Source organism: Lactuca serriola, chromosome 2, assembly GCF_051521515.1.
Source record: "Lactuca serriola cultivar US96UC23 chromosome 2, Lser_US96UC23_V15, whole genome shotgun sequence".
NCBI lineage: Eukaryota > Viridiplantae > Streptophyta > Magnoliopsida > Asterales > Asteraceae > Lactuca > Lactuca serriola.
The window spans coordinates 8,698,771-8,770,859 of record NC_136409.1 but is presented as its reverse complement, the minus strand read 5'-3'; the positions used below and the strand labels follow the sequence as shown (position 1 = coordinate 8,770,859).

Genomic DNA, 72,089 nt, shown 5'->3' with positions numbered 1-72,089 from the left:
AGGTGGGCTTGATCTTCCCATCTCTTATGTCCTGCAGATATTGTGGGCAGCTTCGCTTCCAGTGGCCTTTTTGGTGGCAATAGAAGCACTCTGCTTCTTTTGGATCGGAAGAGGGTTTAGTAGGGCCAGCTTTGGTCCCACTTGAGGACGAACCATCACGGGGTTTCCCCTTATGGTGGCTCTTACATGAAGCCTTCCTCTTTTTTCCCTTTCCTTGACCTATTGCGATCACAGGAGCGGCCACAGCTGGGGACGGTGCAACGGATTTGTCTTTGAGGTTGCTCTCAGCAGTCCTCAAGAGTCCTTGGAGCTTGCTCAAGGAGACCTCCTCTTTGTTCATATGGTAGGTCATCCTAAACTGATTGTAGCAGGAGGGCAAGGAGTGGAGGATTATGTCGATAACCAAATCCTCATCAAACTTAACATTAAGTCTGAGAAGACGATCAACATACCTCTGCATTTTCTGCAAATGAGAGGTTAGGGATTCTCCACTCCCTATCTTAGCGGTGATCATGTTAGTAATGATCTCATAGTGCTCTTGCCTCGCGCTCTGGTGATACCTGTCCAGCAAATCCTGATGCATTTCATATGGATACATGTCCTCATAGGACTTTTGGAGTTCGAGGTTCATGGTGGCCAGCATGATGCAGTGAACTTTCGTGGCATCACGCTCGTGGGCCTCAAAGGCGGCCAATTCCTCAGGAGTAGCAACATCTGGGATGATCTTCTCAAGCTTTTCATCGAGGACATATTCTTTGTCCTCGTAGCGTGTGATCATGCGAATATACCTCATCCACTCGTTGAAGTTTGAACCATAAAATGTCACTTTCTGACACAAGTTCATCAACAAGAATGACCCAGAAGCGTTGTTGTTGTTGTTGTTGTTTGCAGACATCTGAAAAAGAAAGGAACAAAGTTTGATTAGAAATGAATCCCTAATTAAACACCCAAATGAGAAATTAGGGCTAGGATCCAACAACATTATTTACAACTTAGAAAGGGATGCCATACTCTAAAAGTAAATAATTTGAAGGTAAGTGAATGACGATTCACTAATTCTCACCATGAAAAACGAAAAAGCAATTTTAGGTTTTAAATGTATTGAAAACTCCTAGATCTTTGAGATTCATTGAACTTTTCAATGGCATGTTTAAATCTCGATATGCATTTCAAATTTGCGACTGGGATGCCGAGGATCGTAAACAAATTTGTGAATAACCATGCGAATCAACGTGGTGCACTCAATGTCTTTATCACCTAATCAATGTGCCAGGAAACCATACACGCTCCATTGATCTATGACAAACATCGAGTCACCCTTCACTACCAATGTCATCCCCAAATTGATGTGCCGGTTAACCACACGCGCTCCATCCACGTTTTACAAGGGTACGAAGTGTAATTCCATGGATTAGCATCATTTTCACATTTTACCCTAAAGTAACTAGGAATGGGAATTTGTAAAACGTGTAGTTACTTTATAATTAACATTATACTTTTAATGAGGAGAGGGTTGCCCTATCCTACCCGTTCGGCTAACGACCCTCCACCAGTTAAGCAAGCGGTAGGTGTAAGTGTACACCCATTAAGCGTCATTTTATAGGCAGCAACCTTATACCCACCTTATAGACCGACTTCGTGAATGAGGCCTACTAACGGTAAGACTAGCATTTTAAGTTATACATATATATATATATATATATATATATATATATATATATATATATATATTAATTAATTAAGCTTGTAATAATATATAATAGTATATGGTTGAATTTTAAACTTGTAAAATTCTAAGGGTTTGAAATTTAAATCATTCAAAATTAAACTTTTAATTACAAAATTCAAATTTCAAAACTTGAGGGCAAGTTTTTGAACTTTTCAAAATATAAGGGATCAAATAACAAATAATTCAAATTAACCAACTAATTTCATAATTATCTATATTTGACCTAATCTTAATTTTAGTCATTAGATAATTACCAAATAATTTTTAAATAATCCATATTTATCACATAAATAACTAATATTTAAAAAGATTTAAAATTATCTATTCTTTTTGGCAAGGATAAACACTTAATATAGATAAAATTCAGATTTTAACTTCATAAACAAATTAAGCATCAAGTCCAACTCAAAACAGCAGCCAAAACCCGAAAATCCCTCTTTCTGACGAAAAGACTCGCCGAGTAGGGGCCAACTCGCCGAGTCCAGATACTGACTCGCCGAGTCCAGATACTGACTCGCCGAGTTGAGTCGGGCAGGGACCAAAAAATCGATTTTCAGCAATTAAAGCAGTTAAGCATCACGTACAATTGAAACCAATCACTGCTCTGATACCACTGATGGGTTTTATGCATAAGAAACATTCCTATGTGCTCATACAAACCCTAATGCTTGGATCTAGGTTTCACTATTGAACATGCTTTGATTCCAAGACTTACAAACCCTAATCTAGCATATAAACAACAAAAATAACATATAGAATCAGATCTAGATGTTTACCTCTTCAATTGTTGGCTTAGATCTTCTCTTTCTTCTTCACTTGAACCTAGAGTCACAAATGCAACTCCTCTAATGGTTCACAAACCCCACAAGCAAGAAGGCAATATGAGAGAGGGAGAGGGAGGCTAGAAATCGGCCTAGGGTACTCATAGAATCAAGTGGTAGCCGAATTCATGCCCTAGGGGTCATATTTATACTTACAGGTTACTAGGGTTTCAGTCTAAACCCTAATGGACAGCTTAGCCACCAAGCAGCCCATGGAACCTTCTGGAATAAGGCCCTTGGACGAAAATATGATGGTTACCCATCATAATTTCGTTCCCCCTTAAGCCCATTAGGTTTCCTTAACCTAAAACTTAACTATCACACATTTGACAGTTTGTACCCCTTTATTCAATTAATCTCTTTTGACCACTAAATTAATTCTTAATTAATTTATGACCAATACTAATTAAATAAATATGATTTCTCCTTTAATATATTATTCTTATAATATATTAATAAATCATAATACTTTCTCTTTCTCCTTAAATTACCTTGTCAAGTTGCTTTGGAGAAGGCAACCCAAAAGGACCATGCACAACCGGGTCAAGTACATACCAAATATAGTTACGGGCTTAGACACTATTCCAACACGAGTCTCGTTGGAACTTAAGTTAAAGTTGAAAGCTAGGACTAGTATACTTGATTCCTCAATTTCACTTGAATCTCGAAACCACTACATAGAATGCCAATAAACCGATAAAATAAGTTACAAACATTATTTATAACTATAAAGGAGTTATAATACCATAAGATAAATTGAAGTCTCAATGATTCTATTGATTTTGATATCCAAAGATTTATTAAATCTCAAAACCCTAAAAGCCCTAAAACCTAAATTTTATAAAGTTTAACATCAAGAATTCTATAAAAATAGTTATGAAACTTATAATATCATCCTAAAATAATTAAAGTCAGGGAAATATAATCAAGGAAAATAAAAATTTAAGTTATAAACATTTACCCTTAATGTATAAGTCAAAAAATCAAGGTTTCATGAATAAAAAGTAGGCTAGGGTGTATATTTTATAAAAACTTTAATATTTTGATAAAAGAATTGAAATTTTTATAAAAGTAAAAAGAGAGGGAGAGCATTATACCCCCAAAATTTCGGGCTTCCCTCTCCCAAGATACTCCTCATCCGTTTCCAACACTTTTAATCATTCTTCACCTTTCTTACACTCCATCTTCTCTCATCTCTCTCTTGTTTCTCTCTCACACTCCACCACACATCTTTCATCCTCTCTCTATACCCATGAAATTTTCCAGAAAATATGTCCAAGAACACACCTCAAACTCGAAATCTTCATCATCTTGTGGTGTTCTTGAAGGTAAAATCGATTTCTACTTAACTATTCCTTCAAGTTTTACTATTTCTTCTTCTCCATAAACACTTTTCTTTGAGATTATTCACATGCATGTTCATAACCATGATTTTTATGATGATGGTGATATTATTTCACCCAAAAACCAACATGCTTGTGATGATCTTCAAGCTTAGATGCTTGATGATCAATGTTTGTTGTTAAAAGCTTTCAAATATGTTCATGAAGGATTTAATCCCAAATAAATCCCTAAAACTTCTTTTCTGTTCAAATGTGATTTTTCCCAGAATCCAACCAACAAAATAAGATGGTCTGTAAATTTTCAGAAATAGCTCATTTGTCTCGAATTATTATAATTATTGCAATAAAATAGGGCAATAAATCATATAAAATACTTTCTGAGGTCTATAAATCTTAGGTATATTCGTGGATCACCCCTAAAGTAAATGATAACATCTCAGTAAGTTTCATCGATTTTGGTTACAGTTTGATATGGTTTTGAATTTTCTTTTTGTTTAATTCAAATAAATCATGAAACAACTTTAGGGAATCTGAAAAGGCTCGCAGATCCTACCTCATGTGGAATACTCAGAAAAATATTTTCAGAATTTTTCAGAATGCATACCTATTTTCCCTCGATTTTTGTATTTATAATGGACTAATAATGGGAAAAATAGTTCTACTCATCCTAAATTCATTAAAATTTACCAGACGATCTTATAACATATTATAACTCTAAATAAAAATTTGGATGATTTTTCAATTCAGTATACTATTTTTCTTCTATTTTCTAAGATTAAATACACTTGAATCCACAAAATCAGATTACATATATAAAAATCACCATTGGTATTTTTCTAGGATTATGTACACTGTAAATGAAGTTTACAAAATTTTTGGTAATTTAATTTAACTTTTTGATAATTATTCACCAATTAATGATTATTCAAGAGAATAAAACAAAGAAAAATAGCAAAACTAATTGAAAAATATCTTTTATATTTTTTTTCACAGCTTCTATATATATAATAATAGTTTTAAAAAAGTTTGGGAAATTTTGGAAACTGTCTTCTATTTATTTCCATTTTTGTTAGAATAAATTCACAAAAATCATAAAATCGGGTTAAACTATTTAGAAACTCATTTTTATATTTTTCCCAGCTTAAGTATGTTTAATGGCGGTATTATAAAAAGTTTGGTAATTTTTATCATCTGGATACTATTTTTCAAAAATTTATATTGTTATGAAGGCTTAAAAATTTGGAAAAATAGTTAATCACATTAAAAATTCAAGGGAAAATTTATGGAAGAGCTCTACTGTAATTGGAACGAAAATGTAAAATTTGATGAGTTTTGGAAACTGTTTGATAATATTTTTGGATTTTAGGAGTTTAAAACATCTTTAAATGTATTGAAATACCCTCAATTAATTTTACAAAAATCTGGAAAATAATATCCAAAATTATCTTAATCACATGAGTTATAAAATTTCATCATTTCAGAAAAATGTTTGTAACTTAACAATATTAAATCTTGACGCAATATTGGTATAATTCTATTGTAGTAGTAAGTATACTAGTGTTAGATTTCGATTAGAGACTCATTAGTGTGTACCATTATTGTAGGAATCGGTAGTGGTACAAGTGGAATGTAGTTCAAGACACCATTTGCATCATCTCAATGCATTGTGGTATTCACGACTCCCCCTATTTTCGGTTTTTATGTTTTGGGATGGAAAAGCATGTCCGAAAAACTATTTATTATTCGTTGTGTTCAAATTGATTTGTATCAAACTTGATTGCTATATTTTGCTATGTATGCTTATGAAATTTGAAACATGAGGCCTTATCGTCTTAAGTCCCTTACCTTACACTTTATTCTAACCATTAACTCTTTGAGCCAATGATCATTATGGATAGTGCTATTAGGAATTGACAACTCCTCACTCGCCCGATTGCTTGAGTGCATGATACCATATTAACCTATGAAACGATAAGCATAGATCTTGATAGGGCATCAGTCATAGGCTTGGTTGCGAACTAATTGTTTGCTCATATACATACAAACTCGTTTATTAATTATAACAATGAACTTTGTTTCTTATTATAGCAATAAACTTTGTTTCTTATTATAGCAACAAACTTTTATTATTGGATACCTATTTACTTGTCTTAGCAACGAACTTGTTTGCTACTTGTAGCAACGAACTTGTTTGCTCCTTGTAGCAACGAACTTGGTTGCTCATTATAGCAATGAAACTTGTTTACTCGTTTTAGTAACAAACTTTATTTCCTATGAGAATATGAACGTTTCATCTCATTTGGGCAACATACTTTATCTCTCATGATTACAACGAACATTGTTTATGCAAACTTATTTACTCATTTTTGCAATATATTTCTATTTATGGAAACTTTATTACTCGCTTTAGCAACGAACTTCTATTCATGAAAACTTATTTACTTATTTTAGCAATGAACATTTATTTATGGAAACTGTTATTAATATTCTGATTATCATGACTTCAAACTATATTATGTTACAAACCTGTGAGGACTCACCAACTATTTTTATAGTTGACGCTCGTTTTACATGCTTTTTCAGGAATCATCTAGTAAGAGGCACGTAGAGACACAACACTTGTAGGAGCATTTGCATGTGTTGAATTTTAAATACATTGTAATTTCTTTTAAAAATTTGTTCAAACTCATTGTAAATTTGTAATGATTTTTAATACTATGGTTGGTGTTGTCTTTTAACTTTTGATATGAGACCCTTTGTACTACAATGCGTCGTGTTTACGCTTTAGCGGGGTGTGACACCATGGAACCCTCCCTAGAGCCTAGATCTGAGATATGAACCACTTGGGACGTCCCAACTCCAAGGACCAAGGTTTTTGAGCCAAAACCTTCATAATATGGAAACAAATAGATCTAAGAGAAGAATGATCAAGTTGGAAACTTGATTACCAGAAATGGTAGCAAATAGAGTGTAGTTCCTGGATCTACTCCTTTTCTCTTGAGTCTTCTATCTTCTACTTCTACCACAAGCTTCAAAAGGCACAAAATAACACTCAAAATGGCAAGAACAGCTCAAAATCACTTATGGAGGATTAGGGTCTCGGAATTAGTGATTTGGAGGTGGTGGAGGCTAGGATGGAGGCCCGATGTGTTGCTTGAATAGGGTGCAAACCCTAAAGATTAGGGTTTCATCCAGCCTGGCCTACTCGCCGAGTAGCTCCATTAAAACCCGCGTCCACTCTGGCATCTACTCGACGAGTTAGGGCTACCAACTCGTCGAGTAGCTCATACAAAATAAATATTTAATGACTAAAAATGCGTACCAGGAACGGGGTGTTACAAAATACCTTTATTTTTTATACAATATTGGATGATATAGATGTAAAAAATCATTACATATCAACAAAAAATATATTTCGGATGTATTTATTCTTAATTAATAGATTGGATATAAGTGGGCTGGATAGACGTAAGTGTATGGGGTTAACGATCCAGACATCTCACATATCAGATACACATTCTAGAGTGTTATTATTTGGTCTATCTGCATATTTAGTGATCAAGGATTAGATATCTATACCACCACATATAGAGATTATCTTCAGCTGAAAATGAGTTCATTATCGACTCCACAAACAAAGTTGTCACCCTTCGGTTTTGCTATTTAATATTTGAAAAATTAATCCCACTAGAGTTACCTATACCAAGAAACAAGAACTTGACCGGTTTAATGTGACATCCCCATTTTCTCAGCCAGAAAAGACCGATTTTGTTTATGCTTTATAAATATCAGAGTACCTTTTTAATAAAAATGTTGCGGAATTTGTTCCCAGAAAAACATAGTAAATACGTTATCAAAGCATTTCCGAAGAAATGTATTTTATTCATTTTAAAACATTGGGATGTCATCGTCAATACAGAAACATAAGCATAAACAGAACTTACATTCATTATCACTAGTGATTTATATCTCCTTAATCTCTCAGTGTAATGTAACTTCATATCGACACCTATGATACAAATAAACTGAGTGGGTCAGGTTAGAAAACCTGGTGAGTACATAGGGTTTTCAACCCACAATAATATAGTTATTATGTTTAAACATCAAACAATCAACCCAATTATCCATCCCCATTATCTTCTTTATTCTTAAGGTTCTACCCTAAGAATCAGCTATTCCTCGTTCATTTATTCCTAAGGATTATCCTAAGGAATTGACACGAAATCCATCGTTGCCAGTGTTTTCTCAACGGGCACTAAATCCATAGTTACCAAGGTTTGCTCAATAGGCGCTAACTCAATAGTCGCCGGGGTTTACTCAACAGGCGCTAACTCCATAGTCGCTGAGGTTTATCTCGTTTATTGATAGTATCATTTTTGAGAGTTCACTCGCAATACATGTCAATGGGTTTTTAGAGTACACCGGTGAACACATCGTTCACAACACCTACAGGTTGCGAGCCTGCTAATGTTCCACTGGGCTGTCTAGAATAGTCCGTGTTTGTCATCCATACTCTGCTAGATGACGGGGCCAACATTTGGGTAAAGGCTTATCACATCGTCCACCTCTCACCCTTACCTCATGATCTATATCACCTCTCAACTCATCATCCAAGTAATATTTCATCTACCCATGTTTTACCCAACATATTATGTAGATATAAATACATATACAGTTTAAATCATATAAAACTTGTATAAAATCGTTCATCCAGCATAGATAGCAAGTATACAAATAATATGCACACATAGCATGTAGTTTATATAAAATACTCATATCTATGTGTAAGATGAAAGTAACTATGTACTCACTTGTTAAAGTGATGATTCCAAACTCGGGCAACGCTTCGCTTTTAACGATTCTATTTTCCTTCGACGAAACCTAGCATTATTATCGCTAAAGTTTAGTCTAATGTTTGACGAGACTAATTAATAGTCTTTCTATTATTACTATTATATAAGCGTTAAACAGTACTTTTCACTCACTATGTGCAGACAGGGGCCGGACATGAAACACCGGAGGGCAGGATCATTTTGGTATATAACACTTCTGAATCCAGCAACCCAAGCGACCCTCCAAACCAGATTCCCCATACCGCGAGCAGTTAAAAAGATATTATAACGACACTTATACAACTCATAATAATAGCCCAAATAATTATTATAAGTTCCTAATAACATTACTATATTGAAACATAAGATATACTAAAGATAGGTTAGGCGTAGCTCACTTACAACGGGTTTTCTCGAAAACCGGGCTTCGCTGGAGCAGCGTTATCGAGCCAAAAGGCTCTTTTCTCGGGGATTCGGGAGCCTCTGGGCTTCCTTCGGGTGCTAGGGGGGTTTACCTAGACTTTAGGGGGCTTAAGGGAGGCTAGAGAGAGAGAGTATAGAGAGAGAAAGTGAAGTTGGGATGGTGTGAAGAATGAGGGAACCCGGTACCTCTATTTATAGGATGGAATCCTGCTCTACTCGTCGAGTAGGATGTCCTACTCGTTGAGTCCATGGACAGGTGTCACCACCTGGTGGCTTGCCTTGGGGAGAAAGCCTTGGCCCATATTCAGCCACGTCACCCGATTTCACACAGCACCGTGCCGAATTCTAAACCCCATAACTTTCTCATACGAGCGCCGTTTTCAACGTTCCTTATATCCACGCGTAGGTAAAAACAAGATCTACAACTTTCATTTAGACTCTGTCGGCTAATTCTCGACCGATCTTAAATTTAACAGTAGGAGGATATTAGACTGTTAAATTACCGCGAAGAATTCGTAACTCCTTCATACGGACTCTGTTTTCGTCTATCTTTTTATTGTTAAGTTCCTATTAATGAGATATTCAACTCTCATTTAGGTTGCATAGACCAAAAACCGTTCGAACTAAAATTCGAGTTTCGAGCTGTGCACTGCTATGCCAAATCTTAGAAAATTCATAATTTCCTCATATTAAGTCAAATTTGGGCGGTTTTTTTTTTTTTTTTTTTTTTTTTTTTTTTTTTTTTTTTTTTTGTATGTTCTCAGTTTAACGTATACTACAACTTTTGTTTAGATTACTAAGGCTAAAAACTCCTCTATCGTAAATTCACTATTTACGTCTCCCGGTGCCGTGCTGGTTTTGCCGGAAAACTTCGACGGACCATAACTTCTTCCTTATAACTCGGATTTCGACGTTCTTTATATGTACGGAACCATTGAGACATATTCTATAACTTGGTTAAGATTATTTATTCTAAATAATCTTTTGTCGAAAAGTCGTTTTCGACCCCTATTATCTCTAAATTGACTAGCTTGGATCTACGGACGTTACATTTAAGTTCTTTGTTGTCTTGGGTTGCATGGTAAGATTCTATTTTAATGCAACACTAGTTTGCTTGCAGTTCCTGTTTTATTACTATTGTTATGATTGATGGGCCAACAATTTGTGGATTCAGATGTTTCTGATTTTCATGTGACCGCTAATCGTCATAATCGATTCAATCTAAAAGGGGAACTACTTAGACATCATGTTCTTAACGATTGTAATTAAATTTAAATAACCAACTCCTACCTCTATCATAGAGAGTGAAAGTAACACATAATGTGTAACCGTGGTCTTGTTTTCATAAATTATTAAATGTGACATTAAATTTACCTGAGGGAAATGTATGATAGGGGTATATTTGACATTTAAATTAATATAATGAGGTTAAATGTCATAAAGGGAAACTGTAATGTAAATTAACTTAATTAAAACAACCTAAATGAAAAATTACAAAACTTGAAGAGGAAATTTGTAATTTCAAAAAGTACGATTTAGTAGAATTAAGAACTTGGGTATATTATGAACAAGTTGGGAAATTAAGGGACCAAATTGTAAATTAGTATGAAAACACCCTATCGAGCGGCTGACAGGCTGAGTTTACACGTATCCCTGTTTACGGATCTTCATTTGTGCCCCCCACTTTTTTATTTTTATTTATTTATTTACTAGTTGTGAGATCCGTATTTTATATGGGTTGGATAAAAAAAAATTAAATATAAAGATTTAAACAAAAATTTATTTAAATTTAAAATTTAAAATTTGAATTTAAAATGAAACATATTAAATAATATGAGTTGTAATATTATAATTTAATTACTATTTTCAAATAAGGCAATTAATAATTGAGGTTTAAATAAGATGTGTTAATTAAAAAAAACATAAACAATAAGAAAATGATACATGGAAAAAACATTTATTCAAAAATACTAAAAAATGACATGTGTTCAAGTTAATAAGAGAGTGACATGTGGCAAAATTATTTTCATTTATTAGGGAGGATTTATTTTAAACTAGTCCCTTTACTTTTAAAATTTTTGTCGCAAAATTATTTTCATTTATTAGGGATGATTTATTTTAAACTAGTCCCTTTACTTTTAAAATTTTTACATATTAGACCTAAAACTAAAAAATTTGATTGTGGCCCCCTTTGATCTTCACTTTTATACATATTTTACTTTCGGCCCCCAACTCAAATGTTCAAGCTCCATCACTGTGTATCCCATCCATGTTGCTTCTTATCCTAATGAATTTAAGCCCAAATTCATTGATATTTACACTTCAACGACTTACTAACCGATTTTAGATGCAGAATAAATAATGCAACAAGCAATTAAAAACACAATCAATCTATATGGTTTATAGATACATCCACCGACAAACATGTGAGATAAAGATTTTATTGATACGGTCTAATTTCTTACATGTTATAGTTTATACGAATTCAAAGGATACATACACTAGTAAGTTGACCTAAAAACTGTCAATAAAGTCAAGCCCAAAAACTCTAAAAATTAAAATATGGTTAGCGTTTATATGGTCAAATGGTGAATTAGAATCCACCACTCAAAATGTGAAATTAGGATACAAATCTCAACAATTTCCTACTTAGATGGTGATAAACCAATCTACTATCGTTCGATGTAGATAGTGGTTGTGGTGACTCTTGGTTAGGTTTTTTGATAAAAGAAAAGAGAAAAAAAATTCCAATCTAGATAATGGTGGTAGTATGTTGTGATAACAGTTGTAGTGATAAAGATGGTGGTTGTGGCGGTGTTAAGTTTGTTTAGGGTTATTTTAGAAAACTAGTTTCAAGAGGGTGCGATAGTGGTTGTGTGATGGTGATGGTAATAACAATGACAATGATAAGATTAGTGGTCGAGGTGGTGGTTATGGTGAGTATTTGTTAGGTTTTTTTGGAAAGAAGAAAAGAGAAAAAAAAATCCATAAAGAGAATAAAAGGGTTCACATATGAGGGTGGGATATATATGATTTGTTTATAGAGCGTTGTGGTGAGTATGGTGATACAAGTGTTTTTCATGCTTAAAATGTAATACATTAGGCTTTTGAGAATATTATTTTAAAATATTTGTCGTGATTAGTTGATTCTTATACACATGAATCATTATATTTCATAAAGATCATCCTAATTATAAAGACAAAACTGCAAGAATGGTCCCTCTGGTATATTGAAAATTACTATTTTGGTCCAAAAAAATTTGACTAGAACTAGAGATCAAAACTTTTCATTTTGTTGCGAGTTTGGTCCAATTTGCTTTAAACTTTTTTATAACGACGATTTTGCCCTTATTTTTTTTCCAGTTTTTATTTATTGATTTAAATAGTTTTATGATTAAAAGAAATGAAAAAAGAAAAATAAAATACTCTCTCTCTCTCTCTCTCATCGTCTTCTTTCTCGTATCTTTTTCCTCTAACTCAGACCAAAAACACTTTTCACATATAGATACACATTGAAAATTAAAAAAAAAAAATAGCACATAACTGGAGATCGATACATATAAATCAAACACATATACCTTACACATACTCTCTAGAAATCAAAAAACACAAACTCAATCAGAAGTTTAAAAATGTAGAACCACAAACTTTGTTAACCCTTTTACTCTCTTATATCATCTTCGTGTTTACTTTCCCTCCTTCCATTTGGTCAATCACAGTTAACCTTTTTCCTATCTTAGATCGATCATATCTATCAAGGATCCTCATATTTCTTTAAATTAAGGTGCATATGTGTAAGTTATGACCATAATATGCTAGTGGTTCCAATTCATTTGAAAAATCAGAAATCAAACAAGCACTCGTTCTTGATGAAATCAGAGACATCAGAGTCGCTCCACCTTGATAGCCGGTGCAAACTCCCTCATAAACCTCTGAACAAAGTCCTCTCATGTCATCACAACCAATTCCGCCGTCCCTACCGCTCGGGTAACCTCCTCTCACCGGTCCCGAGCATTGTCCCTCAGCAAGTAGGACGCGAATCCCACCTTTGCCCCCTCAAGGAAAAAGCTCGTACGTTGAGCATTCTCCATGTCAGGGATCTAGAAACGGCTAACTCTACACACCTTGAACTCCCGAAATGAGGGAGTTCACACCCTAATCTGCCCCGCAACAATCTTGGCTCAAAAAGACGTAAGATACTCCTCCAAGAGCTCTAAAATCACCTCCTTTATGGTATCGAAGATCACAGGAGTAATGCCAAGAATATCACAAGTAACCTCAGTTGCAATAAGCTCATGCAACCTCTCATCAATCGGTTTTGAGCCTGAGCCAGAACCTGAACCCGATCTAAAGCCCAAACCAGTACCTCCCGATCCCAAACGAGTGACCACCATCCTCAAACTGAAACAAAATATATAAACAATCATAAAACACTCGAGGCAAACTCGCAACACACAGGTACCCTTAGAATCCCCATATCTCACTTGTATCGGGTACAGGTCCTGTGATCTAGTAGTACAGGACTAATACCACCTTCCACACCTACCTATACCTTCCTCAAGGTAAATTATGATTCCAATAAGGTACCACACTACAACCAATAACAAGCCTCTTCTACCTAACACACACATCCTAGATTCTTCTAGGAATTCCCAACCTTCACCACTAGCAGTACCAAGAACCTCAATCAACACCATTGGTTGCCCTATGCATGCAAGTTGTACACAAAATAGGATCGTATAGACTGTCAAATGAAGATTCTACTCTAAGTCCTTAATCAAATAAGGAACATGAAATGAGGCTAAATTGATCATTCTAAGGCTATACAATCCTAATCATATACAACTTTGAAAGCATACACAACAAATAACTGAGCTGATATCAATTCCAAGTAATACATGACATAAAATTCTATTGAGCTATAAGGCATCAAACAAATCAGGCAATCCTATCATACAAGTCCTGAAGGTATCCTTATCCCTAATCTAGCATGCAATTCGCATATCAAGCATACTAATCACAATACATAAGTATGGCTAACTTGGGAAACACTTACTTGAGATCGGCTGATTTCACATATTGCACTCCCTTTTTTCTTAACAAAATATTTTTCAAAAATTCAAATTCTTTTTCTTTTGAAAAGATGATCATTTCCTTAGTTTGAGTACTAACACACCCGAAAGTGTGCCCAAATCCCTCAAATCAATGCTCTAATACCAATTTGTAATAACCCAAAACCAAGATAAAAATTTTCATTTTAAAACAAGAGTTACAATCACCACATTGCTCCAAAACCATCACATAATAATAATATCAAATAATCAGATTACAATATCAATAAATGCAGAAAATAGTGAGGAGTAAATGTCATGCCATCACGCCGGGCCCTTCCCCTTAGAATCGGAAGTACCTGAAACCACAAAACATAAACTATAAGCAAAAGCTTAGTGAGTTTCCCCAAAGTACCACATACCAAACATAAATAAGTTAGTGCTATGGGCCAAACCATAATCTTACAAGTATTTTCCTGCCGAGGGCCAAACCCAGTCTTCCATACAGTTGTTAGGGGCAAGATCCTGGTCTTACATACATATGCCAGGTGCAATATCTTGGTCTTTCATACAGTTTCCAGGGGCCAAATCCTGGTCTTTCTTATACATATCATAGATATAGCTAGCATCCTATATCATAGAGAATGGGCTGGACTTGGTGCCTTTGACCCATTGATACAGTGAGAGAAAACTCACCTCAGTCCGCTGATAAATAACTAAATGCTCGGCTACCGAACCAGAAGATCCCACACTGAACACAAACAAATCACCCTAATCAGGAATAGGTTATAAACCATAATCGTGGGTCTAAATCCCAAATCCAAACCCCCTAAGATAAAAGCCCATTTTACCCTTCCCATAATGGGCCTAACCAAATTTGACCCAACAACACAATAATGGACCCTAAGGCCCAACTCACGCAACTTAAGGTCCACCAACAAATTATGAGCCCACCTACTCTAAACAAGCCAAGTCCTCACACCTAACTAAGGTCCAAATGTCCAAAGCCCAACCGATAACCAAAATCCCACTAAGAGGCGTACGCACCGCGTACATAGTGTACGCTTGGCATACTTCGACCACAAGTACACACAACGTATTGGGAAACTTACCAACTTACGTCATTTAGTGCTTAATCCTTTCAACCATTCAGTCCAACTTTCAGATCTTGTCCATTATAGGGTTCTAATACATAAAGTTGGCAACTTTAACCCTTATCATGTCTTCATGGAACCCAACATCCATTTTTTCCATCATGACTCATATTAAGGACTCAAATTCCTGCATGGACTCATAAAACCATCAAGGTGACATTTTCATGCTTCTATAACAAAAAGGGATAGAGATCTAACACCTCTAACTCCTGGAGTTATCCAAACTCACAAAGAGAAGCCATGAGACCAAGTAAAGCTCATAAACAAGCCCTAAAATCTAACTATCCAAATGAATCATCATGGAAAGAGCTTTATACCTTCAAAATCCCCCAAAGTTGATGAAGACTCTAGATCTAGAAGCTCAATCTCAACAAATTCTTGGTCTCCAAGTTCATTCTTCTTGAAAACACACCAAAATGTCGCAAAAATCACTTTAAATCTCAAGAACACTCAAAGGATAAACTAGGGATTCAATGGGATGTAATAAATAGCAAGGTTATAAAATTCGTTTGACGTTAGCTAATCGGTGGACTAGGGTTAAGGGATTAATTGGCTAGGCGGAGATTAATCGGAGACCATTAATTGCTAAATTGTTGAATTTTAAAAAATAAATATGACTAATATCATATAAAAGTTCATAAATACCACTAATATCATAACAAAATAGGTTAATATGATTAATAAAAGACTAATCCTACCTTAAATAGTTTATATTGAGATATAACTTCTTCAAAGTGTTAAAATTTCATCGGGTTCTACTGCTTCACTCATTGTGTATGTAGGGATTAATCGCTAGGCGCCCTCTAATCGGTCGGGAACGCCTAGGGATTAATCAGCGATTAATCAGGACCTAGTCGGGATTTTTACAACACTGATAAATAGTGGAGGATGATGAGGGTAAGTGTCTAAAGGCTATAATGATGTTTAAATAGGGCTCATGACCTAAAAATTAGGGTTTGGTCTTAGCTGTCGTACTCCTCATGTACACCACGTATGCCCAACATACGTGGTTAAGTTTCCCGACTCCAAGCGCGCCTGTATGCAAAGCATACCAAATCTACGCCTAGCGTACGAGGGGCAATTTTCACATAAATTCTCAAACTTCAAATGTGTGACATCCCCATTTTCAAGGCCTGGAAAAAACCGATTTGGTTATGATTTTTTTTTTTGAAAATCAGAGTATACTTTTGAAGAAATATGTTGCGGAATTTGTTCCCAAAAATATGACAACGAATCTTATACTTTTGAAGAAATATGTTGCGGAATTTGTTCATAAAAATATGATAAAGAATCTATCAAATCATTTCCGAAGAAATGTATTTTCATTATATTAAAAACCTCGGGATGTTATAGTCAATACATATCAAAAACATAAACATAAACAACATAGGCGTTACACCATCTATTTATTCTACTGGACTATAATCCATTGATCTCTCATCAGATCATCACTCCTGTGCTATCTTGCCACTACCTTTATACAAGAAACTGACTGGGTCAGGCTTGGGAGCCTGGTGAGCATATAGGGTTTTAAATCCTCAATAAGTTTATTAATTTCATCAAATCAAATAAACCGATTACCCATTCCCGTTATCCTCACTTTATATCCCTAAAGCATCTAAAGTAAGGGACCTAGCCTAAGGATTTTCATCGGGATGACAACACTTCTTAGGGGATTCCTCAACAATACATGTCAATTAAGGCAACCATGAGGGGGATGGAGTACACCTGGTGAATATTTAGTTCAAAAACACCTACAGGTTGCGAGTCTGCTAGCGTTCCACTAGACTGTCTAGAATTGTTTGTGGTCGTCATCTACACTCCGCTAGATGAATGGATCATCTTAAAAATCGAGACCTCTCATCAATTTTATTTCCTCTTTCATCATCTATTTCATCTACACATCTTTACCCATCATAATCATAGGTATTGAATACATATACAACTTAAATCAAGTAAAACATGTATATTTTCTTCATCCAACATAAATATCTAGTACACAGATAATGTGCACACATAGCACATAATTTATAATAAATACTTCATATCTATGTGTATGATGAAAGTAACTATGCACTCACTTGTTAAAGTGATGATTCCAAACTCGAGCATCGCCTCGCTTCTAACAATTCTATTTTCCTTCGACGAAACCTAGTATCATTACCGCTAGATTTTAGTCTAATATACGAGCGATATTGTTTTATAAGTGTTAAACAATATTTTTCAACCACTATCTACAAACATGGGCCAAACATGAAACACCAGAGGGCAAGACCAGTTTGGCATTATAGCACTTCTCAAGTCCAACAACCCTACGACCCTTCAAACCAGATTCCCCGTACCGCGAGTAGTTAAAAGATATTATAGTAACACTTTGTATATATATATATATATATATATATATATATATATATATATATATATATATATATATATAAAGGTTGTAAAAGACGCTCGACGGTATCTTGGCGGTGGACTGGGTCAAGGGATTAATCGGCTAGATGGTGATTAATCGGGGACTCTTAATTATTAAGAAATTTATTATTTAATTAATAAATCTAACTTTAATCCTAATAATATAAGTAAATAAGCATAAAACTTTAATAACAACGTAACACCCCATTTATAAAATAAATAAATAAATGTATAGAAGCCCTAAAATGAATAATAATTGAGCGAGGCGTTAGTTTCGAGGAGTTAAAAGTCATAATTACAGAAGTCAGGGTGCGTTTGGTAATTAATAGACTTAAATTGAAAATATTTGAAGGCTTAAGGGTTTATTGGTAATCTAGGGATTTATTATGAAAGGAAATCATAGAATCAGGGGTAAAAGGGTAAATAATGGATTAAAAATGAAAAGATCCCATGGGGAGGGACCATAATTGTAATTATGGTAAATATGTCATATGGGTGGGTATATATGAAACCTTAATTCGCTAGAAACCCTAATCCTATGCACCACTTATGCAGCCGCCATCTTCACCTTATTCCCCTTCACCCTCGTCCCAGCAACTGCCTCCGTGAGGCCATAGTAGGATCGCCGACGACTCCATGCGACTCCGATGACGGGCCTGTGGCCGGTGCCGAGATTACCATGGTGTTCCCTCTTCCGAGACCGTTCTACATCAGCTAGCCGCCGCCACCGCTTGTATAACCGACGAAAAGAGGCTATTCCATTGTTTTTCTCCGACTGCAATGGGCCACTGTGAGGGTGGCTGTGATTGGGTACGTTCCCTTGCTTAGTTCGCCATCTCTCAGCCTTCTTTTTTCTCCATTTCTTTCCGATGGTTACAACATCGCTGCCTCCCCATTTCTGCCGCTTCTGTCGTCGGAGGAGGACTCGTTTCCGTTGCTCCGGTCAGCGATTACCACCCCAAGGGGGGGGGGCTGCTGTGTGGGTTTTGCGTGTGGTGGTAGTTGACAACGTAACCTGCCGCTGCCGCCTTTCTGGGCTCTTCCGCCGTTGGCTGCCGCCTTCCCGTTGCCACCAGCCACCATGGAAGGTGGCTGTGTGCGTGTGCTGCAATGAGTTTAGGTGTGTGATGGCGTATTGTGTTTTAGTGTGGGTTGTATGTAGTTTTGTTTGGCCAAAAAATTAAGAAAGGGCCACCGCCACCACCGTGAGGTGGTGGGTGCCGACAAGCATCGCCGCCGGCCACCATGGTGTGGTTGTGTGTGTAGTTAACTTAGTTAGTTAGTGTGTGTGTGTGTGTTAGTTTTGGAGTAGAACTTGTAATTGTAATTAGCTTTGATTATTAATGAAAATAATAATAACCACCATCGTGAGCCGCCATTGACCACCACTACCCGAGGCGGTAGTGGGTGGTGCCCCACAAGCAAACCCTAATGGGCCTAGCAAGACCCTAATAGACTTAAAGATAACTTTTGGTCCTATTGGGCCATGTTTGAGTGGAAACCCTAATTGTGAGTAATTAGGCCTTAGACTTATTGGACCCATCTTTGGGCCATTGGGATTGGAGTGTGTATTAACCCCAAATCACTCCATATCACTTATCTAGTAGAGTAAAGGACTTAATGGATTAAGTCCTTAATGGGTTAAGTAAAAAACACTTAACCCTAGTTATCATTTTATGTGAAACCCTAATTTCACTTGGCCCTTGTGTTGGGCCATCCAAGAACAAGCAAATGACTAGAATAATTAGTTGGGCTTTAGAGTAAGGCCCATATGAAGGATTGGGCCCAATTTGGAAAATTGGGCCATAGATGGGCCATAGTTAGGGCCTAGATGGTTGTATGATATTGGGCCCCTAGAATGATACATGTTGGACTGGACTGATCAATTGGGCCTTAAGGGAAGTCCATGTAGAGGCTTGGGCCCAATTTGGAAAATTGGGCCATATGTTGGGCTTTGATCCCTAGTTGACTTTGGGCCTATGGATTGGGCCTTGGGCTTGGGTAAGCCAAGCTAGGGGTAATGTAGTAATTACCCAAAGTATGTATTTATAGTTATGTGTTAGAACCCAATTATTAATTGGGTGTTATTTTGGTGTTGATAGTTCAGGAATCTGTCATCCAGCAGCTAGAGGTTGAGTCTGCGGGACTTCAGCAGTGTAGGATTTTGTCTACGGGACTTCAGTAGTGTGAGGTGAGTTTCCTTCCAGTAGGAACGGGTCTACGGCCACAATGCCGGCCCGTTTAGTTAGCAGTAGTTCCGGACTACAGTCCGATGCAGTAGTTCAGTATGCTTGGTGTCTTTGTGATACAGACATGGTATGAGTTATGCGTTCCGGACTACGGTCCGATGCAGTATGCAGTGTAAGTGTTCATATTATATGCTATGATTATGTTATGCTATGTTCAGTTAGTTCCGGACCTCGGTTCGATGCAGTAGTTAGTGTGCTTGATGTCTTTGTGATTCAAGCATGTTTTGTGTTATGTGTTCCGGACTCTGTTCCGATGCAGTATATGTATTTATGCTAGTTGATATGTTATGATATGCTATGTTCAGTCAGTTTCCGGACTTCGGTCTGATGCAGGGGACGGGGTCCCAGTTAGTTCCGGACTTCGGTCCGATGCAGTCAGTTCCGGACTTTCGTCCGATGCAGTTAGTTCCGGACTTCAGTCCGATGCAGGGGACGGGGTCATAGTCAGTTCCGGACTTCGGTCCGATGCAATTTTCAGACTTCGGTCCGCTGTAGTGGGAAAGACCCAATATGTGTTTATATGTTATTGTAAGGTATGTGGTAGTTTGGGGGAGCTCACTAAGCTTCGTGCTTACAGTTTCAGTTTTGGTTTCAGGTGCTCAGTTTTCAAAAGAGGAGCTCGAGAAGATTGCAGTGCACACACCATTTGTTCAACCTAGGATGGTTATACTCTAATATATTTGACAGTTGTTATGATATTTTGAGATACATTGTTTATCATCCTTATATGACGTTTGATGAATATGGAATTTAAAACGAAATTTTCAGACTGTATTTTTGGGATGTTACAAACATGTTTAAAAACCACAACAAATTATCAACCAAAATAAACATAAAAAGGTTAAAAATGTGATATGTTATTCAAAAAACATAAAGTTATTGAACAATAAAGATTGTGAAATATTCTTGTAAGAATGAAGAATTAATTTGTGAGGAATGAATCTAAAAAGATATATAATTCTTTAAAGAATGGAATTGATATTCAACTCGAATGAAGGTCCCTCCATCTTGAACTCAGGTCTCCTTCTCTTGATCATCAACCCTTATATCTAATATCACATTCTTTGAGAATGAGATGTCAATTACCTACATCTGAATACAAAATCCATGAGTGAATAATTATTGTTAAAATTTGTGTTGTAACTGAAATTCATTAGAAAGAAAATTCCTGAATTCTCTAAAAATAAGAGAAACATTTTCCATTATCAGATTATGTACTTTATATTTAGAGAAAAATTATTCATAAAACTTGGCTAATAAAGTCCAACGATTAGGATCTATAACACAATTTAATCTTATATACTCCAACATTCTTTTTATGCTACAAGAAGTATAATCATTAATTTGAAAATAGAGAAAGCACAATGACCATAATCAAGAAAACCATGGATGCCCCAACTTCATTTGGATCATGGAACCTGTGACATCCCCATTTTCACATCCAGAAAAGACCAATTTTGTTTACGCTTTATAAAAAACTAGAGTACTTCTTTTAATAAAAATGTTGCGGAATTTGTTCTCCCAAAAAAACATGATCAATGTGTTATCAAAGCATTTCCGAAGAAATGTATTTTTATTCCTTTTAAAACCTTAGGATGTCATTGTTAATACAGAAACATAAGCATAAACACAACTTGCATTCATTTACTCTAGTGATCTACATCTCTTTTAATCTCTCAGTGTAAAGTGTCTTCGTATCGACACCTGTGATAAAAATAAGCTTGAGTGGGTCAGGTTGGGAAACCTGGTGAGTACATAGGGGTTTCAACCCACAATAATATAGTTACTTTGTTTCTTCACATAATACATGTCAAACAATTAACCCGATTGCCCATCCCCATTTTCTTCATTTAATATTCCCTAGAGAATTATCTTAAGGGTCATCTCCGATATCGTATTTACCTCTCATCTCTTTACATCACATTTCCTTATATGTTCGTTCCTAAGGACTTTTCCTAAGGATTATTGCCTACAACGCATAGACAGTAATGATTCAGGGATTACCCCCTCAATACGCACTTAGTAAGGGTTGGAGTATCATCGCATGAATACGTAGTTACAACATCACCTAAACTCGTAATTCATAGTAAGGGTTAGAGTATCATCACATGAATATGTAGTTACAACATCGCTTGAACTTGTAATTCATCACCTACAGGTTATGAGTCTGTTGGTGTTTCCACAGGGTTGTCTAGAATAGTCCGTGGTCACCATCTATACTCTGGTAGATGACTACATCTCCACATTGCCGGACAAGGTTATGGTATCTCTCATCCTACATCATCGATTCATCATCACCTATCTATCCTCACCTAATTATCATAACCTATCTCTCATCATTTTATTTCATCACACACCAACTATTTCATCTACCCATGTTTTATCCCAACATATTTGTAGATATAAAATAAATATACAGTTTGAATCATTTAAAACATGTATAAAATCATTCATCCAACATAGACAACAAGTATTCAGATAATATGCACACATAGCACGTAATTTATATAAAATACTTCATATCTATGTGTAAGATGAAAGTAAGTATGCACTCACCTGTTAGGGTGGTGACTCGGTACTTTGATAGCGCTTCGTTATCTCAAAACAATTTTTCCCTTGACAAAACCTAGTATCAATACCACTAGGGTTTAGTCTAACGTTAACCGCGACTAATTAATAGTCTAGCTATTATTACTATTATATCATCGTTAAACAACACTCTATATAACTCATAATAATAGCCCTAATAATTATTTTAAGGTCCTAATAATGTTACTATAATTAAATAACAACTATATTAAAAATAGTGTAGGCGTAGCTCACTTACAGCGGGTTTTATAGAAAACCGGGCTCCGGCGGAGCAGAGTTTCTGAGCCGAAAGGCTCTTTTCTTGAGGATTCGGGAGCCTTGGGGCTTCCTTCGGGTGCTAGGGGGTTTACCTAGGCTTAGAGGGGGGGGGGGGGGTTAGGAACCCTTAAAGAGAGAGTGTAGAGAGAGAAAGTTGAAGAGGAGAGGTGTGAGAAATGAGAGAACCCGTCACCTCTATTTATAGGGCCAAATCCTGATGGACTCGCCGAGTCGGGTCACTGACTCGCCGAGTCAGTGCCATGTGTCATCACCTGATGGCTTGTCTTGTGGAGAAAGCCTTGGCCCATATTCAGCCACATCACCTGATTTCGCACAACACCCTGTTGACTTCTAAACCCCGTAACTTTCTCATAAGAGATCCGTTTTCAACGTTCTTTATATCCATGCGTAGCTAAAAACAAGATCTGCAACTTTCATTTGGACTCCATCGGCTAATTCTCGACCGATCTTAAATTTAACAGTAGGAGGAGATTAGACTGTTAAATGACCGCGAAAAAATTGTATCTCCTTCATACGGATTCCGTTTTCGTCTTTATTTTTACCGATGAGTTCCTATTAATGAGATATTCAACTCTCATTTAGGTTGCATAAGCCAAAAACCGCTCGAACTAAAATTCGAGTTTCAAGCCGTGCACTCTATGCCAAATCTTAGAAAATTCATAACTTCCTCATACGAAGTCAGATTTGGGCATTCTTTTTATGGACGCTCTCGGTTTAACATATTCTACAACTTTTATTTAGATTGCTAAGGCTAAAAATCCCTCTATCATAAATTCACTATTTACGTTTCCCGGTGCCGTGTCGGTTTTGCCGTAAAACTTCGACGGGCCATAACTTCTTCGTTATAACTCGAATTTCGGCGTTCTTTATATGTATGGAACCCTTGAGACATATTCTAAAACTTGGTTAAGATTATTTATTATAAATAATATTTTGTCGAAAAGTTGTTTTCGACCCCTATTATCTCTAAATTGATTAACCCAGATTTACGGGCGTTATAGAACCTGTACATCCATGTTATCAAAATTTCCAATTTCAATTTAAAAATTCAAAACACATTTCTTTTTAGAAGAACAAGAAGAAAGAAATTCAGTTAGTTTCCTTCATCCAAGTGTTTCTGATACAATTTTAACACTTCCAGGGTTTCCTCTTCATACCACTTCACAAGTCGTTTCAAAAACTTGTTTTCTGAATACATCTAGCACTTGTTGAACCAAACACCATTTTTTCCTCAGTCAACCCTTTCTCTGCTAAATAATGATAAACCAAACACCAATGAATAACCCTTTCTCCTGATTTCTCTTGTTTAATCTCGACAGTAAATAAAAGAAGAAGAAGCGAGACTAACCTTTACAGATGACGACGATTGGATTTCGGAGATCAGATGGCATCGGAGGAGGAACAGAAGGTGTCAGAGGAAGATCAGATGTCGGAGTCGATAAGGTTCAGAACGAGACTGTTGTGAAAAGCTTAAGAAGGTAAGGAAGTTGATATCGGTGTGCTTGCAGCAACGAGGAACCTCATAGACGAGGAAGATGTTATCGACATCGTGAATGGAGAAGAAGATGGCCGCATTTGACTGAATGTGAGAATTTAAAAAAAAATTGAATGCAATGGAATGGATGAACCCTAGCATCAAGTTTTACACTTTCACAATTTAGCCCCTAAAAGTTTTTAATTTTCGTTGACTTGCGTTGATCGATTAGAGCGCCTAGACCCGCCTAGCTCCGATTATCTCCGACTTTGACCACGCCCGATTATGGAGGCCGATTAGCAATAAACGTCTTCACTGGAGGACCGCCAAGCGCCTAGGCGCTGATTAATCGGTCGTCTAGGCCGATTTTTACAACACTGATATATATATATATATATATATATATATATATATATATATATATATATATATATTGTTTATAAGTTCATAATAATGATAATAAACTTAAACATAAGCTATACTTAAATTAGGGTGAGCATAACTCACTTGCTAGGGGGTTTGACTAGGAACCGGGCTCTGCGGGGGCATAACTTCTGAGCCGAAATCTCTTCTTCTTGGAGCCTTCTAGCGCTCTGGGACTCGCCTCTAGCACTTAGGAAGTAGTAGAGAAGGGGAGGGATAGTTTTGGAGTGTTGAGAGAAATAAGGGTGAAGGTATTAAGAATTGAGGCTTCCCTCGCATCTATTTATAGCAGGTGGCCTCATACTACATTGGGCGTACTCCTCGGGGTATGTTGTGCGTATGAGGGGGCAGCTACCGGCTTCACATGCGAGACCGTGGAGGACAAGCAAGGGCCTGGTTTTTGCCATGTCACCCTCTCCGCAATAGCCTATTCCCGACTTCTAAATTCCGTAACTTTCACATACAAGTTCAATTTTCGACGTTCTTTATGTCCACGCATAGGTGGCGATGTACTCTACAAGTTTTGTTTAGACTCTATTGGATAATTTTGAATTTATTTTTAAAGTTATATTTTAACAGTTTTGGACGGGTAAGTCTGTTAAAAATTCATAACTTTGTCATCCGATGTCCATTTTCATTTGTCTTTATATATTTGAGCTCCTATTAACGAGATCTTTGATTCTCGTTTATTTTATGTCGGCTAAAAATCGTTTGATCTAAAATTTGGATTTCGGGCTGTGCACTGCTATGTTAAATCTTAGAAAAATCATAACTTCCTCATACAAAGTCAGATTTGGACGTTCTTTTTATGCACGTTCACAATTTAACGTATACTACGACTTTCGTTTATATCACTAAGGCTAAAAAGTATTTTATCGCAAACTTACTTTTTATGATTCCCGATGTTGTGTCGGTTTTGCCGCAAAACTTTGACATGCCATAACTTTTTCGTTATAAGTCGGATTTCAACGTTCCTTATATCCTAGAAATCCTTATTACGACTACTTCAACTTTCTTCAAAGATATTGGGTCTATCTATTATTTTATTTTGTGATGCTTATTATTATTATTATTTTATTACGTCATTAATAGCAAGTATAATGCACATAAAATCACACAATTCACATAATACTCAAATAATTTCTCTTCATTACTTCAAAATAGGTTACAATTGTTGAGCCTAACCATTATATTGTTAAGATAATGCTTAGCCTAGAAACAAGGGCGTTACAATTCTCTCCTCCTTAGGATGATTCCGTCTCGGAATCATGCATCAATAAACATATGTGGATAGCGACTCATCATGTCGCTCTCTGTTTCCCAGGTGAGGTTCAGTCCATTCGTATGTCTCCATTGGACAAGCACCAAGTCGACCATCTTGCATCGTAACTTCTTTATCTTACAGTTAACAATTGCCTCGGGCTCTTCGATTAGCCTCTTATTTTCATCCATCCTTAACTCCGAAAGCGGAATTATATCAGGAACTTCTCCCGTAAAATTCCTCGAATAACACACTTAGAAAGTGTTATGAATATCATCCAGTTCTTCTGGAAATTCCAGCTTGTAAGCTTGGATTCCAATCCTTTGAAGAACCTTGAATGGTTCAATAAACCTTGGACTTAACTTTCCTCTATTTCCAAATTGTATAAGTCCCTTCCACGGTGAGACTTTGAGCAACACCGAATCTCTAACTTCGAATATCATCGGTCGTCGCTTCTTGTCAGCATAGCTCTTTTGGCGATCTTGAGCTGCCAACATCCTTTCTCTAATCACTTTTAGCTTTTCAGCATTCTGATGGACTGTCTCGGGGCCCATAAACCGCTTTTATCAAGTCTCATGCCAGAAAGACGGCGTACGACACTTCTGACCATACAAAGGTTGATAAGGTGCCATCTTAATGCTCGAGTGGTAATTGTTGTTGTTGGAAAACTCTATCAAGGGTAAATTCCCATCCAAGTTACCTTGGAATTCTAGGGTACATGCTCTTAACATATCTTCCAGTGTTTGAATTGTTCTTTCACTTTGACCATCAGTCTGCGGATGGTAGGCTGTACTTAAACACAACTTCATACCCATTTCCTCTTGTAGACTCCTCCAAAACCTTGATGTGAAATGACTATCATGATCTGATACAGTCGTTAAAGGTACACCATGAAGTCTTACTACCCCCTTCACGTAAGCATTTTCAAGCTTATCCATAGACCACCTCTCATTGGCTGCTATGAATTATGCACTCTTTGTGAATCGATCCACGACTACCCAAATCATGTCATGAACGTTCTTCGTCCTGAGCAGTTTAGTCACAAAATCCATGGTGATGTCTTCCCATTTACCCATGGGTATAGGAAAAGATTCTAAACTCCCATATGGTTTCTAATGTTGTTCTTTAACTCTCGCACATGTTACACACTCAGCCACATACTTCGCAACATCGAGCTTCATCGTTAGCCACTAGTAGTAAGGTTTCAGATCCCTATGCATCTTAGTGTTGCCGAGATGAATCGAGTACATGGTCTTGTGAGCTTCTTCCATTAGAAGATCTCTTATTCCTTCCATCGTAGGCATCTAAATCCTATCTTGGAATACCTTTAATCCTTTACTATTTGTACCGAATACCAATGTTTTGCCTAAACGTTCTTCCTTTTGGTTATTTTTCTTTAAAGCTTCTTCTTGAGCTTTCTTGATGCTTTCCACAATCGTTGAGACAACTTCAATTCTTAACGCTCTTGGCCCCTTTTTCTTTCCAAGTTTACTTTTCGACTTAGAGCATCAACTACGACATTTTCTTTACCAGGGTGGTAAAGTATCTCATAGTCGTAATCCTTGAGAAACTCTAACCAACATCGTTGCCTCATATTCAATTCTTTTTGATCAAAGAGGTACTGGAGACTTCTATGATCAATGAAGAGTTTGCACTTTGTGTCATAAAGATAATGCCACCATATCTTTAATACAAATACTACCGCTGCCAACTCCAGATCATAAGTGGGGTAGTTCTTCTCGTGATCTTTCAATTGTCAAGATGCATATGCTATCACTTTATCTCCTTGGGTCAGAACACAACCTAACCCAACTCTAGATGCATCACTATAGACTACGAAGTCTTCAACTCCGTCAGGTAAAGAAAGAATTGGTGCTTCGCACAACTTCTTCTTTAATTTCTCGAATGCTTATTCATGTTTATCACTCCATGTATAGGTAACTCTTTTATGGGTCAAAGCTGTCAATGGAGTAGTTATCGAAGAAAAGCCTTGGATAAATCTTTGATAATATCCAGCTAATCCCAGAAAGCTTCGAATCTCAGTGGGACTTTTTGGTCGTTCGCATTTCATCACAACTTCAATCTTTCCTGGGTCAACCATTATTCCATCCTGGTAAACCACATGACCCAAGAATTGGACTTCTTGAATCCAAAAATCACATTTAGAGAACTTTACATATAGCTTCTCTTTCTTCAGAACTTCTAATACTTCTCGCAGGTGCTTGCCATGCTCCTTCTGGCTTTTTGAGTAAATCAGAATGTCATCATTGAACACTATTATGGATTTATCGAGGAGTTGTTTGCAAACCATGTTCATCAAATCCATAAATGTTGTTGGAGCATTGGTTAGTCCAAATGACATAACCAAGAACTCATAGTGTCTGTATCTCGTTCTGAATGTGGTCTTCTCAATATCTTGTTCTCTCACCATCATCTGATGATATACATACCATAGATCGATCTTTGAGAAATAGCTCGAACCTTGCAATTGATCGAACAAGTCATCAATCCTTGGCAATTGGTACTTGTTCTTTACCATTGCCTTGTTCAAATCTCTATAGTCTATGTACACCCTCATGCCTCCATCCTTTTTCTTCACAAATAACATCGGAGCTTCTCAGGGTGATGAACTAGGTCTAATGAACCCGTTGTCTAACAACTCCTGAAGTTGCATCATAAGCTCCTTCATATCTGTCGGTGATAACCGATATGGTGCTTTTGCTATTGGTGTCGATCCTAGCAACAAGTCTATTCGAAACTCTACTTGTCTATCAGGGGGAAATCCAAAAAGATCTCCGTGAAAGACTTCTGGATAGTCACATACCACTGGTATTCTTTGTATCTCCTTCTTCTCCTTCTTTGCATCGATTACAAATACCAAGTATGATGTGCATCGTTTAGAAAAACATTTTATGGCTTTCATCAGGGAAATGATTCCAGAAATCACTCTATGTTTGTCCCCGTACACCATAAATAACTCTCTTCCAAGTGGGTTTACTCTTGCCATCTTCTTTCTGCATAATATCTCAGCATTATTCGCATTAAACCAATCCATTCCCAGTACGATGTTGAAACAATTCAACTCAATGGGCAATAACTCCTCGTGGAATTTATTCCCATTCAAGTCGATAACAATGTTTTTAATAAAATCGCTAACAATTATGAATTTGCCACTGGCAACTTCTACAACTGGAGCACTATCAAGTTTATGTACATGCAATGCTAGTCTTTCACCAAACTTATGCGATATAAAGGAGTAATTTGCTCCCGAATCAAACAATATATTGGTGCGCAATCCATTTACAAGAAAGGTACGTAAAGCAACATCAACTTCATCCCTTGCCGTTTCCAGGGTCATCTGGAATGTTCTTTCCTTTGGCATCGGGGGAACATTAGGCCTTGCTGCCTCTTTCGTCTTCGGCTAATCCTTAGCAATATGCCCTTCTTCATTTCACCCATAACACACCCTCTTGTTGGATGTGATATCATTGGCATAATGCCCATTCTTCCCACACTTGTAACAAGTCACCTCCTCGCTACATTTTCTAGAGTGCTTCTTCTTGCACTTCTCGCACCATCTTGCCTCACCTCATCCTCCTTTAAACTTTTTGGAACCAGACTTTGAGAATTTGCTTTTCTTGTTGGACCTTGAAGATCTGTCAAACATCCTTTTCTCGCCAACCTCAGCTCTCTCCAGACCCTTTTCTCTTATCTGGGTCCCAACATTCTTAGCTGCCCAGATGGCGGATTTCAAAGTGGTTGCTTGCTTGACCATCAGACCAAAGTCCAGTTGAAATCCTTTAACAAACTTGTTGACCTTGGCGAGTTCAGTCAAAACTAGGTATAGAACAAGCTTCACCTTCTCCATAAAACTTGCAGCATACTCGGTGACACTCATTCTTCCCTTCTTTAGGTTCTGAAATTCGTTGTTGATCTCCAGAAGATCCTGCTTAGCATAGTATTGCATCTTTAGTTGCACCAAAAAGTCTTCCCAATACATCTTGCTAGCTTCTCCCTTGGGCATGGTATCAGCTAGTAGCTTCCACCAGCTCAGTACTCCTGACTTTAACAGTGTAACCGCGAGGGCGGTCTTCTGTTTGCTACTACAGTCATAACTTTAAAACATCATCTCCATCTTGGAGATCCAATCCATGAATTCCACTGATGTTGGGCTTCCAGAAAGACTTTGTGGTTTGGATGCCATTAAATCCTTTTACTTGCACCCATGTCCATCATTTCCTCAATTGGGGTGGTTTCTTCTACCAACTCGTGGCTCAAATTGACTGACATTCTGACTATAGTTTCCTTTGCCTGATAGTTCAGGTTGTAAGATGGTCACAGTAGGTTCATCCCTATCATGCAACATCTGTCTCATCTCCTCACTTTTTTCGGCCATCATATGCCTAATCATTGCTTGGACTCCTGCAATTATGATTGGCTCAGGTGCAACTGCTACTTCCGGTGCACCCTCAATCGCAGGCCGCTGATTAGCATTTCCGAGTCCACTTAGGGTTCTCTCCATGTTGATCTATACACCAAAGTAGGTGAATTTAGATCTTTATTTACGATAGACGTTTAAATCCTCCTTGTCATTCCAAAAAGTTACATGCTAGTTCTAATACTGTAATTATACGTTTAGAATTCTGAACGCATTTCCGGATCAGGTTGGCAATAGACCATAGATCCGATCAAATAATAGCATATAAAGCATCTTTGTAGCTATAACATAGATCATTTATCACATTATAGCAATTTAGGCATCCTTCCTAAAATAAGCTATTGCTCGTGTCTAAAATATAGTAGACATTCATCTCATAATCATCGCTTAGCATTCTAAGTTTAAGTCTAGAAATCCTAAAAATTCCTAGTTCTCTTAAACTAATGCTCTTATACCAACTGCGACATCCCCATTTTCACGGCTAGAAAATACCGATTTGTTTATGCTTTATTTGAAAATCAGATTATACTTTTGAAGAAATATGTTGCGGAACTTGGTCCCAAAAATATGATAAAGAATTTATCAAAGAATTTCCAAAGAAATGTATTTTCATTATATTAAAAACCTCGGGATGTCATTGTCGATATAGATCAAAAACATAAATAGAAACAACATAGGCCTTACAACATCTATTTATTCTAGTGGCCTATAACCCATTGATCTCTCATCAGATCATTACTCTTGTGTTCTCTTGCCACTACCTGTATACAAGAAACTGGTGGTCAGGCTTGCGAGCGTGGTGAGCACATAGGGTTTTCAACCCATAATAATTAAGTTTGTTAATTTCATCAAATCAAACAACCCGATTACCCATTCCCGTTATCTTCACTTTCTGTCCCTAAAGCATCTAACGTAAGGGACATAGCTTAAGGATTTTCATCGGGATGACAACACTGATTAGGGGATTCCTCAACAATACTTGTCAAATAAGGCAACCATGAGGGGGATGGAGTGCATCTGGTGAACATTTAGTTCAAAAACACCTACAGGTTGCAAGCCTGATAACGTTCCACTAGACTATCTAGAATAGTCCGTGGTCGTCATCTATACTCCGCTAGATGACTGGATCATCTTAAACATTGAGACCTCTCATCATGTTTATTTCCTCTTTCATCATCAATTTCATCTACCCATTTTTACCCATCATAATCATAGGTAGAAAATACATATAAAATTTAAATAGAGTAAAACATGTATATTTTCTTCATCCAACATAAATATCAAGTACACAGATAATACACGTAATTTATATTAAATACTTCATATCTGTGTGTAAGATGAAAATAACTATGCACTTACTTGTTAAAGTGATGATTCCAAACTTAGGCAACACTTCGCTTCTAACAATTCTATTTTCCTTCGACGAAACCTAGTATCATTACTGTTAGATTTTAGTCTAATATTTATTGTGACTATTTACGAGCGATATTGTTTTATAAGTGTTAAACAATACTTTTCAACCACTATGTATAGAAAGGGGCCATACATGAAACACCGGAGGGCAGGACCATTTTGTCATTATAGCACTTCTGAAATCCAACAACCTTATGCGGCCTTTCAAACCAGATTCTCCGTACCGCGAGTAGTTAAAAAATATTATAATAACACTTTGTATATTATATTTTATAATCTCTCTCTCTCTCTCTCTATATATATATATATATATATATATATATATATATATATATATATATATATATATATATATATATATTGCTTATAAGTTCATAATAACGTTAGTAAACTTAAACATAAGCTATACTTAAAGTAAGGTACGCATAACTCACTTATTAGGGGGTTTGGCTAGGAACCGGGCTCTGCGGGGGCAGAACTTCCGAGCCGAAATCTGTTCTTCTCGGAGCCTTCTAGCGCTCCGGCACTCGCCTCTAGCACTTAGGAAGTACTAGGGAAGAGGAGGGATAGTTTTGGAGTGTTGAGAGAAATAAGGGTCAAGGTATTAAGAATTGAGGCTTCCCACGCATCTATTTATAGCAGTTGGCCTCAGACTACGTTGGGTGTACTCCTCAGGGTACGCTGTGCGTACGAGGCTATGCTGAGCGTACGAGGGGGCAGCTGTTGGCTTCACATGGGAGATCGTGGAGGACAAGCAAGGGCCAAGGTTTTGCCACGTCACCCTCTTCGCAACAGCCTATTCCCAACTTCTAAATTCCGTAGTTTTCGCATACGAGCTCCGTTTTCAACGTTCTTTATATCCACGCGTAGGTGACAACGTACTCTACCACTGTCGTTTGGACTTAGTCGGCTAATTTTGACTTTATTTTTAAAGTTATATTTTAACAGGCATGGACATGTAAAGTCCGTTAAAAATTCATAACTTTGTCATCCGATGTCCGTTTTCGTCTCTTTATATTGTTGAGTTCCTGTTAACGAGATCTTCGATTCTCGTTTAGGTTGCATTGGCTAGAAATCGGTCGATCTAAAATTCAAATTTCGGGTTGTGCAATACTATCTAAATCTTATAAAAATCATAACTTCCTCATACAAAGTCAGATAATGCTTAGCCTAGAATCACGTGCGTTACAAAATGACCAATCAAGAACATACCTAGAATCGAATGTTACATAGATCATTGGAGGAAATCCCCTAGCCTTCTTCTCCACCATGACACCACCAGAAACCGCAAATAGGAGCACCTAAATAAATTCCCAAAAAAACTAGAAGCATAATTATGTATGGGAATTAGGTTTATAAGGGCGATTAAGGTATAGAGAAAGAGAGAGAGAGAGAGAGATAAACATCCAACACCATCAAAGTTCACCGTATCTAAGGTTTGTTACATTTGTTCTATTGGATTAGGTGTCTAATCCCATAACTATAATTGGTATAAACTTGAAATGATAGTAGCATAGTCCTTTTAGGTTGCCCTCAAACCGAGCAATTGGACAATATGATTTTTGGAGAGAGGGATTAATTTATTATTTGATTAATAAATTGAAATAAATATTTTATTAATATATTATCATAATAATATATTAATTAGAAAATGTAATATTTAATTAATAATTAATCAGAAATTATTTAGAATTAATTTTGGGATTAATGGAAGTCATTAAAAGTGTAGGGTCTAAAATGCAACTGCTTAAAAGTTGAAAAAAGTCTCTAGAACCTTCTACCAAGGGGGTGGATGGTTTCAAGGGGATAATCTAGGGTTTCTTGAGTATCCCATGTGGATAAATATGGAGCTGGATAATTACCAATTTGAAATTTTATTATTACATTCAGATTATGGTTATCCATGTCTTCCTTATATCACTATAAAAAGGACCCTAGCCCTTCGTATTTCGGCCACTCATACTCTTAGAGAGATAGCCAGAATTTTGCTCTCCCCTCTACTCTCTCTATAATCTTCCTCTTTCTGGTTTGGATGTGATTCCATTAGAGGCATGACACTTGTGGTGCTTACTTCCAAGAGATCAACAAAGGAGAATTTTGGATGTTTACAATAACAACTAAAAGGTATGTAACCCTAAACCTTTTCATTAGTAATTTCGAAAATTACCTAGGGTTTCTAGGGTTCTTATTTTGATGTTCTTAGTTATAGGTTCAATAGTGAAAACATATATATTGTTTTAGGTTGCATGCACACTTAAGAGTTTTAAGTTTGTTTTGTTATGCCTAAAACCCATCAGTGGTATCAGAGCGAGGTTTGTTTTTAATGGAATTTTCTATAATTAGTACCCTTTTAGTTTCCAAAAAAACATTAATTATCAAAATCTAGGATCCAAGTTGAAAAACAAATAAATAGTTAGGTATCCTTTATCCCATTCATTTGAATCCAACTAGGTATATATCAATTATCAATTATATTCTACTATATAATTTTTATTTTTATAGGATCACGAATAACAAAGTTTAATAGAGATGTTTGATCCCATCTATGCCTCAGAATTCTTTTGCGTAGGTATCCTTTATGATAAAAGATTGCTGATCAAATCATCCAAGTTGAACAACTTGTGTAATCGGACTATAACTTGGTTATAGAAATCGCGAATACACCCCGGCCGTCAAAAGATAACACTACGCGGTTAAGTATCCTTTATCCCACTAACGTATCAAGAGATGTGCGAGGTTTTCAAAATGGATTGCACATATTTGAGGTTTTAAGGAACATTTTTATGTTTTAAAATTCTAGTTTTAAAACAAACGTATGATATCATGGTTATTAAATGCATATAATAAGTCATGGTACCAATTTTCAAAAAAAAAAAAATTACTTTTAAAGGTTCTATATAAAAAGTTAGTTTTTATATAATTTGACACGGTTCAATTTTAAATTTAATAACCGGTATTAAGTTTGAGTTTGAGTGCTTTTGAACATTTTATATCTTTAATAAAACTTCCTTTTGTTACTTATATATATATATATATATATATATATATATATATATATATATATATATATATATATATATATATATATATATATATATATATAACCGGTATTAAGTTTGAGTTTATAAGTTACAAAAATCACCATTTTAATACTTACAATTGAGTACTTCAAAATTTTCTATTATTAACGTTTTTATAAAATTGGTTTTTATGTTAAAACAATAACTAGTTACATCTTATGTTCACATTTTAAAATTTTAAATATAAACTCCATATGATGTTTATTTGTCTAAAAAATAGTTTGAGTTTGTGAAAAACTATTTTATCAACCACACAAAATATTTAAATACAATAAACAACACAAACATGCATAATAGTGCAAAACAAGCAAAGATCTAGTGACACTTTTATGAGGCATCATAAAAGTTTCAAGTCCTTCCTAAGGGACTAAATGGACCAAAATTTTCAAGTGTTCTTCATGTTGACTTCAAGCTCCCACTTGCATTGATAATCTACTTTGTTGCAATTTTATTAAACTTTTATAAAAGTTATAAACTTTTTTAAAAAGTGTTACAAAACCGTGGGCCTCCTCTGGATCTTTGAAAAGGGCCATCCTCTTCATCTTGTTACATTTTATATAAAATAAATCTAGTCTAAAAACCAATCTATTACATTAAATAACAAAGATGAAAAAACTAGTTATTTTTATTACATACTTTATGAATAAAAGAATATTGCAACTATTTTTAGCAAATCACACTAACAACAACATAAATGGTCCATGGCTTGTTTATACACTCAAAATAACATATAAACATAAAACAACCTTTATTTATCGAAGATAACTTTAAATATCAAAATATGCATGAAAATTTTTTGTGAAATAAAATAATGATTATAAAGTTGTCTAGAAAATATGTATGCACTTATTTTCTAACAAAAACAAGTTATCCAAATTTTCTAAAACCTAAGATTTCCAAAAATCATAAAACCTAACCAAACTTGCAAAGTGGCTATGATACCAATTGTTGGACTTTATTCAAAAATAGTTTGTCAAAACTAGAGTAAATATGGCAAACGGAAGACTTAATTTTCGAAATCATAAAACAAGTTTATAACCTACCAAGGATCATCTTGCAAAGTTTGGAAATAAAATAACAACCAAAGAAGAAGAAAAACATAACAACTTCGTAGTCTTTGAATCTTCAAGGTGAGGTTAGGAAGTTGATGAAGAGTGTAGAGTAGAACTCTTACCTTTGCGAACACCAACAAGACTTCAACTTAATGTAGATGCTAGTCCATAAACTCTTATACTCTGAAGATTAAACTTCATAACCAAATTATGAAATTCAAGAGAGTAAAAGTGCAAGTATTCTTCCAAGTAATGAACCAAAACTAGAGAGAATGCATGGGAAGGGAGGATTTACGGTTTTTGGCTTCAAAACTAGCCAAGAGTGAAAGCCCTATGTGTAGTCTTAAAGCAAAGGTAATACCCTTAAGGTCTTAGCACTTTAAAACCTACCATGTCCCTAATGTTCCCCATACCTCTAAGCCATGATTTCTTTAGATTTAAATAATAAAAAGGCCATGCTTCTTTTATTCGTTCTTATACATATATAAATGAAGATAAATGTTTACAAATTTTGTAAACTTCTTTTATAAAATATGAACTTTGGCTTTGGGTTAAAAGCAAAAGTCTTTCTACTCCAAAATAATGTAAATAACTTAATAAATCATACCATGTGATATATTATGTTACTTGCCATTGAAAATTAATATTTCAATGAAATAAATAATTTCCAGTTAATTATAAGAGTTTATTGAATATTTATTAAAATCAATTTCTAATAAATAATCAATAGTATCAAGTTATTATTAGTGTGACCCTTTAGGATCATATATTATCTAGAAACATCATTTTATAATTAAACATCATTTTATAATTACTCTTGGACATAGATCTTTCATAATGACCATTAGAGTGCCATAACAAGCTCTGGAGTTCTTCAATCTCCAAGAGCATCCATAATCATCCAAAATTAGCTCAAACTTGCATCTAGAAGATCAAAGGTCAAGGTATGAACTTTATACCTCAAATAATTCAGAAATCTGAAGAAGATAATGGATCCAAGCTAGCTTCTTGCTTCCTTGCACCAAAATGGGGTTCCTCATTCCTCAAGCTTCACCAAATTCCAAAGAACAAGCTCTCAATCATGCATGGAGGCTAGGGTTTCGTGTTAGATGGTTGGAGGCTGAAGAGGATGACCTACTTCATGAGTTTAAGCCTTTAAATATGTAAGAAACCTTAAATTTCATGGGCTTGGGCCACAACGTTCACCACGTCGTGGCCATCCTCTTGCCACGTTGTGGTGACCAATTAAAACTCATTCTTCATTACACAACGTACCACGCCGTGGTCATGAGCCTACCACGCCATGGTACGCTTGGGCAGCAAACCCAAAATCTGACTTAAGCCTAATATCACTCTAAGTCGAAAGCCTTAATATCAAGCCCAAGAACCTTTACTAGATCAATTACCGCCCGAACCTTCAAGTTAAGATTATCTCGGAAAAAGACGTTACATCCATGTACCTTGCTTTTATATCTAAGTGTAAGGACTACATTTTTTATGGCAATAGATAGAATGCAACATTTCGTACAATATCTTCTCTGTTCTTTTGGAGTATGTGATCAACATTGTTAGAAATTCCTACAAACCGGTGGAAAAACTTGTGCTGTTGTATCAAGTAAGATTTTCATGTTCAGAGTCGACTCCCATCATAGTGTAAACATCTCTATCCCGTGATGTTAGCAAGACCTTGAAGTAAACACCCTAATTTGGCACAAGACTTATACCAATATTATTCATACCAACAAACTGTGATACATCGTTAATTATTACTAGGAACTTATTTTTACTGCCATGTGACTTGGCAAGTAACATTTTACAAAGCTTATAAGCTTTGATTTAGTTTTTTCTTTGAGCTCTAACTGAGGTAGTATGCTACTACGTCCACAATAAAATCAAACATTTTCTTTTGAGTAAATTACATGAATGGTCCCTACTTTTGGGGTAATTTGCGTGTTTGGTCCCTAAATTCCGATTTTAACGTATGTCATCCCTATATTTTTTTTTGTTTGGGGTAAATCGAAACAAATGGTAGCAGCAACAGATGAACAAAACAACAATCAAAATCCTTGAAATTAAACAAATCATACCAAACGGAATACAAAAATGATCCAAAAAAATCATACCCAAAGTAGCTGAAATTTTTGAATAGAGCTCTGATACAATAGTCTTCAACAATGCGCGCAAAGTCAGCGTGCTTGCTACAAGTCGACTTCAACATCAGAAAAAAAGGATTGAATAGAGCACCGATACCATGCAAACTAATAAATAGTGGAGAAGAAAGATTGCTAGGGTTCTATAAGCTAATCTAGGTTGACCTAGCTAAAATCCCATAACAAAATAAGCCCAATAAGTTTATTAGGCTAACACTTCGACCAACAATTTTAGATCAAGGAGTAGCGTGTTATTTGATCCATACGGTTTTCTCCCCGTTCTTGAACATTTTCATAGCAACCATGTTGTTCTTTAGTATCCTCTTCATATGATCAACAATTCTTTTTTTGAATACTACCGACACATAGTCTTTTGGTTTAGATGATCATCACCATTCAACCTAAATGTCAATGGGAGTATTAGAACATTTACATATCATCATGAAGAATATGTACATTCCAAAAATCATGAATTAAAAGGCCACTAACTGTCAATTAGGAGACATGAAAATAGAATTTACCTCTAATATTCACTTGTCATTAATCGGAGACTTTGTCTATGCTTATCAGAGTGGGTGCTGTATAAACTACATAAATAAAAGTTTGTAAATATAGGTTGCGGCTTTTGACAATAACAAAATACTTGCATGAATTCTTCAAATGTACTTGAAAAATGATGAAAGCAAGAAAGATCTAGTTTATTACCTGTTGTCTGATCTTTATAAAAGAGTTGATGTCTTCCCCTGCATGAAATGAGTGATAAATTGTTTCTATTTCTTTTAGCTGTGGAGTAGCTGAATTTCCATTGGTGAAAATTGTTATTTTTGGGCATTTAATGAATCTCAAAGTATCCAATAATGGGAATGAAAAATCCTCCTTCCCCAAGCTAAACCCCTTAAGACATGGAAGCAAACCAAGTGTTATGGACCTTAGACAAGGTAACATAATCTCATTCCTCTTGCCATTAGATTCTTCCTGCTCTTCTTCTACAACTACATTTGCATCATTACTGATCACCTCCTCCATACGCTTGCAGCTCCTTACAGTTAGGTCTTGGAGTTGCAATAGACTACCAACCATGGGAATAGTAAATACATATTCTAACCTTGAACATTCTTTAATTTCAACTCTTGTTAGGTTTGCAAGCTCAAATACTGTCCACTGATTGCTTCTCCATATATACCTCAGATTCATTAGCCCCTCTAACTCCACTTGTGTTAAGTTTGGAAGTTTGACAAGAGTAGTTTGTGATGCAGAAGCAGAACCACTATTTGTCCCTTGGAGTGCTTCAAATACCTCCTCTACCAAATTACAGCGCCGTAGTTTAATCATTTCCAGATTTTGCAGTTGCTGCAGCTCATTGCATGGAAAAAGCTTTTTAGGAGTTTCCATATAACTGGACACATGTAATTTGATCAAATTTTGATAAGACCAAGGTACTCCTCCTTTTGTAGTAGCAGGAGAGGAGCTTGTAATGTTTGAACTCTGGAATAGGTTCTGCAAGGCGAATAAAGAAAACGTAAGACATATTTGGAATGTCGTGTATTGTAATTATAATGAAACTCAAGTTAATTAAAGAGTAGTAGTTAATAAATATGACGACTATCAATGAAAAGATTATAATTATTAGTGATGATGATTAAATCCTACTAATTGTTTCTGTTCGGTTACTATTTTTGATCTCACACAGTAAGTTAGTTAGATATGTAAGGTTTGTTTTGGATCGACCTTTTTGCCCTTCGATCAATATGGAAAACTTTGATTCAACCAACCTAAATTTGACTAAAACTAGTATCAATGTTGGCATGATTCTTAATTAGATGATGTAAAAAAAATAGTAATAAATAAATAATTATACCTGATGATGCGTAGTGGTGGACACATGAAAGTTAAGCCCACATTCAAGAATGTATGTGCCTACGCCTGTTTGTACATGCTTGAGCTTAAGAGCTGTCAACTGACCAGATGTGAACACCACCATTTGGGGACATATATTGATTACAACATCATCCAATAATGGAAATTGGAAGTCATTCATCCCCAAGAAGAAACCCACAAGGTTTTGTAGATTGCCCAGCGTAATGGACTTTAGACGAGGAAAGACCACAACCTTCTTAGAAGAAGAAGAAGAAGAAGATGATGATGATGATGATGATGATGCATCTTCTTCTTCCTTCTTCACAATCACTTTCATTGCCTTGCAATCCCATACCCTTAACTCTTCGAGTTGCTTGAGGCTTGCAACTGCAGAAAATGTGAATATGTGTTCCAAACGGTCACAATCTCTAATAATCAGTATCTTTAGGTTGGGGAATTGAATGTTTATTAGACCATATTCAAGACTATGTTTTCCTAAGCTTGTGTCTATATACTTGATCTGCGGGGCTGTCGACCAACCATGTGTGAACTCATTCATCCCCAAGAAGAAACCCATGAGGCATGGTAGATTAGATAGTATAATGGACTTTATAGGAGGAAAGACCACAACCTCATTAGAAGATGCACCCTTTGTTCTTATTGTTTGCTGCTCTCCATCATCTTCCTTCACAATCACTTTCATTGCTGAGCAATTCCTTATCCACAATTCCTCAAGTTTCCCAAGGCTTTCAAGTGCCGAATATGGGAATACATATTCCAAATGGTTAGCACTTTTGATATTCAACTCCTTTAGGTTCACAAGTTGAAGCATGCTACCATTATTCCGTCGTGGAATTGCTGGTGTATCAAAATTTCCTTCCTCACAACCAATATTGTTGTTGTTGATCCCTTGAGTTTCAAATAGCTCCTTCATCCCACCGCAATTTTCTATTGTCAGCTTTTCAAGCTTTTGCATTTGTCTTGCTGCATAGGATGGAATCAAACTTGACAATTTATAGCACATCCGTATTGTTATTTCTCTGGAGTATTGGCATAAGGCCCAAGAAACATCACCCACTTGAGAAGACTGCAACACATGAAAGATAATGTAAAATTAAATCAATATAATTAACAAAGCGCAGTTCTTTGTTACCCACATACATATACACCACTTTTATATAAAGATATTTAATTCAACATTTGTACTTAACGAGTATTCTTCATGTCACAAAAGTATTTTTGGTTTTCTATTATTAATGTAGTAGTATTAAAGAGAAAATAAATGAAATACGACTTTACAATCTAAAATCTGGAATGCAAAATAAACGAGGTTGAGAAAGCATGTGTTTGTCACAACGAGGTTAAAGAAATTCAAATTTAAAATTTATTATTATAGCTAGTTTTTTTTATAACGTCTAACACAAACACCCTCTAAATCCTATTTCTAAACTACAGTTTTGTCCACTACAAGATTTGAACTCTAAGCCACTTAGGGGAAGGACACCTAATTCTAACACCTGATACGGCTAGGGTAAGGGACATTTGGTAGTTAGCAAGACTTAAATATATAATTGGTTGGAATGATAGCTATAAATGGAAAATAGTCCAAAAAATACCATAATAAATGTAATATTTATCATGAAAAAGTATTTAAAATGCTTGTTTACAGAAAGAACAAAGGATATGCATCATATAGCCACAACCTAGGATGGTTAGAAGGTCAATTAGATAGAAACAAAAAGAAAGTTATTAGTAGATAAATGTCTTGATCATACTTTTACAAGTGAACTAGTGGTGATTGTCCGTGCCTTACAGGGGATTTATGAATACTATATTTTCGACTGAATAAAATAATATAAAAGGTTGGTATAAAACATAATAATTAAAGAAGCAAAAACCGCAAATGATATATTTATGTAATTTCGCTATTATACCGGGACAATTACTGTAATTTTGTCTTACATAAGGACCATTTCTACAATGTCGCTAGTATAAAGGGACCATTTATGTGATATCGCTATTACATATGGACCATTTTTGTAACCTCATTATTACACAGATACCATATTTTAAATTTTGTTACAATGGACCATTTCTATAATTTTGTCTTACACAGGGACCATTTCTGTAATTTTGTTACACAAGGGCTACATCAGTAATTTTATCTATTATACAGACTGTAAAAAATAGGCTGTAAAAAACTCTCATGTAAGGGATCTCTTCATTTTGTTTCTAGCATTGCAATATAAATATGATATCAAAAAGAAAATTAAATAAGTTGGTTCATATATAGAAAACATACCTTAAATTGATCAACAAAGGCGGTAGTGGTAGTGGAATTATTGGAAGATATTTCATTATTCCCACCATTGGCACAAACACTACCACCGATACACTTGAGACTATCAAGACTATTAAGAGATAGAGAATTAAGACATGGAAACACAGTGGTGCTTGTGTTGGTAAATACAGATGTAGTATATTCTTGATCCTCGTCGTCTCTATTTGAAACAACTTCTTCAATACCATCACACTTTACTAAATCGATTGTCTTTAGGTTGGAAAGAAGTTTTCCCATGAGAGGTGAAAACAAGTACTTAATGGTTTTGCATCTGTAAATATTTATGGTTGTGAGGTTGTGGAATGGGGATTCTGATTGTTGTTTTGGAAGAGTGAAGAATTTATTCCAATTCTTGCACTTCCACACATGACTCATGTTGTCCATTTCCCATAGAACTAATTCCTGGAGGTTGGGAAGTATAAAAGGCTGTTGTTGGTTATGGTGAGTTGTTACCAATTCTCTACTTGTTGGACTCTCTATCTCAAACACCACCTCCACTCCTTCATATCTCCGCAATTCAAGCATACGGAGGTTATGAAAAGAGTTTGCAAGACACGATGAGAATCTAAAGATCTTAGAAATACTATCATCGACTTGTGACGTCTCTTCCTTTGATAGAATATTAGTCTGAGAAGAAATCTAATTAGTAACATGAATCACCTAATGCCGAATTGCATAAATTATTTAATTGCACATCGAAGGCATATGTAGAAATAACGGAAATAGTAAACAAATTTAACAAATTTAATAAGGATTTTTTCCCCTTTAAATAAAGGAACCATTTAAAAATTGATTGTAAGAAAATTATGACATAAGGGAAAAATATCACGGAAAAAAAACCAAAGACCCTTGATGTCTTTTTCAAAACCTCTTATCATTACATTTAAAAAGGAAATTATAATTGTGTTTAAATAATGAAGGATGGAAAGATGGTTCCATGCAACAAGCATATTCGGAGATTAAAGAAAAATACAAATCAATTAAGATGTGACAACCAAAAAGCCTTTGGCCTAGCAGTAATAGATGTTTTGAAAGAGTGCACCTCTCCAATGATTGAAGGTTCAAGTCTCATTGTGGACAAAAGATATGGATTTAAGAGTACGATTAGATGGTTGTATGAATTAGTTGTTCTAACAAAAACAAATTAAGATGTGATATGTTTTCAAACAAGAGACAAAAATGGATTTTTTATACAACATAATATCCACTTTTTTAACCGACATTTCATAAAAAATAGAATAAAATAAGATAGGTAAATTACAACTTAGGCATCATAACAATTATAAAAAGGACATCACTCATGGCTGGAAACCATTAAATTTCCTATCAGAAGTTAGTTTGTAATAGAAATATTATAAAATGTAATTGATTATGGTTGACCAATTTCCTTATAAAATATTAATTTTTTTTTTTTACTTATGGTTCAATCATTTTCTAAATTTGTACTCATTTCAAAAACAACATGGTTCTTGATTAATTAACCGTCACGTTTTTTAGTTAAAACTTATTTCAGTTAACCGGGTTTTTTTTAAACATTGACATTTTAAATGTTAAACTTATTACAGTTACTTACTTTTATAGTAAAATCAATAATAATTACTTGTGTATTGTAAAATGGAATTGGGGATATTTATAAATATCTAATATATATCGATTTTGGTGAAGTGTCTATGTGACACTAGTAAAAAAGTAGGATGCCAACCCTTAATGAAGTAGAAAGTGAAATCGAAAGCCATACCTTCTTGTCGCTCTCCGTGGATTCATTCTTTCTCCGGGTTTCTCCACAAGCACTAATGGAAACCTTGATAAGTGCCCCAAGATCAAAATTGGTGGTAGTAGGCATGAATATATGTCTAAACCTCACACAACTTCCAATTGTAATGCTTTCAACGGCTTGAAAGCCACTAACCAAGAGATGGGAGTTATTTTCACCTTTTACCCTCCAAACCTCACTTAGATTCCTTAATTGAAAAACAACAATGCTTCTCAAGTTGCTGCTGCCGCAATCTTCTCCAACTCCACCAACACAATCTAGGTCGATGTTGAATAACATCTCAATGGAGCCACAATTCTTGACTTCAAGCTCTTCAAGATAATGTATCAATGGCATGGGGTTGCATGGAAACAAATTCACAAGATTATTACAATAATCCACTTTAATCTCTCTCACTTTAACTTCACCACTCATCCTATATTCACAAGGCCATATCTCCTTCAAATTGTCCATTCCACGAACAGACAATTTCTCCAACTTAGGAATCATAACCTACAAAATTAAGCATCCATTAATACCCTTGTCCATGCAATACATTATACAATAAAATTACATAACTTTAAAGATTGTTTGAATTAAATTAATATAACACATATTAATTTACCTCTTTGTTCAGTAAACAAGATGTTTCCGAATTATTCTTGTGATAAATGTTTGTGATATTTGGAATATAGAATAGTTCCAACTCCAGGAGTTGTGGGATCTCAATTATGTTCACATTATGGCACAAACCCGATAGCTTCGATAGTGTATGCAAATATAAAAACTTCAGCTTGGGGAACGTAATTTTCTCTTCTCCGTTACCCCCGGTATGTATGAGTTCTTCCATGTTCTTGCAGTAGGAAACTCTCAGATGCTCAAGTTTTGACAAAGCTTTGACAACGCTAACTGTGAAAAGATATCTCAACTCCGCGCAATGTGAAACGACAAGGACTCTTAAATTGTAGAACGAAGAGGATTGAGGAGGATGCAATGACTTCACCTCAACATCTTCAAGATCATTCATATCCCCTACACTTAAATAGAGCACGTCTGTTTTTTGAAACAACTCATTCATTTTGGATTCCAATAGTTCACCTTTTTTGGTGACCAACCTCAACGTGTTTTCGAACGAGTGTCTACTCGATATCAAATGATCCGCTCTTAACTCACTTCCCATTGAGATCTTGAATCGTTCAAGTTTCTCAAAAGACATATTCTTCGGTTGAGCATTGATTTCAAAGAACTCAAATTCTAATGCAAAAAGGTTTTTTGAAAGTTCCGCCATCTCATTGCAGTTATCATCTGTGAAGCTAATGGCTTTTCTATTTCCGGCTTTTTTACTTCGAACAGCAACTCTCATATAAACCTCTTCAAGTTTGACCAAATTTTTTAAGACACCCTTATCTATACGAAGACCAAAACAACCTGTCAAATCTAGTAGCCTTAGCTTCTTCAAATTTCCAATTCTGGAAGGTAACCATTCAATGCCAGAATTAGCAAAGCTCAACACTTCCAGATTAAACAGATTTCCAATACAAGAGCAATCAAACATCAATGAGCATTGATGGAGATGAAGAACTCGAAGGTTGGTGGAGCAATATTGAGGAGACGAGGGAAGAAACGGATATTTCATTTCATGAAACGATACAACTTGAAGCTTTTCCATTTGTTCATAAAAGTCTGGAGGAAACTTGAGAAACTTATCTCCATGCATAAGTTTTAAAATTGTGAGGTTTGGAAAGTTGAGGTCTATAGGAAACCCAAACATACCCTTGCATGTTAATGAAATTCTTTGGCAAGAGCCACTCACATCATTTTCAGGCCACCCTGACATGCTACCATGGTTGACAATTGAAGCATCCTGCACTTTAGAAAACATATCCATAACAAAAGCAAGTGCTAGATCATGCATCTTTACACACCCAACAACATCTCCTTCCATCAACAAATTGGTATGGATAAGCCGCTCAATGCAGGTGTTGAGTCTGGCTCTTGCTTCTCTTATAGTATACACCTTTTTAAATAAATTTAATCCCCATCCATACCTCATTAACTCCTCAGGAGGAATATTGTAGTCTTCGGGAAACAATCCACAAAGCAAAAAGATAGATTTAGTCTCCTGGTCTTGAAGATAATCGTAGCTAATTCCAAAAACTTCATTCACAAAATTGTGAAAGGCATGATGCTCTAAACGAGAAAGTGCATCACTCCATGCATCCTTGCTTTTATTTCTAAGAGTAAGGGCCATGGTTTTGATGGCAATAGGCAAACCACAACACTTTCTTACAATATCTTCTCCTATCTTATGAAGCTTGGGATCAACATCACTCGAAATTTGTACAAACTCCATGAACAAACTTTGTGCTTCTTCATCTAGTAAGATTTTCATGTTGAGAATTGAATTGGCTTCGACTCCCATCATAGTGCAAACATCTACATCCCGTGATGTTAGCAAGACCTTGAAGTTAACACCTTGATTTGGCAAAGGACTTAAACCAATATCTTCTAAATCAACAAACTGCCATACATCGTCAAGTATTACTAGGAACTTATTTTTACCACCATCTGACTTGGCAACTAACATTTTACGAAGCATATCAGCTCTTGCTGATTTAGTTTTTTCTTTGAGCTCTATACTGAGGTAATCTGCTACTGCTTCCTGAATAGCAATGGGATCCGTTTTGTGCCCTATAACTGCCTCAATAATAAAATCAAACATTTTCTTTTCTTGCACAATCTTCTTCAACCTTTGCATCATTGTGGTTTTCCCAACACCACCCATCCCACATAAGGCTATCATGTGGGATTTGTGGTTTGGGTGGAGTGCTTGTAGTGCTTCTGTGAAAATCTGTTCTCTTGACTTGAAGTCATCATGATCTGTAGATGGCGTAGAGACGGATGCCTTCATGGAATCAACTTTTCCAAGAGGAATCGGATGATCAGTCCAGATGATCAGAGAGTGTTTTCTTGTGACACTTTCAACTTCCTCAATGATCTTGAAGGCTTTCCTTCCGACTCTGTGCCTAAGCTTGAGACTGAAACAACTGCTGACATCACTAGGTATGTCTTCCACTTTTGCATTGATTTTTCCTACATCTTCCAACCAACCCCTGACTTGGGCTGGAACCTCAAGAAGGCTACTTGTGTTCTGTTTAATGTGATCTTCAACACCAGTTTTTGCAGAATTCAATTCGCTCAATTTGTTATGCATATCCCTAACATATTTTGTACAGTTTATCATGTAGCCCAGATGTCTCTTAACAGGAACCATAAGAGTGTCAACAACTGGTTTAATAATTGCATTAATAACATCCATTGCTCAAAATTGTTACTTCTGATCACACCTACATAGTACAGCAGCCGACAATTTAAAAAGGGCAATTCGATGGAAGTACATATATAATGAACAAATACATGCATCTTAGATTCATTTCGGGTAAGGTTAAGTTGCATTATATTTCAACCATAGGCCTATGACGTAATCTTGAAAAAGAGAAAACTTAAAATCTAAAATAAATTTGAAGAGAAACTTTTTGATTAATTTAAACATGATGATAGTAATAGAAGTTAAGGCTATTGTCAAGAATGATGTTCAGTGTTGTCCATCTGGGTTTGCTTGCTTAATCTTTTCATCCATTATTTTACACAAACACAAATTCATGCGATATGTGATGAAATATGAAGTGTGGATATCATAATCAGTGTTCAGTTTGAAAAAGATAGACAAAAAACCATGGATTGTACAAAAAATGCTTGAAAATTACTACAGATGAAAGAGCGTACCTGCACTTTGCTTTGTTTGCTATATCTTCTTGTCTCAAACAAAATGCACAACTCTCAAATAAAAGAGTAAGAACAGTAAAAGTGGGGAAAAAAAAGCATAAACACAAAGAATAAAGGTTTAGGAGATGTTGGGGGTTTTGGTTGATTCTATATTCTTTTTTTTTTTTTTTTTTTTTTTTTTTTTTTTTTTTTTAAAGTATTATGTTTTCATTATAATTAAGGAAAATCTATCATACAAAATATCGAATCCATTCATTGTATACTTCATTCCCTCTCACATAACATTTTATTTAAAACAATTCGTTAATATAGTTGCATACAAGTATAATTTTATATGATTTGGATTAATTGTCTATTAGGATACAACTATTTTGAAGAAAAATAGATTTAAAAACGGAACCAATTTATATTTTAATGCTTGTTAGTGGATAAATGGACGAGTTTTAAAAGGAAATAACTCTCAAAGCTAAAAATAAAACTTTCACAAATTTTAGATAAAAAGAAACCCAATTGTAACAATATGTTTCATGGCTTATTTTCTATGTTTTGGTTAAACGTTTGCACATGGATGATGGATGCTATGGATTAGGTATGTCAATGATGTTTTAAAGGTTTCTACGACTGCATTTATTAGATAAAAAGAAACCGAAATGCAGCCAAATTAATTATGATGACGATGAAACACAACAACTAGAAAAATGGAATCCCAAGGTTTCCATGACCCGTTGTTTGAAAGTCTAACCAATCGAAGAGACGTCAAGTAATGTTTAAAGAAACCAGTTCAAATCATATTGGAAAATATTTTTTTTTTAAATGATGTGTCTAAAGTTTTATTTTCATAAAATGAATTTTTACAAGAGGAGCAAATGAGTAATTTGCACGAATAAACCTACAAAATCTTGAAATTGTGGGCAAGAATTGAAATAAAAGGTGAAATGAGATTTTGTTGAGTGTTTAACAAGGAAACGTCGAATAAAGTTGGCACATTGCCTTTTCAAATTAATACGTCACATTCCACCAACCAAGGGGATCCATTATGTGCTCAACCACAACGCGAATAGCTGGTATGTGTGAAGCAAAATAGATATCTATGTTACTTTAACTTTGATATTTTCTAATTATGCACTCAAATAAAAAAATAATAAAACAAATTCTTTATATTTTTATGAACATATCAACTACTTTCATTTCTGTTCATCTCCAAAAGGGCAATGAGATTGAATGGATTTATACTGTACACTAAATTACAAATTTAGTGCATCATCTACTTCAAGAAAAATATTATGGTTTCGGTCCATATGTTTTTTTTTTTTTTTTGCATTGTTAGTCCCTAAAACATATTTTATTGTACAAATGGCCCCTAACATGTACAGCATTAACAAATGGGTGTTAAGTATAACTGTATAAGTAAATGGCCTATTTTGCCTCATATTCAATCTCCTTCAAAATTTTCATCCTTTTCGAGAAAACCCTAAAAAATATATTCCCCATCTCTTTTGGCTTAAACCCTAAAATCAAACTAGATAATACCAAAATGAAAACAAAACCAAATCCAAATCCAACTCCAAATCAAAACTCAAACAAAATCAAAGCTAATTACAAAACCAAAAAAAAAAAAAATCAATTAGACACAGAACCGAATCCATAATAATGAATTACGAGCTATGAGTAGTTTATAATTACATAAATGGATAGAAGTTAAGTTATATCTATGCTCACGTGTAGTCTATATAACTTAAGATAGCTCTATATTTTATCACTTTACACATTAATTGTGTTCACCCTCATTTTTTTTCATGAGAAAATTCGCCTATGAGAAATTGAGAATGATTGAGAGAGAGAACAAGATTGAAAGAATCTAAGTTATAATGATGATGAAGCGGAAGACTTGTTATCTTCTTTCCTCTCAATAAGAACTCGTCTAGAAGGTGGGCCAAACATGCTTAGTACCACCTACAAACATATAATCATTAGTTTGTACTGTGTTTGGTATGCATTGAACTAGAAGTGGGACTGATGCCAATGTGACAAAATGAATTCTTTTTCATGAGGAAAAAGAATGTAAGAGGCAAGAACGATGAAGAAATGGTTATAATAACTTACTGGCAAGAAAATGAGCCCATGTAAGAAACCAAGAAGAACCAATGCAAGGTACATTTGGAAGTAGTAAACCTGCATACCAAAATCAAATGTTAAGTAAATAGTAAATAAAGTGGATCATATAATGAGAATATATATATTTGTAGTTGGTGGTCTAACTTTGGGGCATAAATAGTCCTCTATTTTTACTATAAATTCCACAAACAAAAAATTCCATATATTTATGAAGAAATGTTTGAGATCATGATAAACAACTTTTGTAGACATGACATGAATCCATGATAGTCTTGTTTGGTGTGCATTTTACTTTGATTGATTTTGTTCCAACCGAAAAGGTGGAACATGAGGAAAACACTTTACATATCTTGTATGTTACAAAAATGCCCTCCTTCTGAAATCTTATTTACCAATGGAATTTTAAGATTAGAGTAATACCACAAATATTTCAGTCCTTGAGAAGCAGAGGACGATTACTCCTACTAGCTTTGTAATTGTTATTCCACTGCAGAAGAAAGAACAAAAATAATGTTAGTGTTTCATAGTCTTTTTTATCAAAATATAAAATGCTAAGTTAGCATAGGATAAACTAAGCAGTGAGAAAAAAGAAAAACTGGAAACCTGAAAACTGAAGCACCCATTGTACCCAAAGCCTCCTTTGTCCGCTGATCTCTATCACCGCTACTAACCTGCCAGCAGAGCAAAATAGCAGTGAGAAATGACCTTTCTACCCCTTGAATTATACATAAGCAACAGGAAATTTCAAAGATAAAATTGGGAGAGTATGACTTACCAAGAAAGCATGTGTTATATGTACACAAAACTCGACAGCAATACCCACTGACATCACCAGGTTAACAACAGACACAGCATTCAGTTGGATGTTCAGAATGGCCATCACTCCCTTCACACAATTCAAGAACAAATCATTTCCACAATATATCTAAATATATATATATATATATATATATATATATATATATATATATATATATATATATATATACCAACATAATTCAACAATAACACTTTGGAATTGTTGAGCTTAGGAATGAAACATACCAACATATCCACAAGAATCATCACAAGCACAAGTACAATGATACTCGAGCTCCATAGGCTGAAATGGAAGCAAAAAAGAGGAAAAGAAATCAGCATTTAACTCAAACTTTGGGAGTTTTTTGGCATGATGGAATCAGAGAAGGAATGGAATGGTTCGATATAGTGGAATGAAAAAAGAAAAAAAAAAAAAAAAAAAAAAAAAAAAAAAAAGCTGAGGGTGTGTTGGCTCCTGGTTTCTGATGAAATCTATTTTGATGAATTATGCCATTAGAATACAAAAATACCCCCATTATGTATATCTACTGAAATAATTAAAAATAATGATTTCAAACTTATATCTTTATGTAAACAGATTAAATATATTTGTATAAATAAAATTATAGTCTTTATGTAGTTTTAATTTACTAATGAATTTCATTCCATTTTCTTCTAACTAAATGTGTGGCAGATGATGACTTCTTTTTGATCATTCCAATTCCTGTAGAGTCCAATTCCTTTGATAGATTCTATTACTTCCAAAAATATTCCTTTGACCATTTTCAAAGGAATGTTATTCCTTCCATTTTGTTAATTTTCATTCCTTCTCATGTTGTAAATTCATCCCATCATAGAATGGAATGAAAAACTACAACATAGCCCATTTTTATTTATGTATTTTTATCGACACATCCTTTTTTTTAACTTTCCTTCTATTAGTTAAACTACAATTTTATTTTCTAAAAGTAACTAGAAAATATATTTTTTTATTATAATCTTGTTTGAATTTTAATAAACTCTTATAAAAGTTAATTTCCTACTTTTGTAACAAAAAACCATTAATTATAATTAAATAATGTATAGAATAGAATTATACGTATACATAAATATAAAATATTCCGATTAAAATTCATTCCATTCCTATTGCCCATTCCATGACCTTTACATTCCATTCCTTCGTCAATTCCATTTCATCACACCAAACAGATAAGAAAAATAGAGTATGTCAGTCCTACCATAAGGGGAATGGAACTTACCTACATGTAATAACCAAGCAGACAACAAATACAGCACCTGTAGAATCATGGGGAAGTAATTTATCACAATTTAGAAGTAATTAAGCATCCATTAAACTTTTAAAAGTGAGAAGAAGACTAGAATTCCTTTTATGAAAAATGGCTAACCAATGGCTATTGCAAGACTGATCAATGCTGTCTTCCATATGTCAAGATATTGCTCAAAGAACATGTAAAATACAGAATAAGGAAACACCTCAATCTGCAAAAGGAGGTAATCGTTATATAGTAAAAACATCATTTTTAAATATATAAAAATACAAAACAGATTTATAACAAGGCATTTGCTGTTTAACTATTGTATTACATTTAAGGAATCAGAAACCCTTGAGCTAAATTCTCGTGCAGCCTTCATTGAGTTAACAAAATCAACCTGGATTAAAAACAAAAAACCTGATGAATTAAGGACATGATATAAAGTACTTGGTTATGTTTTAATAGGGCTAAATGTATGAAATACTGACAAAATTTCATTTATTTGTGTAGTATAACATCCGAATTTCATTTCTTTCTATTACTGTAGCTTTATTTTTTCTTATCAGGGCATTGTAGGGGGAGTTTGTGATTGCTTATGTAACGTGGTTATTAGCTTATTGCGTTTTGGTAATGCTAATAAACTAATTTTAGGATTTAACAAAATAGCTTCTCTTATTTACTTAAATAAGCACTTTTGGAAAACTTGTTGATTTTATCAGCTTATAGTGGTTTCGTGACGTTAAATTTAATAAGCTAATTTGAGTACTGGATAAGCTAATAAGTACCTTTACCAAAATACATAAATTGTTTTAATAAGCAATCCCAAACAACCCAATACTTTCACAATCCCTTTTTTATTTTTCCTATTAGGACATTCTCCTTTAAAAAATCTACCCAATTATAGCATTAAAAATTGTTTTATATTCAGATGACATCATTATAATTAGCTAGATTTGCTACCTGTTTGTTCAGGGGTGTGTGATATGTACGAAAGGAAGATGTTTGAATAATACCATTCTCGAAACCTGAGGACAAAATGTAAACTATTATTATAGTCATGCTGATGTAAGCATCACTTCAATGATATTAAAATTAGTTGTACACTATTTTAAGTCACTTTCTTATGTGAAAATAGTGCTTCAACAACATGAATGACTTGTTCTTTGTGTTTAAATTCATAGTACATTTCAATAACATAATTTTAAAAATATTAAAATTAGTGAACCTGTAAGTTCCACACTATTCGTGTAAGCTCCATGGCCACCTTTTGCACAATCAGCAGAAGGGAGAGAATCAAGGAACCATGGAAGCTTCTCCTTGAATTGTGGTGTAGTTGGACGATCATTTTGGAAATCTGAGTGACGAAAACACTGGAAATCATAATATAGGTTAAATACAAACAATGTGCTTTTCATGAAATGATTACTATAGCATCTTACTTTCCTTTCTTTCTATTAAAGGTATTCTAGCTACTTAAGAAAATCTACCCGATTATAGCAATATCATCAAAATACAAAACATTTTTAAATGGTATAACTGGTTATATTTTTCAAAGTACAATGTCCTAATAAAATAATACAAACTAAGTAAAAATTTATATAAGTAGTTACCGTTGTACAGTCCTTGCAAAATCCATTTGTGCTACAAGAACCATCACTAGAAGAACAACAAGGAGGCTGAAAGAAACATCATATACTTTTAGTACATACACTTCTTTTGACATATTTAGATTCAGCTTAATGATTTTAAACAATCTACAGATGACATCAACTGAGATATATGATGATAATTTTGGAAGACAAAGTTGCGTGTTAAAGGAAGCAAGAATATTGGAAGTGGTTAAACCTGATCATCAGGGGGGCAATAACTTCCATTAGTGAACTTTCTGCAGCATCCAAAAGCTTCTGGAGATACCCAAACAAGAAAATCATCAAGCCATGAAGCAGCAGGTTTTGCAATGTAGCTTGATGTAGGTACAAGAGATGCCTTTGATATCTGCAATTAATAAATTTTAACTTCAACACAAGGTATTCGATTAATATTCCATTTCCTTTTAAATTATAGAAATATGGGAACAGAATTAAATAATATAACATTAAAAGTAAAAATTATAGAGAAAACTAAGAGGAAGTATTAGAATATGGAGTAACTCTAACTTTATGTCATAATTGTATCCTTCTAGGACTTCATATTTGGTGCTTATAATCAACAATATTACAAAGCAGCACAAAGTATGTAGAAGTAAATGCTTGAAGATAAAAAAGGAATTTCTATTTATGTAATTTTTAATGAAACAAACCTTTTTTGTTATAACTAAATTACTTTTTAATTTTTAGAATAACTGAAAAAGATTACTTTCATTAACTACCTGGGGTTTAATGAGCTTTTATTATGTATAATTTTTTATTTTTGTAAATAAAAGTTCATTAATCATAATTATATATTGTACACAATAGAATTAACAACTCATTCCATTACCCCTTTCATCATAATTCCATTCCATCCAACCAAACAGTTCCCCAAGTAATTAACACTGTCAATACCTCATTCAAAAGGGAGTTTGCATCACAATGATTGATGGAGCACAACTGATTTGTATGTCTTGATTCTGAACTGAGAAAACAGGAAAACTTAATGTGAAAAAAAACAAAAACGTGTAGTCTACATTACAAGTTGAAATGAACTTCATCAAAAGCATGCTTTAAGGAGAAAAAAAATATACCTGTAATTATAGTTTTTCACAACAAAATATAGAGGTGGACCAATTCTGAGATACTCTGAGACATTATTAAAATAACCCTGCAGAAGAAATGATATTTTAAAAACGTTTTAACTGTTGACATATTACCACATGAGTTCAAATTTTTATAAATATTTGTATCAGAAGCTTATCATACCTGAAGATATGAGTCTCGAGGCAGAACTATTTGTTGTTCTAAACCAGGTTGAATCCTTGTACATAATGCCTTATAAATAAATTAAGATGAAAAATATTAGAGGGGTGTGAATTGAAAAATTATTGGAAAACAGATTAAGAATATTCCAATTAAAAAAACTTACAATGCTGGCCAATGATAATGCAGCAAACACAGCAATGACTACAAGTTTGACCACCCATAGACCTAAGATGGGTGCATGAACCTCCTGAAAAGTAGCATAAATTTGAAACAATGTGACCACATAAAGCTATTTCATAAAGAAAACTCTTCAATGTAATAAATAGCAACACGCTTTCGTTGGTTTGTTTATTATAGGACCCTACTTTCATTAATTTGTATTACAACATTGTACTTTGAAAGATCTACCCACATATACAAATGTCATCCAAATACGAAGAAAATTTTACTGATATAATTGGTAGATTTTTCAAACTACAATGATTTTATAAGAAAAAATTGAAAGTGAGATGCTGTAATAGAAAGAAATGAAAGTAACTGCTCTAATTGATTAGATTTTTCAAAGTATAATGTCCAAGAAGAGAATAAATGAAACTACAATGTTGTAATTAAGTATAATTTTCAAACTACAATGTTACACGCCTGTTTACCTTTTTGTTATACTACAATGCCTTTATAAGAAATAACAATGGAAGTACCATGTTGTAATAGAAAGAAATGAAAGTAGGATGCTATAATACACCTATAAATGGAAGTAAGTTTTCTAGAATTTAGCCCTAGATATTAATGATATGTCACCTACTTCTCTATATCCATAAAATAAACTCATTTCATTTTACCATTTCCTTACCTAAAACTTCTAGCCTCACTGATCATACCATTGTGCAGATACAGAAAAAGAAAAAAGAAAAAGAAAGAACATTTCATAGATGATGGAAACATGTTATATACCTTCATATACCGAGTAAGTAATCCAGATTTTCTCTGATTATTAACTGAAATAGCAATGATTTCAAAACCCTTTATATTATGCAAAATAAATGATATTTAACACGGTAAAATTGAATAAGGTAGACCTTTCACAGACCTTGATTAGTATCAGAAACTGAGCTTGAAGCTTTAATACAAGGAAAACAATCAATCCTCTGGTCCTCAGCTCTCATAAAATCAAAAACAATCAAAGCTACAAAAGCAGTGACTTGCAGAAGGAAATCCAAGAGAATAGCCAGTGCTGAAATGTAAGTGTGAATCAATGTTACACAAGTCTATTATAGTATTATCAAGGGTCAAATGCAAGAAATTGCATCATACTTAAATAATTTGTATATTATAACATCCTACTATCATTTCTTTCTATTACAACATTCTACTCTAAATAAAACCCCCCCAATTGTAACAATGTGTACAAAACAATTTCACTGCTATAATTGGGTAGATTTATCAAAGTAATGTCTCAACAAGAAAAAAAAAATTGAAAGTACAGTAATAGTAATAAGAAACTTTAGTAGGATGATGCTATAACTCATAAATAAATGAAAGTATGTTACCATTTCTCGCATTTAGGCCATTGGCAAGACTTAAATGCAAGACATAGAAACATACTTTCATTAATTTGTTTGTCATAGATTCTACTTTCATTTCATCCTAAAACATCATACTTAAAATTTTTTACCTAGTTATAGCATGTCATTCAAATACAAAGTAATTTTCACTGCTATAATTGAGTAGATTTTTACTACAATGCTAAAACATAGTAGATTTTTCAATGTATAATGCCTTAAGATAAAGTATAGAAAGGACAATGTGGTAATAGAAAGAAACTAAAGTAGGATGCTATAAACAAAGGTAAATGAAAGTACGTTGCTACTTCATGTCATATAAACAAAAATCCATGGGTAACCTGCAAACATGGAAAATACGCGACATGCTGGCATAGGAATAAAGCTTCCAACTGCAAATGCTAAAACTTCAGACAGACTGGCGAGAGTTATAGATGGTCCCACTTCTGCAAGTGCATTACTTATTCGGCCTTCCAAAGGCAACTCCACTTGTTGCCTTTTAACTGCATGCACTAGAATGCACATGTTGTCTACCCCAACCTTTCAAAACATATACCAAATTAATATTCTCTTCATCTCATATAGGTCAATCTTACTTTAAGAGAAACATGAAAGAAATAGCAATGTACTTTTAATTATCTCTTTATCATAGCATCTTATTTTGATTTTTTCTTTAGTAAGGCATTATACTTGGAAAAATCCACCTAATTATAGCATTGTACTTTGAAAGTTCTCCCAATTATGGCAATGAAGAAAGCTATAATTGGTATATTTTTGAAAATACAATGTTGTAGTAGTAAATATACAAAAGTAAGTTGCTATTTCTTGCATTTAACCGTTATTATTGTTCATATACAAACAATTGGAGAGTATTAATGATACAGAAAAGGATGAAACTTACAGCCAAAACAAGAAAAGGGATGACTTCCATGATGATGAGTGTAGATTTTACTCCAATTGCACTGAAAAAACCAACTGATGCAATAACTGATAGCATGACAAGCATTACACCAGAAAGCCCAAGCAATACCTAGGGTATAAGAATATTTAATAATTAAAATGTTGAATAGTGATTATCTTAAAAGTATTATTATTTAAAGGCATTGCTAGATGATGAAAATACCTTGGACGAAATATAAAATGATGTGAAGCGAGGAGTGTCACCCAATGCCAAAGATATATAAGCAAACATCACAAGGTAACTTATCTGAAAAATAAGCAGAAATATAAACCATGTATTTTCACTTGAAGTTAGATCTATCAAACTAAAACACCATCAAAATTTCCCACATGATGGACAAAGATCAAACACACACACACACACACACAAGAACAAAAAACAAGCTCTTACCAAAATTGTTATAGCATCTGCAGTACTTTCTCTTTTCAATTCTTCTTCAATAGAGCTTTCAGAAGAATATGATAATGTCAAATTCTTAGATGCCACCATTGGCAGGAGCTCATCCTAATACAACAATTTTCTGTCAATATTAAGACTTCAGAGTAGAAAATTAAGTGAAATGTCATAAAAAGTATCCATTTCAACTGAAAAGAAAAGAGAAAAAAGGAAAAAAGACAAACCTCCACTAATTTAATGAAGGCTTTCTCCCAAGCGATTGCCCTTTTAGTTTCATTGCTTTCTTTATCGATCACATTGTTCACAGGATAAGTTATGATGAATGCAGAAGCCTGTCTTTTAATCATTGTTGTAGGGTCACTATAAAACATAAATAAAGTTGCTATAAAAAAAATATATATCATGGAATTACCTCAGAGTAATTGCTACCAGAGAAACCTCCTAATGCTGTGCTTGGTTCTAATGGGCCTTTGAATGCACTCATGCAGTTCTCATCAGACGTGTAATGCTATCATAAATCATCCAAACAACCAATTTCAGATTGCTTTAATTTTCATGATAGATGCCAAAGACATGTTACAAGGATATGATTTATAAAAGAGTAAATTACACGAATGGTCCCTATGGTTTGGGGTAATTTGCACGTTTGGTCCCTAACTTATTTTTTTAACTCGGAAGGTCCCTACTGTTTGTTTTTGTTACACGCTTGGTCCCTAATGTTTGTTTTTGTTATGCGTTTGGTCCCTGTCTTACCTAAAACGACCATTATTTAAATATGAAAAAATGGTGGGGTACGTAAGGTAAGGTGAGGGGTGGAGTTGGGGGTGTGTTTATTTAAATAAATTTAAAAAAAAATCAAGGGCAAAATAGTCTTTTTAGGTGAGACAAGGACCAAGCGCATAACAAAAACAAACAGTAGGGACCTTCCGAGTTAAAAAAATAAGTTAGGGACCAAACGTGTAAATTGCCCTAAACCATAAGGACCATTCGTGTAATTTACTCTTTATAAAATACCAGTATAGAAATAAAAATTTGCAACCATGTATTAATAACATTGTTGGGATTAGTTGGTTAATATGAAACAAGGATTTTTTCCAGACAAGTATTTATACCTGAAAGCAGTATTCAGCATGTTCAATACCCCCATAATTCTCAAAGTTTTTAGGATCCATTTTGTAATACTACAAAATAAAAACAAAAAAAAATAAATCATTAGACAATACACAACATATGGTACAATTATGTATAATCTAAATAGAGGAATTCTTCAACTTGTAATTCATTATATTATGAAAGCTTCCATATAGGTTTAAATGTCAAAAACTACAAAATTTATCACAGTAAAAAAGAATTACCTGAAGAATACTTTGTGTAGCACAAGCCTCACCCAGAGGTTTCATGCATATGTCTGTCAAAGAAACCAATGATCCAGTATAATTTGCTCGAATTCCATCTACCTATTAAAACATTTCAACTTATACATTTCTCAACACAATAACCAAAAATATCATGGCATTGATAATTAGGAAGTAAAATCAAATAGTACCTTATCTTGTATTGCAAAAAGCAACTTAATATTTTCCTCTGTCACAATGGTTGGTGGTTTCTCATGTGTAGCCAAAGGTTTAGTCGCCAATAAGAGCTGTATATAATGGTTGGATGCATTATATCAAAATGTAAACAAAAACAATATTTGAAAATGTGTCAATATGTAGAAAAACTAATTATGCTGATAGATAATCACCTGCTCGATTCTATAGAAAGGTGCGAGGTGGCTATCAAAGTATTGTTTCTCTTCTGCAGCTCTACTCCCATGGCCTACCCAAAGCTGCAATAATAAAAGTACAAAGATAATAAGTCCCTGTTTCTTTTTAACTTAATCTGCTTAATGAATATAGGATTACATATATTCTTTTTGACTTATGGGTTAAGAAGGTCTGTATAAGTTAAGTCAAGAAGAGTAAACTACAGAAATAGTCCATGTAGTTATGTAAAAACTACGGATTTGGTCCTCATCCTTAATTTCAACCTTTTTTGTCTATGAAAGCAAGTATTGTAACCCTTAATTTCAACCAAAAATGACTATTTTGTCCTTATACGATTTTTTAAGAAAGTTATTAGTTATAATTTTATTGTAGCAATAGGAAAACTGGTCATGCAAAGTTTCCTGTTGCTATAGTACAACTATAAATAATAAACAAATAATAATAAAAAAAAAGAACAATAACGGAAAAGTAGTCATTTTAGGTTGGCTACAGACAAAAGGGTTACGATACTTACTTTCGGGGACAAAAAAGGTTTAAAATTATAGATGAGTACTTAACCTGTAAATTTTGCATAACAACAGGGACAATTTATGTAATTTAGTCATCTTTGTATAAAACGCTACTTGTCATTAATACAAAAATAAACCATGAACAGAGTTGAGATATAAAGTAAATTAGAAAACTCAAGTAAAAAATAATTAGTTGTAGTTCATACTTTCTCAGGGCGTGTCTCTACTTGAAAACGGATTAAGCCTAAACCAAGAAGAAGAACAACAGCTAATGAAGAACACAAGACAATAACTGGATTTCTAGCAACCCACGCTCCATATAACCTGTAAAATAATGTCTCTGTCAAGATCTAATGGTTTTATTTTAGAATTATTAACAAAAAACACAAAAATTAGGAATGTCATATCACAAAATGACAACCCATTTCACAAAATAGAATCATCCAATGTTTTTTTCGAATTTTTTTAGTGGTCCCACATCATATCTCACCAAAAAAAAAAAAAAAAAAAAAAAAAAAACGTAACACTTTTTTTATACTTCACGAAAAAGAATCATCCAATGAGATTGTTTTTTAGTGGTCCCCACATAATTTTCTGCCAATCAAATATGCACTCCTATTTTTATCAGATAATAACCACCTATTTTGTGAAAAACAGTGTGATTGTTTTTTTAGTGATCACATCATATTTCGTGGCAGAAAAAAAACGGGCAATACTTCTTTTATGTGAGAAAATGACCTCTTATGTTCCTAAATTGTTATTTAAGAGGCCCCGGGTCCCCATGTCATATTTTCGTGAACTTAGAATCTTTTTCACAAAAATGATGTCATTTTCACGAAAAAAAAAATGATGTCATTTTTGCGAAAGAAATGATGTCCTTTTTCCCTAAAAAAAGTTGCACTATTTTAAAAAAAAATTCTGGTGGGGACTAAGTAATTACGTGAAATAGGTAGTCGTTTTTTGTGATAAATGTTGAAAAGGTGAACATTAGGTGTTATATTTTTAACTATCTTGGTCTTTTTTGTTATTAACTCTTTATATGTGTAGCTATTAGCATTGACTAATTGACTTTATGAGTTATGACCTGAAAGTTTTTGCCATGTATCCTTGAACAACTGAAAGCTGAACCCCACTTGCTATTTGAGGGTTATCCTCAGGCATCTAAGATTAACATAATCGATAAGATGATAGTTATTGAACAAATAAAAACTTCAAAACATTTTTCTACATGTTATACATTTATTCTATAAAGGGGCAGTATTAAACAAATATGAAATTATAATGCACCTGCATGGGGATATTCTTGTCTTTTTTCCCATGGACATGCTGTACTTGATCACCACCATTTGTCACATTCACTAATGGTCTAGTTCTCAAAGATGTTTTCCTTGCTCCTCTTTTATAAAACAAACCCCATGCAAGAAACAAAGAGGCCAAAATAATGTACACTATTGCTAATGAAACTTCCACGCATCTTGCCTACAAGAAATTTGAAGAATCACTAAATAAATATCACAATATATGAGCAAAAATTAACATTTATTGATTGGTAATAAATTTACCTTAAGAGAGCCGATTTTAACTGAGCAAGAACCCTTGTTGTGAGGTGATGAAAGGGTAGAACTTGAGCAAACAGGAGATGAAGGACAATCACCACAAGAACAGCCTAATGACGTGTCACCACATGAATAAGTAGTCACATTCATAGGCTTCATTCCTGTTGCCACGTCAGCATCTGGACGAAAGTTTATTCCATAAGGTGAACCTGGTACTTGAAGGTCTGCTTTTCGACCAATGAAAGCAAACCACTCTGCCAAAAAAAAAAACAGAACATTTAATTTTAAAAAAGAAAAATGTAGGATTTGATTCGAAATTAATGTATATCTCTTTTAATAGAGTAAATTACACAAATGGTCCCTATGGTTTTGGATAATTTGCATGTTTGGTCCCTAACTTATTTTTTTAACTCGGAAGGTCCCTACAGTTTGTTTTTTGTTGCACGCTTGGACCCTGACTTACCTAAAAAGACTATTTTGCCCTTTTTTCTTTAATTTATTTAAATAAACACACCCCCAACCTCACTTCCACCTCACCTTACCTTACCTTGCCTACCCCATCTTATTTAAAAAATCAATGGCAAAATAGTGTTTTTAGGTAAAACAGGGACCAAACGCACAACAAAAACAAATTGTAGGGACCTTCCGAGTTAAAAAATTAGTTATGGATCAAACGTGCAAATTACCCCAAACCATAAGGACCATTCGTGTAATTTACTCCTTTTAATAATATTGTAGTAAACTGTACCTTTGAAATTCTTAGCACTAGCACCAACAAACTCAATAGCCCGAGAATTCATGGTGCCAAACTTTACATCCTTGCAGGAATCAAATAAACCCTCTCCAAATGTGTCAGTTATATAGTAGTCAATACCACCCACAGTCATATTGTTCTTTATCTGAAATCAAAATAATAATAAAAAAAATCAATATTTCATTGACAAATGTGAAATATAAAATATGCAATATGCACTGCATCGGGTCAACTAAGACCAATGGGAAAATGAAATCTCCAAAAATTACACCCACACTCTCCAAAGCTTTAACAAACACTTTTCTATGATATAAAACAAAAGAAGAAAAGAAAAGAATCAAACACTTAAAGTGTATTTGATTGGAGAGTCCATTTATTGGGATGGAGCTCACTCCCCCTTTTCTCTTGTCATCAAACATGGGAAAAACACTTCTTTTATTTTAGTCAAATCTCAACATTTCCCTCCATCTATCTGATAAATCTTAAGAACTAAAAATAGCTACTCATTGGTCAAGAATATAAACATAGTCTGACCTTGGAAATTGAAGTCACATTGATGAATTGACTTTGATGTGGAGAGCATGTAAGTTCACAAAATAGATTCAAAAAGTTTCTTAAGCATGCAGGACATCCAACTAGAAAAGGTATTGCCTGCAAGAAAAGTCAACATAAGTTGACCATTTGGTTAAGTCAACTATATATAAAAGGTGCATAACATTAAACTATACATGGTGATTTTTTGTTTTTGTTTTTTGGTTTATAATTTATAAAAGAAGGAAAACATGTTACTTGTTGGACTTGTGTACGCAATGTATCGAATTGAGTTTCTGTACAACAAATGTTTCCAGAAATTGTTGGACATAAACTTTGGATCTTAGCTGATAATAAATCATCTGGCTGAAAAGAGGCAAACAACATTTAGGTAGTGTAAAGTATTGAATTACCCTTTCCGGAAAAAAGCTAGTACCTTTACAGATGGAGAACCGAAAGGGCAATTAAGTACTTTCCCATCGCTACGTGCTCCACATATATCATACATTGCACAATATTCTTCACCATGTTTTTCACTAGATCAACACATTAATTTCTTCTCATCAATAAAATTAAAAAGACAATAACCAATAGTGAGAACAAAAATGTAAGTCACATATTCAAATATGCCAAAAAGATACTCAAATGAGTTGATTAAAGTATTGCATAATTAAAGAAAAGTTCACCTCTGTGTGGCAAGTATCCGCGTATTATACCTTTCTGCATTACATATACATACAAACAACAAGATCTGAAAAAATATATTTACAAGTAAATTAGTCATCAAAATATTTTATTAACTGATAGACTAATTTAAAATACAAAGAATATATTTGCTAGTCAATAGTCATGCCACTTGTTTAAATAGGTTTAGTCTTTCATTTTCCATTCCATTTATTGTGGTTTGCTTTTTAGTTGTAGAAAGTACATAGGCCAGCTTTTTTATTATTATTAATGAGAGTGTTGTGTAGTAATTACATCGTAATCAAAACAAGATATTTTCTTCCATCAGAAATGAAAATAGTAACATATAGTTATAAAAAAGTATTATGAAACAATACCTTTTTCCATGCATCTTTATTTTGGTAGATATAGATGAAAAAAAAGATATATACACCAATGACATTTTGTATGGAAAAACTTATTCAACAATGTCCACATAATATTCAAATACATAGAGGGGGACCTGAATAATAATTAAATTTTTTTGGCATCCATAACATTGCCTATACTTACCATATTTATTAAAGTATGAGATGTATATCATGCATATATTATAATGTATGTTTCTTTGTGATGAGTACATTGACTGCATTTATTTATTCAAAAAAAAAATGGTAAACATTCTCTAAATAATAGATGAAGTGATCTGTAAGTAACAAGACCTCAAGGAACAGAGATACTAGCTACTCAATAATTGATGGAGTGATCTGTTAGTACACCATATGAAGTGACAGAAATTATTTTTTTATTTTAAATAATGATAAATATCTTTTAGGCCAGTTTCTTTCTTTCTTTCTTTTTTTTTTTTTTTTAACAGCTGTTTGGACAGAATGGCTTAATGGGTTAAGCCAAAAATTCATGTCTTAATGCCCTTTACATTTTAACCATTTTTTCCTCCCAGCTCCATTCATCTTAAAATTAATAATTATTTTGTTTTTGGAATGTATGGGTAAAATGGTAATTTAGTCTCATTAACCATATATCACTTTACACGCTTTCATCAACTTTGCCTGCCCAGAACTTAATGATGAAAAAAATTAAAAAATATTAAAAAAAAAAAAAAAAAAAAAACTAAGAGTTTCACCAGTTAGTATTAACAAATTCAAGCAAGATTTCTTTTCTTGAAAAAATAGTTAAATACTAATCAGAGTTATTAATGCAACATTGCTTTATAAAAGCTAAAGAATAATGCACGCGTGCTTCACACAGACATGGGAGAAGAATGTCAACAATTCAAAAATTTAGTCTCAAGTTCCAGAAATTTTGTGACCACAATAACTTTTTTTTTTTTTTTTTGAAATAAAAAAAGCATATGGTAGAAAAATGTCGATTATCTTGTAAATGAATTCGTATAAAAAAATTAACTGGATATATACGCATCTTTTATTTTTCTGTATTATCTTTTTCAGTGTAACCAAATTACCCTAAATCAGGGATATCAAATCAAAATTGCATGAACGACCTACCTATTTTTTCTGAAGGAGAAAAAAAACCAAAAAAAAAAAAAAAAAGAACAGAGCTAATTAACATTTTTTTTTTCAAAATTACTGTTTCCTTGTAATATTCAGTGCTAGATTAACCAAATTAAATAAGTTAATTTCATCGCAGAAAAGTTGCAGTATTGGGTAAATTTAGTCTCTGAAAAGTGAACTAACTTTACTTACCTTTCTAAGACTATATAGACTATTTTTAGATTCTAGGTTGATAATTAATTAATGTCTTTCAATTATTCGTATTTGTGCTTTTTCCTTCAAATTGAATTGAATTCTCTAAAAATAGTAGAAATACGGTTCTTCTGAAAACAGAGATGAAAGTTAATAAATGATCACGCTTCAAAAAACACGAAAATGTTCTGTTTTTTTCTCAAATATTAAATAAATCTGTTTTAATAAATCAATCAAATTAATTAAAAACAATTGTTTATAGTTCCATTTAATACACAGCTAGCGCTTACGAAATGATACGACAACGACAAAACAACTCTCCAAAAAAATTCATAATCTAATAAAAAACTAAAAACAGATTGAAGTAGATACCACATTCGTTGTATTGATCATTAGTAGAAAAAAGAAAGAAGCACACGCATGCAGATAAAATTTTAGTAAAAGAGAGCTTGCCTGAAAACAAGCAACCGCCGTGGAAAGTCGCCGTGGGAGCGTCATCATTACGGTGATACCACCGCTGTCGTTGCATAAACCGCCGATCAGAGGCCGTAAAATAGCTCCGGCGACCGGAGGCGTTGGGCCTTGGTAGTTGGTGACAAAGAGAAGAGAAAGAGAATTTAAAGAATTTTATAGCACTGAAATTTAACCAAAGAGTCGCAGACTCAAGTTGAATTAAAAAAAAGAAGCTTTCTAATTTGTAATTAATGGAGAGATAGTGTAGTGGCCGTTTTCGAGGCTGAGGGTATTTATGTCATTCAACAGGAAGTCGATCTTTTGTGGGATTATGAATTTACAGAACTCTCCTTGCTTTCGGTTGATTTGTCGACTACGATTGACGCGTATGTTCCTTGAATCCTTGTGACCAAATATTGTCGTTTTACCCATCAAACAAATTAACATAAATGACCAAAACAAAAACGTATTATTTTTTTATACGAAATTACGAATAATACCTATTCTATTTTTCATTTGTATTGGTAATATATTTATATTTTTATATATTCAATAGCAATGTTTTTATAATTTACTAATCCGTAATAGCAATATCTAATATTGAGTTTGTAGACTATTTACTTTATTTTTACTTGTAATTAAATATGTTATTTTACTAGGTGTAACTTACATATATTATATGAGTTCATTTAAAAGAAAAAATTAAATATGAAGTTTCTAAATATTTGAGCTGTTTGAATTTATAAGAAAAAAAAAATAATTGAACTATTAAAATTAAAATGTTTTTTCTATTTTAAATTTAAATAAATAATTAAGATAAATAAATAAAGGAAACTAATGAGGCTTTAATTTATAAATTTATAAATTTATAAATTAAAAGGAATGTAAATTAATTAAATTGATATGTATTATCAAAAAAATGTATTTATTATTATATTTATAACAATTATTATATTTAAATATTACGTGAAATTTAATAAAATAAAAAAAAACTATAAAGTTTACCTGAAGTATTTTTATCAGTTAGTCGCTTGACAAAAGAACATAATTGTGTTGTAACTTTCTTTCCTGGCTTTTTGTGTGGCACGGGGACTAGAAACGAAGAACTTGATTAGTGTGGGTAAGTGTAAGGAGGGTCTCTATCAAATGGATTTTGTTGCAAAGAAAAGAGAAGCTATGTTGGTCACACCTGATGTGGAGATTTTGCACAAAAGACTTGGACATGCTTTGGAATCCAAGCTTCATCGAGTTGAGTTTTTGAAGAATTGTACATTTGTTTTAAAAAAATAAGAATTGTGATTCATGTGTAAAGGCTAAACATACAATGCTTTCCTTTCCTAGTTCTTATATTAAAACTATTGAGTGCTTTGATTTATTGCATTGTGATATATGGGGTAACTGTCGTACCACATCTCTCACTGGTGCACGTTATTTTTTGACAATAGTAGATTTTAGTAGAAGTGTATGGGTCTATCTTATCAAACATAAACATGAAGCAAGTAATTGTCTCATAAACTTTTGTACCACGAAACTCAATTTAGGAAAAAAGTTAAAAGAATTAGAAATGATAATGGGGGAGAATTTACTTCTAGTTTTGTAAGTGAGTATTATGCTTCCGAAGGAATTATTTTAAAGGCCAGTTGTGCTTACACACCCCGACAAAACGGTGTTGTCGAAAGGAAACACCACCATTTACTAGAAGTTACTAGAGCTTTAAGATTTGAAGTCATGTTACCTATCAAATTTTGGGGAGAATGCATCTTAACAACCACTTACATCATTAATAGATCACCTTCAAAGGTAATTAGACACAAAACACCCTTTGAGATTCTTTTTAAACAAAAACCAGATTATGAACACATGAAGGCGTTTGGGTGTCTTGCTTATTTTAGAAACACAGAAACAAAGGGAGGCAAGTTTGAAGTGAGGGGGAGACATGGTGTCTTCGTTGGCTACCTCCAGGACAAGAAGGCTATCGTATTTATGATTTTGAAAAAAACAAGTTGTGGTTTCCAAGGACGTCAAATTTTTTGAAGAAATATTTCCTTCTGCTAAAGCTGAGAATTATCTTGAATCCTACAAAGTTGAACCTCCTTTTAACTTATGCGATTTGGAATATGATGATATTAAAGATCTTCATTATGACCTTAGTGAAGGTTTGGCCGAGAAAGAGGTTGATGATAACTTACAACATGATAACGATATACGTGATGAGACTGATCAAGAAGTGGGGGGTAGCAGTGAAAATGGTAATCAACCTCAAAGGGGGAAAAGAATCAGAACACAACCAAAAAGACTTGAATACTTCCAAGTCAACCTACCACCTTCAGTTGACAAGGCACAACCAACACACGGTTAAAGTGAATCGACAGCTCATTCTATTACTAACTATGTTTCTTATAAAAAAAATTCTGTGCAGCATAAAGCATTCTTATCTGCCATTACCTCAGTCACTAAGCTTAGAAGCTTTAAAGAAGATGCACGGGATGAAATGTGGCATGAACCCATACAAAAAGAAATAAAGGCTCTTGAAGAAAACGAAATGTGGACCCTCCAGCCATTACCAACGGGAAAATGCACTATTGGATCCAAGTGGGTTTACAAGATCAACTTCAAGCCAAGCGGGGAAATCGAACACTACAAGGCCAAATTAGTTACAAAGGGCTTCAATCAGCAAGAAGGAATTGGCTTTCATGATACCTTTGCACCGGTGGCTAAGTTGGTTACAGTTCGAACCTTGTTAACTATGGCCACTAAAAGAGATTGGATAATTCATCAGTTAGATGTTAACAACGCCTTTCTTCATGGGGATCTCCATGAATAATTCTACATGAAGGTACCAGAGGGATTTGCAAAGAAAGGTGATACAAGAGTATGAAGACTGATAAAGTCACTCTATGGTCTTAAATAGGCTTCGTGTAATTGGTACTAAAACTTCACAGAAACATTGATCCATTTGAATTTTCAACAGTCTCATACAGATGCTTCATTGCTCATATACAAAAAGGAAAAAAAATTGTTGCAGCCATGATCTATGTGGATGATGTAATCATCACTGGCAATGATGCTTCAAAAATACAAGATACAAAGAGTCAACTTGATAAACACTTTAGCATTAAGGACTTGGGCCTTTTCAAGTATTTTCTTGGGATTAAGTTTGCAGAGATAGTTGATGGGATTCTTCTTAGCCAACGTAAATACACTCTTGATATTCTTGAGGATAGTGGGATGGAAAGTTATAAACCCAACTATTTTCCTATGGAAAAAATTTACAATTAGATCAGTGTGATGATAGCCCTTGTGTTGAAGTTAATCGATATCGTTGTTTGATTAGGAGACTGCTTTATCTTCAAGTAACTAGTCCAGATATAGCATATGCAGTTAACATACTCAGCCAGCTTGTGTTAGATCCCAGGGAACAATGCATGAATGTTGTCTTTCGGATACTCCGCTACCTAAAGGCGACACCTAGTCAAGGTATTCTCATTCCAAAATGGTGATTTAGATCTCCTTACTTATTGTGATGCAAATTGGAGATGGTGCAGCTTCATAAGGCGCTCGAGAACTGGTTACTTGTTGCTTTTAGGAGGAGCTCCAATTTCTTGGAAAACCAAGAAGCAAACTGTGGTTTCACGCTCATCAGTTGAATCTGAGTATCGAGCCATGGCCATTACCGTTAGTGAAGTACTTTAGGTGCGTTGGTTGTTACAAATCTTACAAGCTCATCAGTTAGGTCCTACTCCTGTCTTATGTGACATCCAAGCTGCACGACACATTGCTAGTAATCTAGTTTTCCATGAATGAATAAAGCATGTGTAAATGGATTGTTATTTCATTAAGGCATGTGTTGAAACCAAAGAAGTCAAGCCCGTCTACGTTGCTACAAAGTCACAAGTAGCATATCTCCTCATGAAAGCTTCAGGAGTTGAGAGATTCCGTACTTTTCTTACCAAGTTGGGCATTCCAGACTTACATGCTCCAGCTTGAGGGGGAGTGAAGGAGTTCACGTTGTTATCTCCATATTATTATCTTTTCAGTTATTATACTTAGTTGAATTGTGTACTTATCTCTTTAGAACTTTTCTATATTTATGCTCCTAAGCTTTGTTAGTGAACATGATTATTCTGATCTACAAATTCTATAGTCTCAGCCCTTCTTGCAGGCGTCTTCCTCGTAAAATAGATAAGTAAGTTGTTTTTTTATAATTCCTGATGTAATGCTCTTGATTTATGAAATCGATTTTTGATTTTTTATTGGCTGAAATTGATTTTTGATTTTTGATTTGCTGAAATCAATTTTTGATTTTTGATTTGCTATAATCAATTTAATGCTCCTGATTTTTGAAATCAATTTTTATTTGTTGAATTGGTTTTTTTGATTTGATGAATGTCTAGGAGAAATCTAATTTTGTTATACTAATTTGTTTCCACCCATATATAAGTTTCCTTTCTTTGTTGAAGTGCATGTTTAAAATGTGGGACGGATCTCTATACATCCAGTGATAGTAATTTTAGAGGGAACAAGTTGTGCACTACATGTGCTTGATGAAATGCTTGAGAGAATATTGAAGTTTAATTTAATTTCATTTCATTTGGTCTTACCTAGCATATCTCTGGTAACAAATGCAAATGTTTAAATAGTGAAATGATCTTTGCTGGTGCCTGTTACAAAGCTATTGGCACATCTCTATAATTTCTTTATAAAAATGTAAAAATATAATGTATTTATGCTTGTAATAAGAAGTATGATGATAAAAATGTGATGTATTTATATACTTTGAAATCACACTTTTATTTGTGGAGTTGGTGAAGCAAAGTCAAATGGAGCCAATAGAATGTTGTTCCAAGTGTTGAATCAAGATTTTGTGAGTAAACACCAAATCAAGAGCAATTTGAAGCAACTCATAAGGACATTATTTAGTTAAAACAATGTAATTTTAATGTTAATTCATTTCATTTGTAATTAGTATTTAATAATATTTAATGTTTTTATAAAAAACATGCAATGAATTTTATTTCAATGTTGTAAGATTGGAATTATTAAATTTTCTGTGTTGAAAAACTATTTTAATTTTGTATAGTTAGTTTATTTAAATTTTAGTTTATTGTAGCAACATGTAGATATTAAAAAAAAACAAACTTTTTATTACAGGCTGCAGCTGTTTGGTCCACCACTTCTGCTGCAAAGGGTTACAGATGTGATCCTCAGACTTCAAGAATTTTCACTTCGAAAAAACAAACAATACCTTAGTGTAAAACACTTACAAACATTTAGAAATTTTCATGTTATAGATTGTATTTATCAATACACATATAAAAGTTTGTTCATGCTATAAGCTTACTTGTTTGTTCTTATTATAAGCTTACTACTTAGGGATGAGCAATGAGTCGGACCTGGACTGGACCGGCCCGAAGACCGAAAATCATGAATTACCTTATCCAAATACTGGACCGTTTTTGGGTGTATTGGGTCCGGGTTCAGTCCGTTTCGGTTCTGGGTACCAAACCGGGTTTTGGTTTTGGACCAAATTAGACTTTAGCGTTGTTGTTTATTGTTCCGTTCCGATCCTATTCCAGGCACCAACACCAAACTGGATTTCACATCTTTGTTGTTTACGGTTTTGGTTTTTGTTTGTCATATTACTCTCGGGTCGCTAACATACTATTTCAAATTACAATTTTACTACATAACATCCATCATTCGTATGTTTTTTGTTTTCACAATTTGACTCAAAAATACATAAAAGAAGATCAATGCAAAGGTAATAAGTAACATTATATCATAATGATCTCTCTTTTTTTTTTTTTTTTTTTAAATTGTTGTCTTGTAAAATTATATATTACTCAATGTATGTAATGAAACACTATAATAAATTTTATTTTGTGTTCTTCAAAACAAAAAGACAATATATTTTTGTGAAAAAAATAAAGTACAATTATAATCAATTAATCATATAGTTTTCATTATATATTTCACTTACTTCATATTCACCTAAAAATATTATATTTGACTTTTATAATCATTAAAAGACGATAACAAAAATGACTTAGATCCTTAAAATTTATATATCTATATTTGGAAACGTCATAAATATATGATTAGATTAGTAATAAATATTTATAGGTGACATCATAAAATAAATTAAGGTGAAAATGTTTTATAGTTCGGTTCGGGTTAAATCTCATATTCCGGGTACGGTCCGGTCCAAGCCCGAAACCCG

At 34.1% G+C, this 72,089-nt stretch overlaps 2 protein-coding genes across 3 annotated transcripts; both read right to left on the bottom strand.

Moving 5' to 3' along the window:
* Positions 1-38,146: 38,146 nt before the first annotated feature.
* Positions 38,147-48,000, bottom strand: LOC145085941 (uncharacterized). Of its 2 annotated transcripts, XM_079023637.1 has the most exons (8): positions 47,914-47,975; positions 44,753-47,474; positions 44,113-44,640; positions 42,336-43,001; positions 40,035-41,120; positions 38,882-39,673; positions 38,698-38,763; positions 38,147-38,577 (listed from the first exon to the last, which is right to left on the bottom strand). In XM_079023637.1, the coding sequence occupies exons 2-7, from the start codon at positions 47,444-47,446 to the stop codon at positions 38,743-38,745; spliced, it is 5,787 nt and encodes a 1,928-aa protein (XP_078879763.1). In that variant the 5' UTR covers positions 47,447-47,474; positions 47,914-47,975; the 3' UTR covers positions 38,147-38,577; positions 38,698-38,742. The 2 variants fall into 2 exon arrangements, with proteins under 2 accessions (XP_078879763.1, XP_078879764.1); XM_079023638.1 differs by having other exon boundaries at positions 44,753-48,000.
* Positions 48,001-49,537: 1,537 nt separating this feature from the next.
* LOC145085940 (uncharacterized) lies at positions 49,538-66,096 on the bottom strand. Its single transcript, XM_079023636.1, has 39 exons — positions 65,870-66,096; positions 63,716-63,780; positions 63,466-63,565; positions 63,288-63,395; positions 63,033-63,149; positions 62,493-62,643; positions 61,751-61,998; positions 61,476-61,667; positions 61,273-61,349; positions 60,395-60,512; positions 59,658-59,741; positions 59,460-59,555; positions 59,269-59,370; positions 59,026-59,094; positions 58,326-58,421; positions 58,138-58,245; positions 57,908-58,021; positions 57,680-57,763; positions 57,458-57,586; positions 56,898-57,096; positions 56,085-56,228; positions 55,949-55,992; positions 55,161-55,244; positions 54,998-55,066; positions 54,823-54,899; positions 54,644-54,713; positions 53,946-54,095; positions 53,711-53,776; positions 53,326-53,470; positions 53,061-53,125; positions 52,432-52,497; positions 52,233-52,326; positions 52,086-52,122; positions 51,073-51,130; positions 50,804-50,914; positions 50,632-50,699; positions 50,449-50,515; positions 50,017-50,085; positions 49,538-49,866 (listed from the first exon to the last, which is right to left on the bottom strand). Exons 1-39 carry the CDS (start codon positions 65,915-65,917, stop codon positions 49,777-49,779), a joined length of 3,879 nt encoding a protein of 1,292 aa, XP_078879762.1. The 5' UTR covers positions 65,918-66,096; the 3' UTR covers positions 49,538-49,776.
* Between the last annotated feature and the right edge of the window lie 5,993 nt (positions 66,097-72,089).

Excerpts from the sequence above, each read along its gene's own strand:
- LOC145085941 (XM_079023638.1), bottom strand. The coding sequence starts at position 47,446 with ATGGATGTTATTAATGCAATTATTAAACCAGTTGTTGACACTCTTATG. Across the intron at positions 41,121-42,335 it reads CCTTTGTTGATCAATTTAAG|TCTTCTCAAGTGGGTGATGT; the intron begins GTATGTTTTCTA and ends CATGTGTTGCAG. Across the intron at positions 38,764-38,881 it reads TTATAAAGATCAGACAACAG|TTTATACAGCACCCACTCTG; the intron begins GTAATAAACTAG and ends TTATTTATGTAG.
- LOC145085940 (XM_079023636.1), bottom strand. The coding sequence starts at position 65,917 with ATGATGACGCTCCCACGGCGACTTTCCACGGCGGTTGCTTGTTTTCAG. Across the intron at positions 58,246-58,325 it reads CTGGTAGCAATTACTCTGAG|GCTTCTGCATTCATCATAAC; the intron begins GTAATTCCATGA and ends ATTAAAAGACAG. Across the intron at positions 50,086-50,448 it reads CAAGGACTGAAATATTTGTG|GTTTACTACTTCCAAATGTA; the intron begins GTATTACTCTAA and ends TTTGGTATGCAG.